This window comes from Monodelphis domestica, chromosome 7, assembly GCF_027887165.1.
Source record: "Monodelphis domestica isolate mMonDom1 chromosome 7, mMonDom1.pri, whole genome shotgun sequence".
Classification (NCBI taxonomy): domain Eukaryota; kingdom Metazoa; phylum Chordata; class Mammalia; order Didelphimorphia; family Didelphidae; genus Monodelphis; species Monodelphis domestica.
In genome coordinates this window covers 119,192,548-119,264,636 of record NC_077233.1, presented here as the reverse complement: position 1 = coordinate 119,264,636, position 72,089 = coordinate 119,192,548, and positions in this window count along the sequence as shown.

The following is a 72,089-nucleotide window of genomic DNA, read 5'->3' as shown; positions in this document are numbered from 1 at the left end:
TTATATTATGCAATATAAGTAATTTTCAAAAAATAGATTATGCATATATCTACATGAGGATACAGCTTGACATCGGAAAACCTACTAATAATACTATTATGCAAGAACAAAGATGTTTGTATGCACAAATAATACATGTTCAATCAGTGCAAAGTATGACATTTCAGAAACCTCAAGAAAAAATCCCAGTGGTTGTTGAGTAGAAGATTAAAATAGAATTTGAAGTAATTTTCCAATCACCACCTCTAAGAGACCCCAACAAGAAAACTCACAAGATCATTATAGCTAAGTTTTGTAACTATCAGATTAAGGAGAAAATACTATAAGCAATTAGAAAGAAATAATTTAAATATTGTGGAGCTACATTCAGGATAACATAAGGTCTAGCAATAAAACAATGAAGGCCATGAAAAATTATATTCCGAAGAGCAAAAATCTACATTAAAGCAAAAAATAATCTAACCACAAAAGTTGAACATCATCATGGAAGAAAAAATAGTTATTTATTGAAATAAAAGACTTTAAAATATTATTGAAGAAAAGGCCAGAAATGAATGAAAAATTTGATCTATGAAAATGAGAAAAAACATAAAAAGATAACATGAAAGGATAATTATGCAATTTTATGAGGTAATACATTATTTAATATTACTCAATAAACTAACACTTCTCATATAGGAATATGATAAACTTATTTTATTTTTTTAAAATAGGAAAATTTTATTTAATTAATTGAGTTAGAATATTTTCCATGGTTACATGACTCATGTTCTTTCCCTCCCCTCCTCCTTCCACCCCCATAGTCAATAAATAATTCCACTGGGTTTTCCATATGCCATTGATCAAAATGTATTTCCATAATACTAATATTTGCATTAGGATGATCTCTTAGAGTCTATATCCCCAATCATGTCCCCATCAACCCATGTGATCAAGCAGTTCTTTTACTTCAGTGTTTCTACTTCCACAGTTCTTTCTCTGGATGTGAGTAGTTCTCATTCCCCAATCAAAGGGCATCCCCTCATTTTACAATTAAAAATATTTAATTGATTAATTCAGAGTATTTTCCCAGGATTACAAAAATCATGTTCTTTTCTCCTCTCCCCCCAAGTCCCTCCCATAACCAATGCACAATTACATTGGGTTTTACATGTGTCATTGGTCAAGATCTATTTCCATATTATTGAAATTTGAACTAGGGTGATCATTTAGAATTTATAACCATAATATTTATTTTTGCATTAGGGTGATCCCTTAGAGACTACATCCCCAATCATGTCCCCATTGACCCATGTAATCAAGCAGTTGTTTTTCTTTTGTGTTTCTATTCCCTTAGATCTTTCCCTGAATGATGATAGTGTTCTTTCTCATAAGTCCTTCAGAATTGTCCTGGATCATTGCATTGCTACTTAGAGAAGTCCATTACATGTGATTGTATCACAGTGTATCAGTTTCTGTGTATAATGTTCACCTGGTTCTGCTCCTTTCACTCAGCATCAATTCCTGGAGGTCATTCCAGTTCACAAGGAATTCCTCCAGTTCATCATTCCTTTTAGCTCAATAGTATTCCATCATCAGTAGATACTACAATTGGTTCAGCCATTTCCCAATCAAAGGGCATCCCCTTATTTTCCATTTTTTTTTACTACCACAAAGAGCATGGTTATAAATATTTTTTAACAAGTCGTTTTCCTTATTATGAATTTGATACATTTAAATTTTAATAATAATATTATTAATTGAATGGTTTGAAGGAACATATATATAGAGAAGTTTCAAGGTCAAGTCAAATATAATGTAATGAACAAAAATAATACAAAATAAAAGTAAAAGATGAAGAATAAATTTGAAGTTTTATCTCATGTAAAAGATGTATGAATAAAAGAAATGTTACAATGAATATATATATATATATAGATATAAATAGATACAGATATAGAGAGAACAGCCAAATAGATTAAAAAGGAAAACCAAACACTATGTTGCTTATAAGAAAAACATTACAAACATAGAGTAAAAATAGAGGGATAAAGTAAAATATATTATTCTTCAGCAAAAATGCAATGGTAGCAAATAATAATCAGAGGTAGAGTTAAATCTAAAATGGATCTAATTAAAAGTGATGAATAGGGAAACTATATTGTGTTAAAAGATACCATACTTCATGAAAAAATAAACCCAATTTTTGTAGAGTCCAACTCAACAAATTATTTGTAGGTCATGGAACATGATAAGAGGAATGAGGTTGGGATCAGGAGTGTAACAAACAGATGTAAAGGCAGACTCAAGGCCCCTTGCTGAGTACTGACAGAGTATATTAATTTTAGGTAGTATTTTATAGAGAAAGTGATGTAGGCTAAGGGATTTGGTAAGATTTTTACAGGTACAATGAATGTAGATAATTATCATTCTTTTACAAGAAACATAGTTTACCTAATTGAATCTTAGACAGATTTTTATAGGATAATAAATTACAGATAACTATGTAACCATATAGCCAAACTTCTCACAGAATTCCTGCATCAGTAATTTCTTGGAAGAACATATAGTTTCTAGAAAGTACAGGAGGGATAGGTTAGAAAGGAAGGGTTTTAGAGGCATCATGTCAGGACTGATTCTGGCCAGACCATGGCTTTGATTTTACTGGGTTCCACTCACACTACTGGGGGTTATACATTTTATAGCTTTCAGTTTTTTAAGGTAAAAACTAAAGAAGTTACAGGTGGAAATAGATGACAAAACTATAATTGTGGGAAATATTAATCTCTCTTTCTCAATTAGATAAATATAGCCAAGAAAATTAAGAAAAAAGTCAAGGATATAAATAAAATCTTAGATTATTTAGACATGATATATATCTGGAGAGAAGTGAATGGGAAAAGAAAGGAGTATACCTTTTTCTCAGAGGTACATGGTACTTTACAAATATTGATAATATATTGCCACAAAGCTTTATAGTTGAATGTAGAAAAAGAGAAATATTAAATGCATCCCTTTCTAGATCATTATGCAATAAAATTATGTTTAATACTGAATCATATTTAAATAAAATACATATCAATAGAGACCAAATAATTTAATTTTAAAGAATGAGGGGGTATAAAAACATGTATTAGTAACAATAAATAATTTCATCAAAGAAAAAGATAATTAATCAATATACAAAAATCTATGGAATATAGCAAAAGTATAAATTGAATAAAAATTTACATATCTAAATGCTTATTTTAATAAAACAATGAATGATTCAATGAATTGGTATATATTTTATTCAAATATATTGTCTTTTCCCAATTAATTGCAACAACAATTTTCAACATATTTTTTACAAAATTATAAGATCCAATTTGTCCCCCCCCAACTTCCTTCCCCCATAAATTTGTTCTGGATTATACATGTATCATAATGAAAAATATACTTCCATACTGGTCATTATTGTAATTTTGTTCTGCATCGTCATGTAGTTCTTTCTATCTTTATTTTCTAAAATCATCCTCCTTATCATTTTTATGATGCAGTAATATCCCTTCACCAAAATAAACCACAGTTTGTTCAGCCACTCCCCAAATGATCGACATTGCCTCCATTTCCAGTTCCACAAAAAGCTGCTACAAATATTTTTGAGTAAGAGGTTCTTTCATCCTTTTTTATCTCTTTGAGATACATAGCTAGTAGTAGTATTATTGGAAGAGAGGTTAATCCTAATTTCATAGTCCTTTGGGCATGGTTCCAAATTACTCCTCATAATGGTTAGATTAGTTCACAACTCCTCCAACAATGTATTAGTGTCCCAATTTTGCCACAAGCCATCCAACATTTATTACTTCCTTTACTATCATATTTTTGGCCATTCTGATAGTTATGAAGTGTACCTCAGAGCTGTTTTAATTTACATTTCTCCAATCAAGAGGGGTTTATAATATTTTTTCATAGGATTATTGATAGATTTCATTTCCCTATTTGAAGATTGTTGATTTATGCCCTTTAATCACCTGTCAACTGGGGAATGACATGTCTTCTTATACATTCAACTTTGTTCTCTATAAAATTTAGAAATTAGAACTTTATGAGATATATTTGCTATAATTTGTCTTTGTAATCTTTTTGTTTTCCTTCTAATTTTGGGTTTTATTTGTAAAAAAGCTTTTTTAATTTAATAAAGTAAAAAGTATTCATTTTACATCTTGTAGTGTTATATATCTTTTGTTTGGTTATAAATTCTTCCCCTCTATAGATCTACCAGGTAAATTGCTCTGTGTTCACCTAATTTACTTGTGGTATTCTTTATATCTAAATGGACAAAATAAAATGGATATAGCCAAGATTAGAAGGAAAGCAATAATTTGGGGGAGAAATGAATAAAGATTTCTAAGAATTAAGTGTCATGTCTAAAATATATAAAGGAAGGTTGGAATCAAGATGGCAGCTTTTAAACAATGAAAACTGAAACCAATCTGAAAATCCTTCTAAACTATTCTTTTAAAAGCACCTCAAAACAGGGGGCAAAAACCAGCAGCAAAATAGTATGAGGGTACTCTGCTAGTGAACATAACTTCAAAGGTAGGCACGGAGAATTGATTTTTACAGGATAAAGGTAACCAAAATCAAAACTGCACACAGAGGAGTGCTGGCTGACTATCCTCCTTCTACAATGCTGGATTCTGAAACTGAGCATAGGCCAAGTTTAGGATCTTAGGACTCTCCCTATACCAACATGAGAGAACCCCACACTTACCTCTTGAAATCTCAAGCCCTGGCACCAGACCACAATAAGGCCTGGAAGTACATAGTGCTTGGCCATTTCAAGACAGTCCTGTAGTGAAGCCCTGAACCTCAGGTGAAAATAATAGACCTGAAAGTAATTAATAGAGGAGACAGAATAAGGAACTTTCAAAATTCCCAGTACACAGGCAAAAAAAAAAGTTGGAAAAATAAGCAAACAGTAAAAACAACTCTGAACCATAGAAAATTTCTATGTAGACAAGGAGCAAGGCATAGAGTAAATAAAGGATAGTGAGATCCAAGCAACCACATGTAAAATTTCAAAGAAAAATGGGAATTTGTCTCAGGAACTAGAAGAACTCAAAAAGAATCTTAAAAATCAAGTAAGACAGGATGAATAAAAATGGAAAAAAGAAATTAAAGTAATGTCACCAGAAAATAACAGCTTAAAAAGCAAAATTTGTCAACTACAAAAAGAGGCAAAAATTTTCTGAAAAAGAAAAGATTCCCATGAAAAGTAAAATGGACCAAAAGGAAAAGGTAATGGAAGAAACAAAAGTTAATGACTTCATAAGACAAGATGAAACAACAAAACAAAATCAAAAGAATGAAGAAAATGAAGAAAATATTAAATATTTCACTTAAAAATATAACTGACATGGAAAAGAGATCCAGGCAAGACACTTTAAGTTTCTGGACTACCTGAAAGTCATGATTTTTTTTAAAAAGGCATAGATATCATATTACAAGTAATTATCCAAGAAATTGCCCTGATATTTTTGAACAAGAGGGTAAAATACAAATTGAAAGAATCTATTGATCACCTCCTGAAATACATCCCCAAATGACAACTCTGAAGAATGTCAAAGCCAAGTTCAAGAGTTCCCAGGCCAAAGAGAAAATACTGAAAATAGTCAGAAAAAAAAACAGTTCAAATATAATGGAGGCCCAGTAAGTATTATACAGAATTTGGCAGCTTCCACTTTGAAGGACCACAAGGCATTAAATATGATATCCTAGAAGGCAAGGGAATTGAGTTTACAACCAAGAATCACCTATCCATCAAAACTGTCTATGAATGAATATTCAGAAAAAAGTATGGTCATTTGATAAAATTGAATTTCCAAGCATTTCTGACAAAAAGACCAAATGGAAGCAGTAAAATTTGACATCCAAATGCAAAATTCAAAAGAAACCTAAAAAGGTAAAGAGAAAGGTAAAAATGTAAAAATCTCAAGAAGGTTAAGTTATTTATATTCCTAAATGGAAAGATGATATATATAATTCTTAAAACAATTTTATCATCATTATTGTAGTAGTTAGAAGATATAAATAGACAGAAGATGTGGTAGTAAGCTATTTAGTATGATATACAAAAAAGAAATCTAGGAGTGAAAAAGACTTTGCTTTTAACAGAAATGCAATAATTGAGAACAATCCTGAAGGAATTATGAAAAGAATATTATCCACTTCCAAAGAAAGAAATGTTGGAGCAGATATGCAGGTGAAAACATATTATTTGTCACTTGTTTATTTGGGTATATATTTTTTGAGATTTTGATTTTATAAGATTATTTACTAACAAAAGTGAATAATATGGAATTTTTTGCATGATAAAACATATTGAATTGTTTGCCAGATCCAGAAGTGGGGAGGGAAGAAATGAAGGAGACAATTTAGATCATATAACTTTGAAAAACTTATGTGGAAATTTGTTATTAATTTTTAAAATAATAAAAATAAAGAAACTGCCTTCCAAATGTATATAGTGAGATGGATGTGAAGACAAAAAAATTTAAACTATATATAGACAATTTTGTCAAATATATAGGAATATGAGCCATTCCCAAATTGTTAGTCAAAATATATGATGAAGAAATTAAAGATATATATATATGCACAAATATATATATATATATATATATATATATAATACTTTAAAACATTATTGATTAGAGAATGCAAGCCAAAATATCTGAGACATCATCACACACTAACAGATTGGCTAACATGACATGAGGGCAAATTGATGAATGGTGTAGGTAATGTGGGAAAATGAGGACACTGTTGATGGCATCAAGAGCTGATCCAACCATTCTGGAGAGTAATCTGTAATTATGTTCAAAATGTTATAAATATTTGTATACCTTTTGATCCAGGAAACCACTATTAAATTTACTTGTTCAGATGATCAAGGAAAAAGGAAAATAATGTATATTTTCTAAAATATTTACAGCTGTTCTCTTTGTGGTGGCAAAGAACTGAAGACTGAAGGCAGATCCAATAACTGGGAAAAGATTAAACAAATTATGGGGTATACTTGTGATAACATACTACTACATTGTAAGAAATGATGAGCAAATTAGCTTTAGAGGGAAAAAACCATGGAAAAGTACTACAGGAAATTATGAAGAATGAAATAAGCAGAATCAAATAAAAAATCAAAAAATCCTTATATACAGTAATGTTCAGGAATTCTTCAGGTAAATTCATGAGAAAATGGAGATCCTTTCCCTTTCATGATCACAATGAAGGGAAAAAAGCTCTTGAAAATGTAAGACTGCTAAAATTCCCCATTATTTTGTTGTTATTTAATAAAATGATTTTTTACCCTCCTTTCACATTTGTGGTTTTCTTCTTTCTTTGTTACTAAAGTTGGAAGATTTTGCTGTTTTTCAGCTCATTGAGTACTGGATGAAGAGGGTCAACCTGACTTCTGGTTAGGAGACTGCTCAAAGAGATACCATATAGAGAAGATATCCAAACTCATCAGTGGTGTATATGAATGAGTGAAAGCATTTGCCCTCAATAAGCTGAACTGCTCTCATCGCCTAAGATAGGATTTATCTAGAAAATTCTGGCACACAGATGAATATAGTCTAAGGACTCCATTTCTTTGATTTTTATCCAACTGCCAATTTGTTCCAATGGAAATGAAGAGAAAGGAAGGGAACACTGTGAAATGTTTGAAGGCTGCTGACACATTAATGAAATCAAGGGCATCAACTGCATTCCAAGAAAACCACCATCCATCTTGTTTTTTGTCTTGCCACTGTACTGGAAGAGGCAGTGAGGCTGATAACTTTGTATAATAGTGTCTCATTCAAATCCTATTTATTTACAAGTCAAGAGATATCACCAGGGTTGTCATTTTGGTCTCATTCAAGTATGAAGAACAAATTGCTTAATCCACCTTCCACAATAACATAATTCCCTTTATTTCAACAATATGTTAATAATAGAATTCAATGTATTATGCTAGAATGAGAGATTATATTTTCAGTCTTGATCTCTTATTACTTCAAAATAATAAGAAACATATCAAATAAAGTAATAGAAATTCCAGAGGGAAGGAAAGAAAATTGTTTCTATTCTTCCTTTAGTCACAAATTCTTTAATTTCTATTGAAAAATAATAATGTGTTAGGGATTCAGTGTTTCTACCTAAATCTAGAACACACTGAATTCATTTTTTTTCTGATGAAAAGGAAAGCAGGCATTTCTAGTTGAAGATAAAGTTCAATAATTCAGACCTGGCTATAATGTTTTCTACTATAGAAGGAAAAGAGCATCCATAGGGAGGTTGAGGGCAAAGTGGAATATAAGACCAGCTACTTTTCTGAAATTTTTCACAAAGAAGAGAGAGTTGGGGCTAGTGTATTAAAGGACCTCGTACCATGCTTTCTGGGAATTTAAGAAAATAAAGGGGGTTGGGGAAGAATTTTAAAGGTGAATAAACCGGGTCCTTACTTTAATAAACTAACAGTCATCTTAATAAAGTGGGTAAATGATAAAGTAATGTAGAAAAGATAAATAAAACAACAAATAAATACTGTGGTGGGAAATATAAAAACTCAAAAATTTCCCATGAAAGTAGAAATAAAGCAATACATTTTATGGAAATGTAAAAATATCAGTGGATCACAATGAAAACTACGATGGTGCACAAGAGAATAGTAAATATTTTTTAAAGTTTGTGTGTGTGTGTGTGTGTAAAGCATATAGATCACATATTTACAAATATGTACACACATACATATATACATATATAAGCACTCATGTAATATATGTGTTTCATATTTTTATACATGTGTGGATATGAATGGAAACTGGGCGAAAAGAAAAAAAATTAAAATTAGATTCTAATATGCCCACCTCAGGCCCTGAACCACATAAATCTCATAATCTAAAAGAAATGGTTGAGGGGGCAGCTGGGTAGCTATGTGGATTGAGAGCCAGGCCTAGAGATGGCAGGTCCTAGGTTCAAATTTAGCCTCAGACACTTCCCAGCTGTGTGACCCTGGGAAAGTCATTTGACCCCCATTGCCTAACCCTTACCACTCTTCTGCTTTGGAACCAATATACAGTATTGATTTCAAGACAGAAGGTAAGGGTTTTAAAAAAATAAAAAATAAAAATAAAAGAAATGGTTGAATATTTACAAAAATATAAATTATCTAATTTCACAGAAAAGGTAATTTAATACTTATATCATCCTATCTTTGAAAAAGACATTGAGCAAACCATCAATGAGCTTTTCCTAATAAAGCTACTCAGGACTAAATAAATTCACAAGTTAATTTTATTAAATATTTTAAGAATAATTAATGATAATATTATAGAAACTATTTGGGAAAATGGGCAAAAAAGTGTTCATACAATCATTTTCAAAACATAAATATTGTGTTGATAACTCAACCAGGAAAAGAAAAAAAGGGAAAATAGATCTATGAGACCTTAGAATTAATTTAGTATAAGCCCTCCATCAAAATATACATTTATGCTAAGGTTATTATTAGTATCAAGGCATGCTATTTTGGAGGTTTCAACAGACATGGAAGGTATCTCATCATCTTGTTTTAACTTAACGTTACCTATAATCTAGAATATCAGTTTATAAAGTTCTGAAATCTCCTTATTAGACAAGAAATTTTTTTCTAGCACATAAGAAACTGAAATTGTTACCAAGGTTCTGGCATGATTCCTTCTTTTATAACACAAGTATAGACAGTCATAAAGCCCATGACTTCAGACTGTATCTCCCTTATTCACCAAGAAAGTTCAATAGACTGCTTTTGGACAGTTCTTTACCTGTGCAAAGTGATTGTATTTTCTCTTACAAAACACATTTCTCTCAGAAAAGCTTCCAAAGTACTTGATTGAAATGATAATGATCTTCCTTTTATAGATCAACTGAGGGTCATCCTAGTTGCCCAATGTCAGAGATAAGTAGCAGTTATGACTTGCATATATCTCGGTGGGACCTCCATTAATGTCAACTAGAAAAAACACAGAACTATTAAATAGTCAAAATCACTCTTTAATCAAGGGAAAAGGGGTTAGCGCTGCTACTACGACAACAGAGCTGCTTTCCAAGACTGCACCGGAGTCAAGACACCCTGGTCACCAGCCCCTGGGAGTGCCACTGACTCAGGATGGACTCCGAGGAACAAAAGAACTTGGGGAACCTATATACCACTCTAGGTGACCTGGGGGCTTTAGGATTTGAAGGACAGTTGATTGACTTTACAATGGTAAGAAAGGAAACTGAGGAGTTCCAGACAGGAATAATAGTGAGGGGCTGATGCCCTACAATGGACACAAAAGGGAAAGACTCAGCCTAGGGCTGGGTCACCTTGGTCATGGACCTTAGCCTAGGGGGAAGAAACCATTGGGACAAAAGGGATGTTCAATATTGGATGGGATTAGCTGTTCCCCCCCAAACTACCAGGAAGTTCACTGTCTGGTAAAGAGGGACCTTCCCTCAGGGGGAAACTCTCCTGCGACAAGGTCAAAACCTGGGGTTTCTACACTCAAACTAAATAAACTGGGGATCTCTAGATTTCCATGTTGACACCTTTAAAGTAAAATCTAATGTTCTTCCCACAAAACTCTACTGTTTCTGTGAGAATGTTTTCTAGTCAATATCGCAGAAGTCTGATTAGCGCCCATTGTTGCCTGACTGCTAAATATACCATTTTGATATTTATCCTCATTTAGTCTACTGCTGCTCAGTTGTTTCTGCATCAAACTGTCAACAAAACTGATCAGTTTTCTTTTGCTAAATGATATGTGTGATATTGTAAAAACAAAGATGCCAGCAGTCTTCACTTAGAGTTCATTGTCTAGTAGTGGTGACAGATTAGCATAGAGCTATTCACAGGCTCTCAAGCAATCCACACACTTTCCTTTTGAAGGCTGAATGATGTGTCCACAAGATAGGAAGAAGGAAGGATATAGCTGGTAGGATTGGAATGGCCCCAAGTTAACTGGACCGTTTATGGAAATACAATCTACAAATCTGGCTTCATTCAAAGCACACTCTAGCCAGTTGAAGTAACACTCTGCTAACATAACTGATGAAAGATAATGAATAACCTAAATTTTAGTTGTTTAAAAGTCATTGATCATCTTGAAGCCAACATCATAATTGCATCCAAGATTGACAGTGGCACACAAGACTTTTGATATCAAAATCTTTGTCTCATTCTATTTCGTTGCATGAGTTTTTATTACTTTTCTTCTCCCTGCATGTCATTGAGCTGGGTATTACAGATTCAAAGACATAGAGGAAATAGTTTCTACCATTAGGTAGCTTATGTTCTATAGAGAGAGGGGAAGTGAAGTAAAATACAACAATACACACACATATACAAACATCTATGTATATATATATATATATGTATATATATACATATATATGTTGTATAAGAAAACCTAAATAGAGTATACTAGCAAAATGGGTAATCAAAGAAATCTTCTCAGAGGATATGGCTCTTGTCTTGAGCTTTGAAAGAAGAAACAGATTCTCAGAAGCACAGGTTAAGAGGAAGTATATTCCAAGCATAGGGAATTGGTTTTATAAATTCACAAAAGAGGGATATGAATTATTGAGTTCAGGAAGCAATTAGGAGTCAAGTTTGGCTTTAACATTGAGGTCACAATAAGTAATACTATGAAATAAAATTGTAAAAGAAAGAAGAAGCCAGATTGTGCAAAGAATTAAATATGAAAGGAAGGAGTTGTTGGTTTTTTTTTTAATCCAATGAACAATGTAGTGTTACATAAGGCAGAGGAATGATATGATCACATTCTAAGTTGTTTTTTTTTTTTAAGATCTTTGGGAGAATTGTTTGGAGGATAAATATGAAGATATACTGAAAGCAGGAAGACCAGTTAGGAAACTATTACAGAAGCAAATGTAAGAAATGATAAGAGCCTATAATGGGGTGATGGTTTTATGAACAGAGAGATTAAGACAAATGTTAGAGGAATGATGAAGCTAGAATTCCAATATGACATATATCATCTCTAGAGGACATAAGTTCTTTCAGGACTAGGACTTTCAGTTTTCTTTCTTTGTACACCCATCATACATCAGAAAGTCTTACATATTGGTACTTAAGAAATGTTTACTGAATTAGATTGTCATATATTTTAAAATATTTTTATTGTAAACAATTGAAAAGTTCAAAAAATTCCTGCAAATGTTTGGTTCACATAGTTCAAAGCAACCAGATAATAATAAAGGAACCAGATTTATTTTGCTTTTATCTATTCCAGGTAACATAGCCTCAACCTGGGTTAACAACCAACAAAGAGAAACAATGAAAATTCAGAATATAAATGGCCTCAAATCCAGGCATATATCTTAAGTGACTATGAAATCATTTGTTTTCTACTCTTTTAATTATTCCATCCTTATTTCTTTTTAGATATAGTGTTCAATGACATGGAAATAATTGACCTAGAACATTTAAAATTATTCAGAAGCTCAATAATAGTTATATATATAAGACAAATATAAAAATATCACTGGAATCCTAGGAGTGACATGTAGAAAAACAACTTTTGACTTGTTAGTTTTTTCAATACCCACTAGATATAAAGAATACAGTCATATTTCATATTATAGAATAAGATAATTATTCCCATTAGGATATTCCTGATCACTAATTGCTCAAAGACAGCCTTTGCTTTCTGATATTGACAAAGAGACAAGAAAAAAATATTAAAGTAAACTCAGTTTAACAGAATGTAGAATGAAAATGGCAGTACCAATGGCAAAGAAATTCAATTATCCAAGTGAACAGCAAGACAGATAACAGAGGAATCATACTTAGAATTATATATATACATATATACCAGCTAATACAGAATGAAGAAGCCCTTCATGGAAGAGATGTGCCTAAGCTCTATCAAGAAAGAATCCCATATTTCATAGAAGAGGAAATTTCTCAAAGTTATTAAAGTAGCAAGATGCGAAAAGGAATTTGATGTAAACAACCAGTTCATATCATATTAGTTTCTTCCCAAGTCTTATTCTCCCTGAAACAACCTTAAGTGGAGTTAACATCTTCTCTCTCAAAGCTGAAAGTTAAACGTGTCAAAAGGGACTGAAGAGGGGGAAGCTGGGTTGCACTGTGGATTGAGAGTCAGGCCTAACAATGAGATGTCCTTTGTTTAAATTTGGCCTCAGATACTTCCTATCAGTGTGGCCCTAGGAAAGTCACTTAACCCCCACTGCCTAGTCCTTACCATTCTTCTGCCTTGTAACCAATATATAGTATTGATTCTAAGATGGAAGGTAAGGGTTTTTTTTTAAAGGTATCAAAGAACAAAATGCATTCAAGATTTCTGCAGAGACTTCCAATACCTGAAGAGCTCTTTTCATTTCACTTTCACAAATTCTGCTCTCTGTCACAAACAAGTATGGGGTATTTCATTAATGAAAACAGAGTCCAATACTAATGGGCTTTGGATTTGGGTTATATCAGAAATGGAAATTCTTGATTGTAGCCCTTAAATGAACACACAATAGAATACAATCATTAAAACAACAAATAGTGTTGTGGTGGTGTCTCTCTAGACATCCTAATGGTGCCTCACTGGATATTCTATTTACTTGTGGAAGCTTGCTATTTTCTGAACTCCAAAAGAACATAAACTCCTTGAGAGTGGGAATTGTTTCATTTTTGTCTTTATATTTCTATTGACTAGCATAGCACTTAGCACAGAATGGGGATATAATCATATTTATTGAATTCCCTCTGGTAGACTCTGATGCTACTGCCCTTCATCATTTTAAACTTGAACTATTGCAATGTCTATGAGTTATCTCCCAATGTCTATGAGGTATATCCCAATGCATTTTCAATTCACCTGTCAAAGAAACAGGAAGTGATAGGCCAGGGTATCCTATATTCCCAGTAGGTAAATTTAATTGGTTCCCCCCACCCCCACCGCTACAAACCAAGAAATACACCATGAATTATTTATTGAGCAAGGGAGATGAATCATATAGTATGTGATGTAATTTCCTGGTAATACATCACAATGTTGTTGGTTCTTATTCATCCAAGGGCATAAAAGGTATAAAAAACATAGAACTTGAGTTCATCCCACGATGAAGATATCTCAAATCTATTTGAGTTGTTATACTACTCTGTGATGTTGAGACAGGATTCCATATGTGCAACAGGGATCTGGGAAATTTAGGGGGAAGGATATCTGTTTGAGTTGTTGATTATTCATTTTGTGAAGTCTAGGTCAGCAACATTTTTCTAACTGGTGAATGAAAAATGAATATCTCTTTGAATTCCTATATTAAATGCAAATGAGCAGGAAATGTTCCTGAATTATGCTCAGAAAACTACAACAGCTGAGGAAAAGATGACCTACAGAGGAAATGTTCTCGGTTAAGTTATCATGTTACTTCATGTACTGTGGCTAAAACCTAACTCTTAAACATCTTACCATCCTACATTATCTCTATATTTCTACTTATAATAGTACTAAATTATCTAGTGATTACTGAAGAGCAAAATCATACTGTTTTACTGATTACAGCAAAGCTGACATAGGAATCTATTTTGATTTCCTTCCCAAATATCTAATTTTAGATTTCAAATTAATTTGTTATTCTATAAGAATCAACTTGTTGAAAAATAGGTAATATTACTGCCTTCCCTAATTTTCTCCATAACCCTAATTCAAGTACTAACCCATGTAAAATGAAAGCACAGCTTAAGGAACATTATGGGTCCCAGAGATTAGGGGACATGGGTTTAAGCTTTGCCTGTATCCCACATTGATTATGACTCTAGGCAAATCACTTAACCTCTAAGTGACCTGGAAAACTCTCTAAGAGTAAAGTTTTCCTGTATTGGTTAAGGACATTTTCTCATCAGAGAGCTTTCTCTTGTAAATTAATTATATAACATATGATGTAATCTGTGACTATAAATTCTCTTTTTATTTTAATCACTCAATTGCTTTAGAAATTAGACACTATTGAATAATGGGTTGATAGCCAGTATTGCTTTGGGATCAGAATGCTTCTGTTCGAATTCTGCTTCTGATATATGATGGACAAACACATAGTTTTGTTTTTTGTAACTATACATAGTAGTTATTTTTTTAACTGCAGAGTATTGGGGGTACAAGAAAGATAATAATTAGGATGCAAAAGTGAAGAAAATAAATATTTCAAATTATTTTTTGAAATGTAGAAACACAGAAATAAATGGTCAAAATTTAACTTTGAAACTAACACACTGGGTAGTTTCAAAGGAAGAAAACTGAGGTACTGTTAAAGTTTTGCTAATAACAAAATCCGTAGATTTAGTACTGGGATGCCCACTAATGATAATGTGTCCTCATAAAATGGAAGCATTATTACTATGACATAGAACACAGGAATTCTCTGACAAAAGACTTACAAGATATAAAATAACTTTATTGGGTAATGAAAACATCACTTTAAAATGCTGCACAATACCCAAGCCTGCTACCAGCAAACTGGAGCAACTCAGCCAGCCTGGGAAGGTCAGGTCCATCCATTCTAAATACTTTAAATAACATCTACAGTGATCAAAATAGAAGAAAAGTCACTGTGTACCTTCCATTGAAAATAATTGACTGCATGCATCAAGGATAAGACTACAAATACAACTGGACACTATTTTCAATGATGGTGACCTCCTGAACTTATATTTTGCTGTTCAATAAAAGGTTTGATTTTCTTGTACTTAAAGATTTGATTTTGAAATAAGAATGAGTAATATGCAATGTGTAAGTGTATAATTTGTTATGTTATAATGATTCCTATTTAGGTATGATTATTATTAATATACTTTCATAGGATTATAGAAAAAGTTAAAATAACTATATGATACATAAATGATAAAGTGCTACAAATTATTATAAGTGTTGGTCAACACCTGTCTCAGGGAGTATATTATATTTATATAATATTTTTGTATATTTTTTACATAGTAACTGTAAAGTGAATTTGGGTTAATATCTTTAGGTTTTTATTTCTGTGGAGTATAGTGAGAATTATGTTATTCTGTAACTGTAAATAGTTGTAATTGTATATAATTTGAGACTTGCATGTTGCAAAATATTTCTTGTTCTCTTTCTCTCTTTACTTCTCCCTGTTTCTAATATAGAGTATATGATAGTTTTATTTGAAAGATCCACTGGGGAGACTGGTCTCCCAAAGGATCTCAGAGGGGATATGTTAAAGGAGTTTTATTAATCTCCCTCTGTCTCTTTAAGAGATGAATTTTTAAGTAAGAGTTGCACAGCTAAGAACAGCACTGACAGACTTTTGTGAGAGAACTGAAGATCAAATTACATAGGAAACAAGGAAGATATATAAAGAAAGAATGAGTTGACGGTTGGGCTTTTTCCTCAGGACTTTGGAAGGAACAGGAATCTGTCTCTGAGGGGGGCTTTTTCCTCAGGACTCTTTTGCCTCAGGAAGTCCTAGAGAGCAGGAGCTCTGTCTGTGTCTCTATGATCAACAGTTTTATTACTGACAGTTGGAATAGAGAAATGGATTTAAGGAGATTTAGGTTGTTAAAGGTTATTGATTAACTTAGGTAGGTAGGTAGGTAGTGGATAAATTTAGGTAGATAGTGTAGGAATTAAGGCTTGGTATTTGCCAGGTAGAAGAAGCTGTCCTCAAAGACAGTTAGAATAGAGTTTATTTTAGAAGTTTTAGGTAGGATTAGGACTTTAGTTATAGTCATAAGGTATTAGAGTAATAATCTTACCTTTATTTTTTCTGTTTTCTATCTGACGTTCTTCTAAATTAAACTTAGTATTTTTATCAAACTGCTTTCCTCACTTTTTTCAAACTCCTACCAACATTAACCCTTAACAGTACCAATAACTATGATTTTAAAAATATTCCAAACAATAAAATTTGTATAAATACAAATTAAAACAACTGTGATGTCCCACCTCATTTTTATGAGTTATAAAAGTGAAGATGAAAATAAAAAATTTTAGAAGAGTGTGTTTTAGACATTTTGTAAAGTGCTTTCAAACTATGAAATAGTTACTAAGTTATATAGACACTTTTACTCATGTATACTACTACTATCAGGCATTAATACCCCCCAAATAGAAGAAAGGTGGAATGGAAATAAATGCAAAAAATATTTATTGCAGCTTATTTCATAGTAGAAAAAAAGAAAATGGAAACAATGAATGATGTATTGAAATTCTTCGTTACTGAAAAACAGCCTAAGAAATGATATTATAATAAATAAATGTTATGGAATTGAAAATTTTAAAGTAAACTGGGAAGATTATCTGATGTGGAGTGATCAGAACAGATCATTCATTATCTGAGCAGATAATGATTAGTACATTGAAAAGAGTATTATGAAGAAAAAAAATTTTGAAACATTTTAGAACTCTGATTAATGTAAGCATAAACCTTACACAGAGGACTGAAGTCCAACCAAATCACCCACTTTCGACCTGGGAAGTAACATATATAACATGCAAAAATAAAACATGCATATATGGTCATGACAAATGTGGAAATGGTTTTACTGAATTATGCTTATTAATTGTTAGGATTTTGTATTTTTAAAAATTGCTTAATGTGTGGAAGTGGGTATAATGGAAAAAAGATATAATAAGATATAATAAATGATTTTTAAAATAACTCAAAATAATTCTATTTTTAAAGTTACATTGAAATAATAGATTCATGTATTAATATACAGAGACACTTAAAAAGATGTAAGGTGGCACCAGGATGGATACAGTAGGATGCAGGAGAACATTTAAATGTTTTATGCAATATTTTATTTTTATTTACATAACTCCATATTTAAGCATAGAGGATTCCTATTCATCTCTCTTTAGTTCCAAGATTTTTAAATATCCCAGAGAGACAGAAATGCTGATATGGATTTGCTATAAGAGATTTATGCTATAAGATTGGGGTGAGATGCTAGCTGTTTTGCTTTGACACCGTGATGATAGGACTTTTAAAAGGGACCCGGTTAGGTACTTTATAGGCACATGGAATTGTGATTGCTTTCTTTTTTTTTCTTTAAGGATAACATGGGTAGAAAAAGCTTTCTTTCCTCTGCTAATCCCAATAATATTACTTAACCTTTGGCCAGACATGAAAAATACAAATTGTAACAATAAAAATAATATCAATTATGTTGCTAGTAATGATGATGATTGCTGTTTATTTCCCAAGACTCTCAAAGTATATTAAATTCATTCTTTTGAGTATTTCCAATTTATTCTTCCTCATCTGAAAGTAGGCCAAAGGTCAAAAGAAACTTCATGTCTACATAGCATATACATCCCCAAAGAACAGAATTCAGGATAACAAATTCAAATTTAGGCTTACTGATTTCTAATCACTTTATAGGCCATGGTAACACTTACTCAGCAATGATTATCACCTACAGTTGCTTTAAAAAGAAAAAAATCCTATTTTGATAATTTCCCTTTCTGCAAAAGGAATGTTCCTTCATCTTTTAAGAAATGCATTTGTGCTTCCTCCACTTTCTCAGGATGTGTCAGCAGAAGTGTTAAAGCAGTCAGATTTAAATCTCCTAAAATAGCCAACCAACGAAAAAGAGATGTGGTCTTTTAATTGGTGCCAGATCTCATAAAATGAACTCTAAGAAAAAAATAATTTTGCTTATTTTATGATCCTGGTGATATATAGATGTAGTCACCTCACAACCTGTAGAGTCAAAAATCTGCAGGGCCTTATTTCTTATTGGTTGATACAAAAACTACATCATAGAAATGTAAAAACTAAGATTGATTTTTCTCAATTTGAAGCAGGGGAGCCCTTATTAGGTTCTAAGCAGTCACATTTCTAAGAATTAAAATAAAAAAGAGCATCTTATTTTTTTTTTAAATATTTAATAGTTGTAACTTTTCTAAATGGAAACTACATGTATTCTCCAAGATCTGACTTATGTTTTGAATATTGACCTTAGCATCTATGTTTCATTCTTTCATTTGTAAATGTATTGATTATCTATACCTACATCTATCTATGCATCTATCTTCTGGGTTTAGGTGAACTAGCATGTCCTTGTTTATGTGCATATGTGTATACTAGCTTTGAAGCCATTGAAATATATCAACCTGTATGTGTTTTTTGTTGTAAAATAATAAGACATAAAGGCTATCTAGTTCATAAGCTCTTCCCATCTCCTCTCAGTATTTATGTGTACGTATACATACACAAAATACACACACATATGCATATATAAATGCATATAGATATAGATGTAGTGTATAATACACACATTTGTGAATATATGTGTATAGCTTAAATATTATAATTGGAAAGAAAATGAAACAGAAGTATAAGCATTCAAACCAGAGCAAGAAGTACTTAACAAGGAGATACTGGTCTTTTTAAGATAAACTTATCAGTTGAAAGTATTTTCCTTAATGGAAATGAATGTTGCTGTGTCCAAATGATTAAATGAATAACAAAATGCCTAAGAAAGTATCTCTTAGTACTAAACCTTGTTGAAGTCACAGCCTACTCTCCCCCATCCCTATTCCCTTACCTTCTCTCCAAAGAACACACAGAGTATCTTAAACCCTTTGGTTTGATGTATAAATTCTGGAAGCTCTATTTTAGCAGGGAGAGGGCTTAGGATGATGGAAAGAGAACTGTATTTAGAGCCAGGAGGCATGAATTTGAACCTTATTTCTGCCATGTATTATATATATAACCTTAAAACAATAACTCCTTTTCTCTAACAATACATTTATCTGTAAAATATTAGCTTCATGAGAAATTATTCTCATATATTTTCTGGCTATAAAATTATGTGACTGGTTTTAAAAAATAAATTTCATTCTTTGAATTCTATTTATTGAATTAGCTAAAAAAAAAAAAGAAACCATTTTTGTGGTGTGTATCTAGTTAGTGCAATGATGTCTCAAAACAGTGAAACTTACCACAGGTGAATTGCTTTGGTACCACAATTACCAACATTTGGGCCTGGAAGATATATGAGCTATTTAAAGTGAAATGGATGACTAATGGTGAATAATTTTATCCACAACTTCCTTGTCTCTAGAGAGATTTCACTATTTTTGGGTAATTTTCCAAGCCTAGCTGCATTTTCTGGGCTTCCTGAGAAAGAAGTGGGTGCTGTCATTTCTCCCCAGCAGAGGGACAGATAAGGAGGGGAACAGTGTTCCGGATGATATCTTTCTGTCCCTTCGAATCTCATATCTTATTCTAAACTTTGAAATACTCTGCATTGATAGTCCATCACTATGCCTATATGGGCTCACATGTGAAGATATGGCCATTTAGAAACAACCTAGAAACATATCTAATATAATAGCTGGTCAGACATTGGGTTCAATCACCCTATAGGAATTTTGAGAGACATGGTTTAATGATCTTGGGTTATTTTTCCAATTCCTCTCAAGAAATTTGAAACTCAAAAAAATTCAGAGGATAGAATTTGCTTTCTCATCTCCAAGAAATTTGTTTTTAATCTTTGTTTTAATGCCTGCTCCTACAGTTAGATGATAACAGCTTTGATAGGAGTCTTTGTTGAGCTATATAGTGCAAGTAGATGGAAATTATTACTTTTACATATAAAATTCCAACAGAAGGGATTAGTAGCTAGCCAAATTGTATCCTATTACTATGAAAACCAGTTTACAATTCAGAAAATGTTACTACTACCTCCTTTTATGTCTATCTAAATGTTTTTATTGGGGGTTAATTGGCAATAGGGCTCAAATAAAACATTGCAAACATCTGGAGGCATAGCCTTGGCAATTTAGTCAGAGTACTTTCAAAAATATACTCAAAGGAGCTGTGAGTATGGCTTCCAACAGTATTCACAATGTGCACATTCTGCCTTTGTACCATATTTAGTACCATTAAATGGATATTTGGACCAATGGAAAAAAATTATTATAATATGCAGGGATTCTCTTTCCTTTCTATTCCTGCCACATTTCCCTTTCAGTGGAATAACTATACAAAAACAAAACAAACAAAACAAATGGTCTACCTGTAAGTCAAGCTATTGGTGAAGTTTAATTGTTCAGTTTTATAATTTATAGTTTGCTCCTTAATAAGGTTTAATCTACATTACTTCATTGCATTTTACATGAATAATGAGCCACCAATCTTGCTATCATCCATCTGGTTTTTTTTGTTCCCACAGCTACCACCTTAGTCAAGCTCTCTTTATGCTTTGCTTAAATTTCTTTCCCAAAATTCCACTACCTCCACTTTTGTCTTAATTAATTAATTAGTTAATCTACATGAAACACTACTTTATGCCATTCTGTTGCTCTTGAAACTATTTTGGTTCACTCAAGACTATAGGCGAGCAGCCAGAGCACATTAAAAAGGGGGCTGGCTCTGGTAAAAGAAGAGCTATATTCAAATCTTGCCTTTAATTGCTACTGTGTGTATTGTTGGGCAAGATTCTCCAACTATATGGCTTTCCGTTTCCTTATCTATAAAATAGGGATTCTACTAAGATCTTCAATTGACTCATTTGACAGATCATTGTAAAGTTTCAATGAAAACCATTGGCATGTTTGTAAAAATCTAAAGGTCTATCACTGGATTTCCTTTATTATTTTTACCTCCCTCTAATTTCTCTATCCAAAAACAAAAACAAAGCATTCTACCTGTTAAAGTATATCTTCACTTATTTTAATATAGCATGAGCTACAGGAAATCAATCAGTAAGAATTGATTAACTTCTTACTATAGACCAGATAATGTTCTAGTATAATGGAGTTGTAGAAAATGCCCAGATCATAGAGCAAAAGAAGTACCCACATGGGATGTGACAGGGATATGCTCTGGGGATAGCTGAATACTGGCACACACATGGACATTTTGTGTGCGCCTACCTTGTGCTTGGGAACAGAATCTATTCACTGTAGCTTCAACTATCTGTGATTGTAAATTCATGTTCCTAAGACCAGTAGTTGACATTTATTCCTATGGTGTTTACAGGTGAAGGAGTCATTCACTAATAGCATAGATACAATGCAGTGAGATCAGAAAGTACTGAGGTCCACCTTCCTCTCATCCCGTTATGCCTTCTGTCTGAGAAATGAATTTAGATTTTGGGTTCTTTTAGTTTCTTTATACTTTTGAGTTCTAGGAATACAGCTAAATTGTGAACCAAATCACATCCCCATATCAAGAGACTGAAGTATTATATGGAAAACCATATCCTTAAAGTTTTGGAAGGATATATTTATATAGTTTAATTATACCTATGAAATAAATATTCCTCGTGTGGAACCTAATCTGTTAAGTGGTTAAATGTAGCTAGAATGTTTGAATTTCCTAAAATTGGAGGAATATCATGGCTGGGAATTTGAAATAATGACAGAGATGAGAGACCTCATAACCACATAGGAGGAAGCAGTCAGAGTATCCATTCTTTGCAAGATACTAGGGGGGGGAAGAGAATAAAACAGTTCTGTTATCAAAGAGGAGGTAGTTTCAGAGACTATTTATATATGTATATATATATGTAAATATATATATATACACATTTATACAGAATAAATATAAGGACCATGTATATAACATAGTTAAACGATGGTGAGGAAGGAGGAAAAGACTGATAGATGGAATAATAAAGTTTCATTTAGAAAATGATACTTGAACTGACTTGAAGGAAAGGCAGCTGAGAGAAGGGAATATGAATAAGCTATGGGAGAAACAATGTAAAGATAAAGAATGTTGTATACAACCAATAAAGAAAAGGTTATTTTAGCTATACAGAAGAATGTAGGAAAGGGAATAATACACTATCAGTCTAGAAAAATAAATGGAAGCTATGTTATGAAAAGCTTAAAGAACTAAAGAGAAGAATTTCTATTTGATCCTGAGGCATTATGGATTCTCTTGGATTTCTTTAGTGGAGTAACACCGATTAGTGCTTTAGGAAAATCATTTTGGATGGAGTTTGAAGGATAGAGGAGAATTGGAAAACTTAGGGCAGGACAACCAACTTGGAATCCACTCCAGTGTTCTAGGAGAGGGGTGACGGGGGCCAGAACGAAGGTGATAGCTACTTGAATAGTTAGAAAGTGTCAGATATCAGTGATGAGGTGGAAGAGGAAATGGGAAAATTTGAAAAAATGATTGTATGTGTGAGATGAGGAAAGTAAGGAATTAAGAATAACACTAGATTCTCAAACATGAGAGACTAGAATGATGGGCCTTCTACTGAAATAGATAAGTTTTGATGAGGAATGGATTGGGAAGGATGGAGAAAAGAAACTGTGCTTTAGACCTGTTTCATTAAATTTGTCTCTGGAACATCCACTTTGAAATGTCCAGTTGGCACTTTGGATCTGAAACTCAGGGAGACATTCAGTCACATTAAAGATTTGTATTTCATTAGGATCAAGATGATAAATAACTCCATATAAAGTTTTTTAAAGAGAGACAGAGACAGATAGAGACAGTGGCAGAGAGATAGAGAGGGGGCTCAGTCAGGAAAGAATACATTGGGTAAAATCCAATTAGAGGGCATAAAAGGGAACCTGGTCTAATAGTAACTCCCTAAACAGATTTTGAAGGTATGAAAACTTTAAGAATCTTCGTTCCTTTACTTATGCTGCTTTGCTTGAGCCTGGTATGCCTGCCTTTAAAAACTTCCCCACTGTCCTGACATCCATAAAGACCCAGCTCAAATATCACCTCAAGACATGGTTCTGCAGATGCCTGTATATTGAAATCCTTTTTTTTAAAGCTGCATTTGAAGTGTCACCTTCTCCATGAAGCTTTCCCTCCCAGCTACAAGTGATTTATTCTATATTACATTTCTTATAGCACTTTGTCTACACCCATTATTTTATGATTGTCAGGATTCACCTTATATGAGATCTATATGTGATCATGCCTTATCCCTCTTATTAAACTTTTAGCTTCAGGAAGATCTAAATCTTAGACCTTCAAGCCAATTTTATTACCAAGAAAGAATGCTTTTTTGCCCCTTAATACATGTTTGATGAATTAAATGAAGTCTCCATTTTAGCTTATATGTACCCTAAGGGGTATATCCAGGCTTTTTGTATCTCTATGTCCATTAGAGTTTCAAGCTTAGTAGTTTCCAAATTTTTGTCGAAAAAAAAAAAAAGAATAAATGAATGAAATGCCCTAGCATCCCATGACCTTGGAAAAGATCTGGTATATGTCAAATAAATTTCACCAAGTCTGCTCTAAGTTGGAAGACATAAATATTCTTTATATTTTTACAATGAAGTAATTTTCCCATCAAATTTTCAGACTGAATTAACTTAAAGAAGATAAAAAAAGGAAAAATGAAAAGAAAAGGGAGAATAAAGCCCATGGAGCTCCCTGCAGGGAACTCAACACATCTTTTCCCATTTATTTCATAATCACACAAAATGGAGGCACAGAACTGTCATCTTTACTTTGTAATCATGTGCCAAATGAAGGGCTGTGAATCACTTCTAGCTCGAATATTTTCCATTATTCACCTTATTTAATAAACTGTCACTTGAAAGGAGGCCTGATAAGCTTTCCCACAATGAATCAAAGCAAAGCTATGCCTTCTTCCTTTATTATGCATGCTACATTGGGAGCTAATGAAGCATAACCTCTGAGATGATATTTTTATAGATGAAAGAGACATCATGTCACATATTCTATTTATTTCATCAGCCCCTCATAGCCAACACAAAACACAATGATTGCCTGGCACTTCATCTCTGACAGATGATGGGCATTCTTGCTGATGCCTTGTCTAATAGTTTCCTACCATATGTGTATTTTAGGTACTAACCATGAATGAAAGAATAAGAAGGAATAAATGGCCTGCATATCATGGCATAATTAATTAAAAGTTGTAGTGGGAATAATCCTGACTAATCCATTTTACACAGCTTGATATTTTCCTCAATATCATATGCTGACTGGAAACTGTAATTTTTTTAGAAGTTGTGGCAGCAGATAATTTAATTTCCATGGGGATTTTACTATTATGGAGGAAAACACATAACCCATTTAGGGAAATTGATAAAATCATCTTCTCTTTTTGGTAATAGTACATGAGTTATTAATGAGTATCAAAAAGAATACTGCAGTAAACAAATGTGTTCATTTGTTCATTTTGCTTTTAAGAAGCCAATATTTTGGTTCAGTGTGGAATTCACTTCTGGTATAAATTTTATTGTAGGATATAGTGCCATAGCTAATAAATATCATTTCCTATTTATAGAGGGAGATAAAAATTCTATAAACTACAAATCAATACATACATTAAATATTACTTTTAAAGTTTCCTGATTTAACTTTTCATGTTGCAAATTAAATAGAATGGTAATATAGCAAAACCTTGCTTCATGTAACTCACAATGCAAAAATATTAACAAAATAGCACTTTTCCTATATTTAGAGTATATTTGGAGGTTTCAAAAAAAAAACCCTGAATGCCTATTTGCAAATTATTAAGACATTTGTTTCTCTAGAAAGGAAAACTTTCATTTTATGATCTGTCTTGCATCCCTGTAATTGATTACTTAGTTACTCATCCTGCTTACCTACTAAAATCTTTACATGTTCTATTTGGAAGCAGAAGGTACCACTTATGTAAGAATTACAATACTATCAAAGACATCTTAGGAACACGATCATAGGGAGAATTTCTCATGAGACTTCACAACCAAATCAGTGGGCTAAACCAGAGTAGAGCAATAAACTAGAAAATTGAATCCTATGTTCATGTTTTAAAGATGTATTTGGAATTTACAGTGAAAACAACAGAACTTTGGAAGGCTTTATATTTTTATAGCTATAAGAGCCCAAAGTAGTCACTTAGTCCAGCCCTTTCTTTTTTTACTGGTAAGTACAGAAACCAAGAAGAATGATTTGCCTAAGGGCACAGAAGCAATTCATGCTGCAATGGCAAAATTTAAACCTAGAGCATTAATTCAAAATACACTTTTTCCAGAGGGAATAAATATGGCCTCTAACTACACTAGCCCTTTAATGCTCTATTCTGGACCTGTGCTTTTTATATGAAAGGAAGTTCCTTTGAAAATATTTCAAAAAGAAATTATGATTGAAGTATTACAATCCCAAATAAAGTTGGGTCATTTGAAAAAACAAAAACAGAACAAGACAAAAAATAAACAAATTCTATTTGTTTCAATTCATAACTAGGAATTTTACAAAAGAAAATTTGGATTGCATCCAGAAATTTTCCTTTTTTACAAGTGAACAGTTTTATTTTTATTTGAAAAATAATGAAATATTCCACAGTTAACATGAACATTGAAAAAAGTTCTAAATGGAAGAAAGTTGGCAGTTCTTAGGGAATTGACAAACATTCTATAAATTCCATGTAAAACTGGGCACACCTTAGATCTCACCATCACCATTACAGTATGACCTCTATGATTTTATAACTCTGAAATTCCCTCCATTGATCATTATTTCATTTCCTTAGAAAATCTCGCTATTGTGTTACTCTTAAAACCTACTTTTTATTCTCAATTCAATCTCTGACAGTTTTATCTTTTCACACTTCTCCCATCACGCCTATTCTCTCATCACTTTCTTCCCTTCATAGTCTCAATTCTTTCCCCAGAAAGATGTTGACATCATAATACCTGAGGTGCATATATGGACATGGACTGCGAAATTAAAAAGGTATAAATTTAAATTGATTCTCAATAACTAACTTAAGGACCATGGTAATGTCATGAGGGATAGGAAGCAGATGAAAGGACAAAATAGCAAAATTTTCAGCTGAGATCTACCCCATAAGTCCTCCAAATGAAATTAGAAAATATATCAGAGAAATTTTTCCAACTAAAGTCAAAATAAGGAGAGAGACAAAGAGGTTCATTTATCTCTTTGGGTTCTCAATGAGGATTAGGTCTAGCAAAGAACTATAGCAAAGCATTTTAGCAAAGGAAGAGACTGTAACTAGTGCAAGAAGAGGTTCTAGTATAGTAGAATTTAAACTTGTGAAGAGTAAAAGAATGGGCACCAAAAACAGCTTCTGTTGTTCATTGCTCAGTTTTAGGTTACAAATTCAGGGTGGCCTGAGGACATGATCTGTGCTTTGGAGATTGTAGTCCAGCAAGAAACATGGTTCTAGACCCTAGGCTGTATACCAGTTGAAGAACAAGTTCAGAAAGAAGTAGAAGCTGACCCTTACACAAGAAAATAAGGGAGTCCTTATTATTTACTTCCAGATCAGTCAAAAATCTACAATGCAAAAATCAGAACATGTATCCCAGATAAAAGAAAATCCTTCACTTTAGTCCCTCTAAATCAGCACAGCTTCTCAGATAGCTAATAGTCACTTAGTCTAGCAGCAATCTACTTGAATTCCAACCCGTTTCTTTGGGAATTTTCCTGATAGATGATTGCTGTACTGAGAGATAAGCCCACAGTATTTTGAGAGATGTAAACCTAAGGTAAGAACTTTTATAGTTCAGACCAAAAGGCAGAAATCAAACTTTGTACAGATCATACCTTTTTTAAGAATACTCAAAGTTTATAGAAAATTAGCCTGAACTATCCCTAACATTCTGGAATAAAATAATATTCAATATCCCATCAAACTGGCACACAGATCAGCCTAGACATACCCTCCAAAAGAATGCCCTGTAATATCAACTCCAAAGTCAGGAAGTGAACTAGAAACATAAAATAAACACCTAAAAGAATCCCACCATAAATAAAGCTATGTTGGCAGGAACACTGAATGTACAATCCCTAAATTATCAAATTACTCCAAAAGTTCTAAAATCAAAGTTGCAAAGAAGAACATTGCTTGGGCATAAGGTGAACTAGAATATTCTGGAAAGTTGAAGTAGGAATCTTTTAAAATGATTTTAGTGTTTCTTTTTCTAAATGAAATGAGAGTTGTAGAGGGAAATAATGAGAATTTTGGAAGAAACAATTGAAAAGGGAACTAATAGCTTCACAGAAAACATCTATGGTCTTAATGTAGCACTAAACCCCCTGAAAACAAGGATGAAACAAATAAAAGGCCACTAGGACTCTGAATTCTAGGATTATAAAGAAAAACAAATATTGCCATTCCTCGAGAAGCTTACAATCTAGTAGAAAAGACATGTAGATGGAAAGGGAAGTTATTAGAAGCTGAGAATACAAAGAAAGGTCTCCTGAAGAAGATACTTCCTGAGCTGTGTTTGGAAGGGATTCTAAAAAATAGAAATGAAGAGGGAGAGAATGTCAGATATGTGGGAAAGTCAATGTAAAGGTAAAATTGTGAAGATGGAAAACTTATATACACAATTGATATTTAATAAATGCTAACTCTGTGCCAGGCTCTATGTGAAGCACTAAGATATAAAAATGTCAAATAGAGTTCCTGACCCCTGAAGAACTTATAATTTAATGTGGAAGTCAACATGCAAACAAATATTTTCAAATCAAGGTATATACAAGAATCAGTAGGAAATAATAGAGGAAAAGGATTAGAAATGAGAGGGAATGGGGAAAACTCCCAATTAAAGACAGAATTGTAGTTGGAAATTAAAGGAAGCCAAGGAGGTTAATAGTCATAGTGGAGGAAGAACACTCATTCCAAGTATGGGAGGAGGCAGCCAAAGAAATTGCCCAGAGCTGAGAAATGGCACATATTTTTAATGAAATAGTCAGTAGGTCAATGTCATTGGGTCAATGAGTACATGATGGGGAGTAAGGTGTTAGAAAACTGGAAAGGTAAAAGGAGATTAGTTTAGGAAGGGTCTTGAATCCCAAATACAGCATTTTATATCTCTTCCCAGAAGCAATGGGGAAATCACTGGAGCTAATTGAATAGGAGACTTATGTATTCATACCAGCACATTAAAAAAAAATCACTTAATTGCATGAAAGGAGAGGGATTGGATTGGGAATAGACAAGGCAGACAGACCTACCAGTATCATATTATGATAATTTAGGGATAAAGTAATGAGTCCATGTACTGTGAACTAGTCTTGGCAAAAGACTGAAAATGTGGAGTGAGTGATAGCGAAAAGGTAGGGATAACACCTAAACTACAGGCCTGAGGGATCAGGATGATGGTGTCACCCCTTACAATAAGAGAGATGATTGAAGGGAGGGAGTGTTTAGGGAAAAGAAAATCAGTTCTATTTTTGACTTCTAAATTTGCATGTTTAATGTGCATTCAGTTTTAACTATCTGAAAGATAATCAGAGATGTGAAGTTGGAGGTAAGAAGATCTTTGGAAAGAATAGATAGATTAGAGCATATTAAGCATAGAGATAGTAATTAAATCCATGGGAACTGATGAGATCCCCCCAGTGAAGAAGTAAATATGAAAAAGAGAAGAGGATTTAGCACCAACACTCAAGGAACTGCTACAATTTGAAGTCATGATCTGAAAGAAAACCCAGCAAAGGAGACAGAGAAGGATCAGTCATGTAGGTAGGAAGAAAGTCAAGAGAAAGTAGAGGCTCAGAAACCTAGGAGGAAAGATTGACAATCATTGTCAAAGGCTACAGATTAGGCAATGAGAATGAGGAGAGAGAAAACACCATTGGATTTGAACACTTATAAATCATTGCTAATATGACAAAGAATTCCAGTGGAAAGATGAGGTCAGAAATCAGATTTTAGGAACTATAGGGTGTGCAGGGATGAAATAAGAAGTACTTTAAGTCTGAAAATTACCTTTTAAATAATCACAGAAGAACACAAATATCTCAAAACAAATACTGGATTAGCAGAAGCAAAAACAGAAGAAGAGGTGAAGTAGTACTCCAGCATGGAACAAGGCAAGATACAGCAAGGAGGAGCTATCCTACTGTGGTATTAGGAGAGAGTATTGAACAAGTCTCAATGGGATAAAGAAGCTGATCAAAGTACAAGCTCAAAAATGAAAACATGTGAAGCCTGAAAGGAACATGTGAAAGGATATCAAGACCAAAATTAATTCCAGGAAGAGCTCCAAAAAAGAATAGAAAAACAAATAAGAAATAGGAGAAAAATGAGAAAAGAAAAGAAAAAAAAATCAGCAGCTTAGAAAATAAGAACTGAAGATTAAGAGGGTAAACTAATTTCCCAGAAAACAGAACCAGTCTACCAAAAGATAGGAAAAAATAAGCCAACAAAAAAAGCACCTAATTCTAAAAAACTTTTTATGGAGATGAAGAACAAAGTGTAGACACAGAAAAGGACAGTGAAAGCAAAGCAAACACATGTAACGTCCAAAAGAAAAATATGGATTGGACACAGATTCTGTAAGAGCTCAATAAAGACTTCAAACAACAATTAAGAGAGGCTGAGCAAAAGTGGAGAAAAAAAAATGAAAGAAATATTAGAAGAAATGGGCCAATTGAAAAAAAGACTGATAGAAGAAAATCAGACTTTAAAAATCAGAATTAACCAAATAGAAACTAATAATTTCATGAGAAATCAAGAAACAATAAAGCAGAATCAAAGAATGAAAAAACAGAGGAAAACATAGAATATCTTATTGAAAAAAAAAAACAAGTAACTTTGAAAAATATCCAGGAGAGACAATCTGAGAATTATTGGACTACCTGAAAGTAGTGATCAAGAAAAAATCTTGGAAATAATAATACAAAAAATTATTAAAGAAAACTTCCCCAAGATCCTTGCACAAGAAAATAAAATTGAAATTGAAAAAAAAATCACAGACCACCTTCAGAAAGATATCTTCAAATGACAACTTCTAGGAATGTAATATCTCAATTCAAGAGCCAACAAGCCATGGAGAAAATACTACAAGCAGCCAGAATGAAATAATTCAAATATCATGGTGCTATAATCAGGATTACACAGAATTTAGCAGTTTCTACAATAAAGGATTGGAAGTCAAGAAATATGATGTTCAGGAAGGTTAAAGATCTGGTTTAGAACTCATAGTCAGCTACCCAGGAACACTGAATATATTATTTCAAGGAGAAAAATGGACATTCAATAAGATAGAAAATTTCCAAGCATTACTGAGGAATTAGCCAGATCTAAACAAACAAACAAAAAAATTGAACGCCAAATACAAAATACACAAGAAGGGCAAAAAGGTAAATAAGAAGGAGAAAATTTAAGGGACTCATTAAAATCAACATGTTTAAATGTCTAAATGGAAAAAGGATTTCTGTAATTGTCAAAAATTACTCTAAGTAGTAGAGAAGATAGAGGGAATATACTTGGAAAGAAGGGAGGAAGTAAGCTGATTATTATGATATGATGCATATGATGATATATGATGATATAATGTCTATATAAATATGATTATATGAAACAATATGTATTTATGATATGATATGTGAAAAAATTAAGGGGTGAAAGAGAATTCTATTTAGAGTAAAGCAAAAGGAGAGATAGAATGTGGTAAACTGTATAACATAAAGAGGCATGAAAAATCATTAAAGAGAGGGGAGGACAAGGATGATGGGAAGTGCTAGACAATTTGGAAACTGTGATTGACTCCTGTGAAGAGTGACAGGTACAAGAAGTCGACATAAAAGAAACTCCCTTAGAACAGATGATCTTTGAGAAGATAGTCTGAAGAGATTATCTTCTGGAGATAGTCTTCAGATTGGGGAGAGTCCTTAAGGGAGTTTCACTGGAAACTGTGACTTGAATTGTGAGCTTGGAGCTTGGCTTCAACTTAGACTCAGACTCCTGGACTACTTCTTTGGATGAGTGAAAGGCTGACTTCCTATTTTCCTAAGAGACTAGCTTCCATTTTGGAGGAGGCCACATGATTACTCATTACCAGTCATCCTGGTTGAACGCTAATTAATCTCTGCCTGGATTAAGAAGATCTGGAGTACATATTTAGGTTTATATGCTAGATAACCTCTCTAATCTCTTCACATTTCTCTACTTTATTGTTTCCTCTCCATTTTGTAAATATTTGTAAATAAATTTCTGACTTGAGATATAATAAATATTGGCAGCCACATAATTTCATAAAATTATTGTCCAACCATAAATTTAACCGTTACATACATATAATTGAAAACATTAAAAAATAAAAAAATGAACAAATAATAAACTAAAAGCAGGTGATAAAGAAAAAAAAAAGAAAACTTTTGTGTCATCAGAAACCATGAACAGGATGAATTCAGAAAAACCTGAAAATACTTATAAGAATTGATGCAAAATGAAGTGAGAAAAATCAGGATAGCAGTTTATAAATTAACTGAAATATTGTAAAATCATCAAATGCAAAGGGTAAAACTATTATTAGCAAAAACAAGGTCCGAGGACAACCCCAAGGAATTCATGATTAAAAAAAAAAAAAGAAATAGCTATACATAGCCAAGGAAAGAACTGTTGGAATCTGATTATGGATCAAAGTGCACTATTGTTCAATTTATTTCTTTTGCTAGTTTTTCTTGTTTACGTGATATGTATCTTCAGTCATAATATGGAGAATATGGAAATATACTTTGCAAGAAAGCAATAATCTACAATTAGACTATTTCCCACCTCTGGGATGGGGAGAAGAAAGGATGGAGGGACAGAATATGAGTTGTGACATGTCAAAAAACAACTGTTAAAAATTATTTCTACATATATTTGAAAAAAGTAAAATTCATTAATAATTTTAAAAGATTATAAGGAGCTAAAGAGCTTCTGTAAGAAGATAAAAAGAGAATGAGCTATAGTAAGGTGGAAACACCTAAATATATAGTCTTTTAAAAGAGTTTAGCTACAAAAAGCAGCAGATATGTAGGAAAACAATACAGTTGTGTAGGAAGAATCAAGAGATTTTTGTTGAGATGGTAGTAACATGGACATATTTGTAGGCAGTAGAGAATGTGTCCATAAACAGGGAGAGATTTAAAATAAGTGGAAAAAGTATTGCATAAATGGAGATTTTGAACCTTAGATTTCATTCCCTAGAAGTCCTTGGTATTTCCCAGAATTCCCTATAATATCTCCTGCATCTTCATGTTGGCGAGATGACATTATTTGGTATTTAACTGGCAGTAATGCCTCCCACACTCTCTCTTCTTGCATGATGTAGCATCAGCAGTGATCGTGGTAAGGCGGGAAAAATTTGAAAATGGCTAACCAGCCATGGGCATGTGGTTTTTATTTTGTATACTCTTTATTCCTTGATTTCTAATGATCCTTAATAAACCTCATAAAATATAATGCTTTCATTATTGAGATTTAATTTTAACTTTTACATTTTTGGCACACCAAAAGGAGACTACAGAACTTGACTTTTCTTTTTCCTTTTCTTTAAAGCTGGCAGACTGGTTACAGCCGATCAGCCCAGCAGTTTAAAACTGCTACTGGTTTGCAAACAAAGCTGCTTTTCTAATTGTAGTTTCAAACACCCTCTCCAACAGCCCAGCTGCAGCTCATTCTTTTAGCTCTCCTTGTGCCTTTCAAGCCTCTGGCAGCTGTGAGTATTTGAGTATTTTTACACCCTGGCTGCCTTGCTGAGCCCAGCTGCCTTAATTTAGGGGATTTGGTGGAAAAGCTGCTCCTCCCTTCTCCACCATGGAACCAGAGAGAGACCATTTGGATGGAAACAGAAACTCAAAAATCCCTCCACATAAGAAGATACACAAACAGGAAAAGGAAAAGGGGATTGTGGGAAAAGTAGTCTCTAGGGTTCAAGATTCTAAATCAATACATATGGATGTCAGAGGGGACAATATTGGAAATGGGATGGAATGGAATTATTGGTGCAAGTAGAATATTTAGCCATAATAAGGAATGAAGAAACTTCATCATGTGAGCCAAGCGTGGAAAAAAAATACCAGAAGTCACCTGAGAGATACATTAAAAAAGAGAGGAGAAAACAGAGCCTATGATGAATATTTTTCATTTTTTTCCATAAAAATATGAGCCAAGGTTTTCAGGTGTAAGGTGGAACCACATGAGGTTTGAGGAGAGATGAAAAGGTTTTAGAGAATTTATGTAGAGTGTGATGTACTGAATTGAAAAAAGAAGGCATATTAATATTGCCAAGCTGCAATGAGCACCCAGTTGAAGTCACATAAAATAAATTTGTAGCGGAAATAGTCAAAAAGTGCATGATTTTCTCCAGCTTCATTCAGCAACAAGTATATAGGAACAAAGATGCAAATGGTAGAAAGTGATCCAAGATTGATAGTTGGCTGAGTATACTCAGGAATATGATAAAGAGGCTAGAGATTCAAAAGGAGAGAACAATATACAGTAGAATTGATTCTCTCATTGGTAAAAAAGTAGAAAAGAATAGAGAGTGATTAGTGTAGGAGAGATAGCCTGGGAGACAACTGAGGCATCAAAAGATTTGAGGTCATAGTGCAGATGAAGAGAAGGTTTTATAAGGCAAATCAGAGGGAGAGGAGAAAAACTAAATAATTATGCTAGGATAGTGGGACATTGGAATTTTTTTCCTTTTAAACATTATTTTATTTGGTCATTTTCAAACATTATTCATTGGGAAAAAAAAGGATCATTTTCTTTTTCTCCCCCCCCCCCACTCCTGCCACCCCTCCCATTCCCAACGCACAATTCCACTGGGTATTACATGTGTCCTTGATCCGAACCAATTTCCATGTTGTTGGTATTTGCATTAGGGTGTTCATTTAGTCTCTCCTCGATCATATCCCCTCAACCCCTGTAGTCAAGCAGTTGCCTTTCCTTGGTGTTTTTACTAGCACAGTTTGTCCTCTGCTTGTGGATAGTGTTTTTTTTCTCCCAGATCCCTGCAGATTGTCCAGGATCACTGCATTGACACTAATGAAGAAGTCCAATACATACCAAAGAGCATCAGTCTCTGTGTACAATGTTCTCCTGGTTCTGCTCTTCTCACTCTGCATCACTTCCTGTAACCACGAAAATGTGGGTTTCCAAGACTGTGAATTGCCAAAACTGTAAAGGTTTTGGCCAAAGTGTAAAGATAATTTTAGTGTCTTGATTTAAATCAAAAATAAGTGGTCACCATGGGAAAATTCTCAAATATGAAAATACCCAAGTCAGCTGGGTTTTATGGAGATTTTAAGTAATATAAATGAAGGAATTAAAGTGAGAGAGAGAGAGAGAGAGAGAGAGAGAGAGAGAGAGAGAGAGAGAGAGAAGAGAGAGAGAGAAAATAGCCTTAAGGAAGACTAGTCAGTCTTTATCACTCACCACAAGATCATCCTAAGCAATCTCCAGTCCTTCACTAAAATCCTCAACTCCTAAACTGAGTTCAGAGTCTTCAACTCCTCCAAACTAACTCCAAACTCCAACAACTCCAACAACTCAATAAGTCCCTTCCTTTTAAAGAAATTTTCTCTTATGTCACCTCCCCTAAATTTTCATATCTACCAATCACAGTAGACACTTTTTCTCAGGACTTCCCATTCTTAGTTCTCATCTTCTTTTGTTCTTCTTTGGTTAGATTAAATCCTCTGAGTATTTTACACCTCTTTTGTTAAGCTTGCCTTTGTAAATTGCTTGACCTTTTAGGTACTAATTTAACCTTTATAGGTACTTAGCACCCTTTTATATTAGATCTAAAAATAGACCTAGCTTAAGGTTCTAGATTCACTACAAGTATGAGTTGGGGACTTTTCATTGTTCAATCAGGAGTTTACAACTTTATCTTACCCTAAGGAACTGTCTGAGCAGGGTGGAATAATTTTAAAGTTCTCAATGCATTCCTGACTAAGTACCTCCATTGTAGAAAATGGGGAATAGCTTAATCAAATCTTCTGAAGTAGAGTCTGAGCAGTTTTAAGACTCACATCCTGGAGGTTGTTCTAGTCCCCATGGAATTCCTCCACTATTCCTTTTAGCACAATAGTATTCCATCACCAACAGATACCACAATTTGTTCAGCCATTCCCCAATTGAAGGGCATCCCCTCATTTTCCAATTTTTTTGGCACCACAATGAGCGCAGCTATGAATATTCTTGTACAAGTCTTTTTCCTTATTATCTCTTTGGGATATAAACACAGCAGTGCTATGGCTGGATAAAAGGGGAGACAGTCTTTTATTGCCCTTTGGGCATAGTTCCAAATTGCCCTCCAGAATGGTTGAACATTGCAATTCTTGATCTTAGAGATGGTATATTTGTGGGTTATGGCAAGATCAAGCATATGACCATCTTTGTGTATGGTTATTATGGGATAGAGGAAGAGCTCATAGTAAGTGATTTGGTTAAGGAACTGAATTATCAGGGTGTTTGAGAGTCAATATGTATGGTGAAGTCTCCTAGTATAAGAGCAGATGATGAGAAAGAAAGAAAAATTTTGAGTTTGGGACTGAATTCATGGAGGAAAGCAGGGGAATTACCCTAGAGGTATATAGAAAAAAGCTACTAGGATTTTGATTGGGTGGTAGATACAAATCATATAAGCCTCAAAGGAAGAAATATTACTGAGTGATGAAGGCAAGAAGAGAATCTAGTAATGACAATGGGGAGCAAAACGTGTTTTAGCTCTCCAACTTTGACCAGTGAACCAAGGAGAATGAGTCAAGGTGTGGTCAATACTATGAAGAATGGCTATGCAAGCTGTGTCATCAGGGAGGTGCCAGGTTAGATGCAATAGCTATTAGATAAAATGAGTAAAAGTGGAAAATATTTTACTTGAAAGGAAGCTTATTGCCTATAAAACAGCATTCTAGAAGGCAAAGTTGGAAGCCTGAATGTTATTGGGCTGAAATGTTGCGGTAGATGGTAGAATGTTGAGGGGGGATGTGTTTAAGAAATGGGGGGATGCAGAATAGAGAATGGGTTTTGAATGATTTTTACAGGTAAGAGATCATATTTAATGCATTTTATAAAAATTAAATCACTACATAAATGCCACTGATGACCATAACATTATTTATATAAGGCAAACCAAGAATGTTTCTTCATTAAGGATTCTCCCCTTTTACATAGGTTATTTACCTTTGGAAGTACAGAGATTCTCACAGTAAAATAATACAAGTGAAACCCTCCCTGCTTTAAAGCTTTCTCTGCATGTATTCAAGATTCACACAATAAAATGGCTATTTTATCATCACACAGAATTTATACCATCATTCCATGACTTGATCATGCCCCATTTGGTCCTGGCTCCTGTCCTACTACTAGAGGCACAGCAATTTCTATCCCTTCACTCAGTTTGGATGATAGAATTAATTCTCTTCATTGTCCATGCCTTCTTAGAAAAAAAATGCCTTTCTCCAAAGCAACATACACCAGTTTTCTAGGAGCTACCAGTCCATCTCAGATGGAATTCCAATTGTATACTCCAGCACTTTATGTGAATTAAGAACATCCATTGAAAACAGTCTGTTATTCTATTAACTACCATGTTGCATATATTATGCTGTGTTAAGGAAATAAGAAAGGACAAAGATAGTCCCTGATGTTAAAGAGACACAGTCTAATGAAGGTGGTTATATGTAAATAGTTATGAAAAACAAACTATATACAGGATCAATTGTAAATAATAAATAAAGTGAGGGCACTAGAATTCAGGGGGATCAGGAAAGACTTCTTGTTGAAGTTGTAATTTTAATTGGTACTTGAAGGGAAGGAATACAGAGAATTAAAAAAGCAGAGATTAGGAGAGAGAAAACTCCAAGTGAAAATACCTGGAACTGGAGAATGGAGTTTCTTGTGCAAGGAAAATCAAGGAGACCAGTGCCAACATCTTCTGGGGTAGGAAACTATAAGTTTTAAGAATACTAGTGTGAATCTTAAAAACTACTCAAACTGTACTTTAGAAGATTTTATTTAGCTATTTCCTCATTGTCTCAGTGGAGATACTTGGTGTAACAAGAATCAGGAATGTCTTTGGAACTTTACATTACTCCACCCATACTTAGACATATTTTAGGGGAAGATAAAGTTGTAAACTCCTGATTGAACAATGAAGGCACTTAACTCATACTTTATAGTGAAGCTAGAACTTTAAGCTAAGTCTATTTTTAGATCTAATACAAAAGGTTGTTAAGTACCTATAAAGGTTTAAGTTATCACAAAAAGGTCAAGTAACTCACAAAAGGCAAGCTTAACAAAGAAGTGTGATGTACCTTAGAAGATAAAATCTAACCAGAGAAGGTGAGAACTAAAGAGTGGTGAGAACTAAAATGAGCAGTCCTAGAAAAAAGCATCTACTATGATTGGTAGATGTGAAAATTTAGGGGAGGTGACATAAGAGAAAATTTCTTTAAAAGGAGGGGAAAAAGTCAGTTCAGGATATTCAGTTTGGAATGGAATTGGATTCTGAACTCAATTCAGGATATTGAGTTCAGTGGAGGACTCTCCAGTCCTCCTTTTAGGACCTCCTGGAGGACCTCCAGGCTTTCTTGGAGATGGTCTCATGGTGAGTAATAAGACTGACTCCCTTTCCTTTAGACTCAGGAAGGCCACTTTGGCCAAGGCCTTTAACTACTGCCTGGTTCAGCCTGAGCCAGAGCAGTTTAAATTAATTCTCTCTCTCTCTCTCTCTCTCTCTCTCTCTCTCTCTCTCTCTCTCTCTCTCTCTCTCTCTCTCTCTCTCTTTCTCTCTCTCTCTGTCTCTGTCTCTATCTCTCTCTCTTTCTCTCTCTTTCTCTCTCTCTCTTTCTCTTTTTCCTTAATTTCTTCTCTCTCTATTAATTAAAATCACCATAATAACCAGCTGACTTGGGTATGTTATTATTTGGGAATTTTCCCTGGCAACCAATTATTTAAATTTCAGTGAAAACACTAAAATCATCCTTACACTAGAAAGGTGGGGTAAGGCAGTTAATGATGGGCTTTGAATGTCAAAGAGAGTATTTTACATTTGATCATGGAGGTCTCCCAGTAACAACTGGCTCACATTTCCGGCAACTCCAGTAAGATCTTACTTTTGGTTATTATGTACTAAAGGTTAAAAATGACTAATAGGTGATACTGATAAAACATCATCAAGAGGCCAAGAATTATATCTGTGGTAAATATAGGCATTGACCTATAGCTATGTATTATCCTATAGTAGAGTGGACACTATGATATTGTGTTCCAGAATACTGTGAAGTTTATCTTTGTTGGCCTCAGCTCCCTCTTATGTAATTTAAATAAAGGCCTTCTCTTCTCACATTTTCATCTTCGGTGCATTCAATGCCCAGGAATTCTTTTATTTCACCCCACTTCACTGGAGAAGAGTTCAAAGTCCATTCTTATATAGCTATAAATATCTAATGACTCCTCTAAGTAGTTGATTTTTAATACCTATGAATCTTAAAAGAAAATCAATAGTGAAATCGAATACTTTGACAAATAGCAAATGTCATTGAAGGGCAGCAGGTCTTCCCAATGCCCCAAAATAACTAAGGTCCTCCTTTTACCATACATGAGGATTAAGACATTGCTCTACTGCACTCATATATTTTAGGCTTCTGGTTTTTAATATTGTTATCCATTAGTCATGTAATAATATACAAATGAATAGCTCTATGGCTAAGGCTTAATCTATGGCAAAGCCACTAGATTAAAGAAGAACCAGTCTCAGACAGTGGTCTCGGGAATTTTGCTGGGTTTTTGCCCAGGCACACTACTCTGACCTCTGAACTACAATTGATTGGACCTCAAGACCAATATAATTTCATTATTGGCAAAATTCTGTGCTTTCTGGTGTCTACCTTTCTCCATTCAACAAGAATTTATTGTTTATCAAGCACTCTAAGAAGCAGTAGGAACACACAAAAAAAATAAGCAAATAACTCCCTACCTTCAAGGATCTTCTATTCTTTTTGAGTGGGGGTAATCTTCAGGGCAGAAAAAATACTGATTTTCAGTTCAGAGGAGTTAGGTTAGGTGTCATTTGTAACCTTCCTCCCCCTCAGTTTCTTCAATAGTAAAAGGAAGGCATTTGACTAGGTGACCTCTGAGGTCATGTCTTCTAGCTTGACAAATCTCTTTACACCATGACAAATCTCTACTGAGTTAGATAGAAATGGTTTTTCAGCTGTATATCCTACTAATGAAAAGTTGATTGCATTAAAAGTTTGCTTAGCCGAGGATCTTATGTAACTATATTCCTTTTCTGAAGAGCTCTCATCAGGTCAATGTGTTGGGGAGACTGTTAAAAAGTGGTTTTCTGATCACATCCCTGCAAGGTTTAAAAGGAGTCTTTAGCAGGCCGCAGTTCCTGGGTGATGGTTTTGAAGTCTTCAGGGGATGTTCATTTTCTACTAAGTTCGCATCTAAGGAATTGCTATGTTCAATTTCTTAGCTTTGGGAAATTATCTATTTTATGTACTTCAAAATATATAGAGCAAAACTACAAAAGAAAAATAGCTGAACCATGAAATTCAGCCTAGTATTTCATATGAGTAAGAAATGTAGTGTCTTGATAGCCTTCCTAATCTGATTGTAACGCATGTAATTTCTTGCTAAGGCCTAAGGGGTCTGAATAGAGGTCTATTATATTCATAAATCGATAGCCTGAACACATTTTTTAAACCATTATCACATTCAGAAACAGTTACACTGAGAAGATGGTGAATTGCCTTGTGACTATTATCATGAAGTAGAGATGTCCTCTCCTGTTAGCTCTATTAAACAGGCTGGTCAGAAAACCAAACAAGCAGAGAAGCTTTTTTTTTTTCAGTAACTTCTCATTCTCTCATAGACACATAAGTAGGACCCAGGAATAAATTAATGGTAGAGGCATATTTGAGCAGGTCCTGATCTATGCATATCAAGGTGCAAAAATAAGAATAGAAGCAGCCGTGGTGTATTAAAGAGAAAATTAGTAACTTTCAAAATTCATCCTCCTTATTATAAAGAATAACCTCTAGTGAGTCCTTGGAAGGGAAAAGGAAGGAGTGGTTGTTGGGACTATTTCAATGAAATCTAAAAATTGGATTATATATAAATTAGCTATTTCCCAGAATAATTCATTAAACTGCATGTTCAGGGAGGACTAGCAGTGCTGGTGTGAGTCCATTTCAGGGCTGCTCATCTATCTTTGGTTTTTATCTTTCCCCCAACTCTCCGCCTTGGGTCCAGGAAGCTGTAGAATGAGCAGGGGCCACACATGCATAAAACTTTCTTCTAGGTTGAGAATAAAGGACAGTCCTCAAACCAGTTGGTGAGGTGGGGTGGGACGTATCCTGGTAATGTCAATGGCCCTTTTCCAAAGCAAAGGATGAACAAGAGGTCAACAAACACTCCTGAGGACTGTAGATACAAATATGCATGCCACACATACCTTGTCCCCAAAGATGTCACTATCTACTAAGGAGACAGTTTTATGGAGCAAATCCATGCAGGAAGACTGGGAAAGTGCATTGTTTAAGCTTTTCCTCAGCTCATTTGTTTATTAATAAATGATGGAACCTGTTACCTCCAACTTTTACATTTGTCTGTGAGGTGACTGGGTCTCCTTCATACACAGTTACCACATGAGAGCTGGCGACAAACATATATAGATTTAGTTTGTTAACATTAATTCTAAGCTATTCTGTAACTGTTTCTTCCTAAAGGGAGTGCATGAATTGAAACAACTTTGCTTCAAAAGCCAAAAGTCAATACATGGACTTTATCAATCTAATAGAGCTACTGCAATGATTCCTAAGCCACAAAACTAAAGTGAACTTTGTTTAAAATGATGTAACAAAATCTGTTTGTTTGGGACCAATCTAGTGAATAATCTAAAGCTAGATCTTGCTGTGTGTTTATTGCTTCAAAATAGCCACAATTGTGCTCCCATAAAGGCATTATGAACACATACAAGAATGCATTATAGATTGAAAAGAGAATGTCTCCTTGCCCTTCTCCACTCCCTCAACGCTTTCATTAACATAACTTGATAGATCTTTGGCAGGAAGTGCCTGACTTTATTAATCTTATTGAAACTCCACCTTCTGTCAGAAGCCTTTTCTGATTTCCCAGGCCCTGAGAGCTTTCCTCTTTTCATTAGGCTCAGTCTCCTCTGGATGCCATTTGTCTATATTTATGTATTAGGAAAGAGACCATATTTTGCCTATGTTTGTATCCTCAGAATTTATCACAATTCCTGGAACATGACAAACATTTAATAAATACTTTGACTGATAAACTGATTAGTAACTCCACTTATTGCTAACTTCCCATTTCTTTAAAAGTTCTCTGCATAGTTGCAGCAGTAAAAACATTCAGTCAGAACATTTCTGTTTGAATCATGGTTTAGCTTCTCTCTATAGATCTGGCAGGTCATTTCACCTCTGAAAAATCAGTTTCCTCAACTCTAAAATAAGGATATTGGATTAGATGTATTTTATATCTCTCTCAGCTCCAAATCCTATGGTTCTACATTTCAGGGAATATCTGAGTCAGAGAAACAAAGTTCTGCCTGAAAAAGGAATAAACTTCAATAGGAAATGAAACACATGAATAGAGATACTGACAGCTATAATGCTCTTCCATAGATGAAAGGACTTCTTTTGCCCTTCCAAAGGAGTGAGGTTAAGGGAAAAGAGATCATTTGCAAACCTAAATTATTTAAGCCTGGCTTATATTATTGACTTGAGCATAGTAATGATACTGACATTTTAAAAACCATTCTTTGGGTTTTTAGTGGACTTTTTGTTCAATTTGAATCAAAAGTATGCTACAGAAGCCAAGAAGGTTAATACAATGTGGGACTATAGTAAAGAAGTCCAATGCCCCAGACTTTGGAGGTAATAGTAATCCTGTACTATATACCTTCTTTGAATGACATCTGAAGTATTGCAATAATTTTAGGGCACCATATTTTAAGAAGGACATTTATAATCTCTGTGACACTAAAGGTAGATGGCCAGAATGTAGAAGAGTCTTAAACTCATGCAGTATGAGATGGAAAGCAGAAGAGTTGGAGAAAAAAATAAGAGCTATTTTCATTTAATGGGATGCTTTTATAGAAGAGGAATCAATCAGACAATAATCACTTATTAAATCAATTAAAATAATTAAATATATAAATAAATAAAATAATTTTAAAAATTAAAATAAAATAAAAATATGCCTAGTATATGCCAGAGAGATACAACATTATATACTAGAAATAAAAACATCAAAGGGAAAGATATTGAAAATTATAAAGACATAGATTTAATTCAATGCAATAAACATTATTAGCTTCTCTGAGCCCTTTTCCTCATCTTTTAGATGAGGATTATACTTGTAATACTTAACTCCTCAGGTTGTATAAGGATGGAATAAGATAAATAAGCACACATGCATATATCAAACATTTCTAGAGAGAAGCAAAGAAAGAGAGAGAGAGGTACAGAGACAAAGAGAATAAATTACCACATGTACTCAGGTAAGTGTAACATAAGAGCCAAAGAAGAAGCAGCATGGTAAATATGAAAAGTAGGATGCAATATATGCTTGGTTGTATACCTCAAATCACTTGGCCTCTCTGAGATTAAGTTGTCTCCCCTTAATATAAGGCTAACAATACCTACCCTGCCTTATTAATAGTGTTTTTAGGAAATTATTTTCTAAACCTTAAAGTTCTATGTACACATTAACTAATAAAGAAGTATAACAATTTCTGAGGCCAACTATGCTACATATCATTTCTTCCCCAGAGTTCTGAATATGTAGTTAGACTACATTATCCAAAATTCCCTTCTGTATTACCTAGAATCCTTTTCCCTTTCCCAAATTCCCTTCTGTTTTACCTAGGATCTTTTTCCCTTTCCCTGTGTCCTCATCCTCAATTTTATTTGATTGTATTTAAGTTTGCTTTGACTCCTCCCACTCTCTCATTTATTCATAGCTTGGCTGATTTCAGGTAGTTCTTTTACTTTAGTTATTGTTAATAAAACTTTATAAAATATAATATTTAGTTAATTAATATTAATTTTAAAACCCACATATAGTACCTTTAAGGGGACTGGGGAGATCTAGGCTCCCTGTCAATGACTGGAGCCCCCTTCTGTACTATTTCCTTTTTTGTAGGGCCAAGTCCCCTGCACTCTTGTTCCATTTAATTAAAGGAATATCATCCCCCATGGGGGATGATAAGGGAGAGATTCTATTCATTATTGGGAAAGGGTTCCAAAAGAAGATGAGACTTTTTTTTTTAAACCCATACCTTCTATCTCAGAGTCAATACTATGCATTGGTTTCAAGGCAGAAGAATGGTAAGGGCTAGGCAATGAGGGTCAAGTGACTTGCCCAGGGTCACACAGCTGGGAAGTATCTGAGACCAAATTTGAACCCAGGACTTCCCATCTCTAGGCCTGACTCTCAATCCACTGAACTACCCAGGTGCCCCCAGAAGATGAGACTTTTGCCTGGTCTTTAACAAAGAGAAAGATTTTCAGAGATGTAAATGAAGAAGTAAAACTTCTAAGTATAAGTTAGAGAGTGGACCAGTTCTTGGTGGGAGGAGAGGAAAGGACAAGATTAGAGAAAAGTTAGCAGTATGGTTCAGATTGGAGTCAGATTTTTATGGAGGAGTGTAATGCATCATAAGATTCATAAAATGGTTTAGGGGAAAGTTTTGGAGGTCTTTAAAAGTAAGGCTATTTAATTTCTATTTTATCAATGAAAATACTTCATTAGGAAGATTATTTCAGCAGTCACATGACTGAAAGACCATTTCAAAGAGTTCTATAGTAGTTCAGGTGAGCTCCTGTTTTATAAGAAGGTGGAATGTTCATATATATAAAAAATATTTAGGAAGAAGCTATTAGAAACAGGAGATATGGGGTTCAAATCTGGCCTCAGACACTTCGTAGCTGTGTAACCCTGGGCACGTCACAATACCATTTGTCTAGTCCTTATGATACTTCTGCCTTGGGACCAATACTTAGTATTGATTCTAAGAGGGAAGATAAGAATTTTTTTAATTGATCAGATGTGTTTGCTCCCATTTATCATTTGAAATAGCTGATGATATCCCAAGGCAAAAGAATTTCAAAATCCAAATAGAAAGATTTTAGTTTGAAAGGAAATCTTCAGTCTAAGAGATTACTTACTCCAAGCTGGGAGAATTGTAAATAAGGACATTACAAATTTAAAGCATAATGTTTGGTAAACAATATTGGATATAAATAGTTCCCTACAGAGCTATTCCAGGAGACCTAATCTCATCCATAATGAGGACCAATGGAGTAAATGTCAAAGCCAGGAAGACGCATAAAGGATTTTACAGATTACCAATTGCTGTAATGGCACATTTCCTCCTTCTGAAAAGTAGATACAGAAATTACAAGAAGTACAGTCTAGAGACATGCAGCTATTCCCATAAATTGCTTAATCTGTAAAATAAATTTCTCAGTCAGTCTATTCCTTCTAAGGCTTCCAATGAGCTTAGAAACACTTTCTGTGACTTTGACCATGTTATGTTGCTGCAGTTAGAGAAGAAAATGACTAGTTTGTATTAGGTATGGGGGCTTTTCACAACATATTGGATACTCTGAAAAGATAGTGTATCAATAAAATTGGAGAGACATGGGAACACACCTAGTACAATATGGCCAGAAGTTAAGAAAATAATGGACGCCCAATAAGCTATACAGAGTAAGGATCCCCCTCCCCTTTCTTTGCATCCCTGGCATTTAGCAGAGTGCCTAGAAAATAGTAAGCACTTAAATGATAGTTTATTAACTCATTGACATTACATATATTAACTCATTTGATTCTCACAATAACCTTATAAAGTTTATGCTATTATTATGCCCATTTTACAGATAAAGAAACTGAGGTTTCAAGTAGGTAAGCTACTTTTACAGTATCATACATCCAGAATCTAAGTAAATATTTGTACTCAGGTCTTGCAACTTATGGAATCAGAGGCAGGAATGATCATATAAAGATGACAGATTTTAGGCTGGGAATCAGCTTGAATTCTCCCAACATTTCCCTCCAAATAACTTTCAAATGATTCCTTAAATCAAATTTTGAAGCAGCAGAGCCAAGAAATTATCAGAGACATGTTTTTTCCTGCCTACAACAAATTAGGAGGTCCACAGGAGAGGTCTTTAACATCTGTGTGGGCACAGCCCCAGAGGTATGTAGGAGCACTATCTATGGACCTTGGAGGTAGCTAGGACATAGGCAGCCATGGCAGCATCTTTGGGAAATTGCAGTTCAGAGACAGTAAGGAGTTTGGAAAACTAGTCAGAAAGAGACTATAGGGGATATTTTGCTGGTACTTGGGTTGCTGATACTAATTGGCTGTTGTATTGCCAATAAACAATTCTACTTCAAAGTTCTCAGGAGAAAAATAGTAAGTGTGAGAGGTCAAACATTAGCAGAGGCCCTGGACACAGTTTCAAATTCAGGGCCAAGAGGATCACTAGTATTCATAGCTTCAGGGGAGCAGGAAAAATTCCTGAGTAAAGAACAGAGCACACATCAGGAAAGCAATGACCACAAAAGAAGAAAATAATGTAAAGATAACTATAAGCAAAGTCTCAAAAATCTTCTAAAAGAGTTAAGAGATGATAATGGTTCAGGAGAAAATTGGTGGGGGGAGACGAAGAAAAAATATAAAAAGAAAAGTTATGACTGTGTAAAGATACAGAAAAATATTAAAGGAAATAATACCTTAAAAACAGAATTGGTGTAATGGAAAAAGAAGGATGAAATTCATTGAAGAAAAGAACTTCTTCATAAGCAAAATTGAAAAGATAGTGGTTGTGGTACTGGTTGCATTTGCTGTGTATCCTATAGACTCAGGCAACTGAGTTAGAGAATATTGAAGAGATCAGACCTCCAGGGCAAAACATTGAAAATTCAAAGCTCACCAAACATGCTCTAAAAAACTCCAGAACAAATAGTGCTAAAATTGAATTCTAGAGTGGCAGAACCAACAGAAAAAAGGACAAAGCGTGGATCTGGCCAGGACAATGTGGAAGCCCAGGAGGATCCATCTCAGTGGAATATGAGGAGAGAATGCTAAATAAGTCTCAATGGAACTTCGACTCAATTTCCAAGTAGCAGGGGAAAGAGTGCAGTCAGCTAGCTTCTGCCCCACTGGGGTAAAAGCAGAATCCAATGAAATACAGACCAAGCAGCATTTCAAAGAAAGTGGCTCTGTATACTTAAGCTAAAACAAAGCCTAATACAACCCAGTCTAGGTAGCAGTGGGAGGAACTCAACTCAGCAAGGTTCATCCTCAACAGGATTGGGAAGAACTTAACTGCCACATACCAAGCCAACCAGGTTAACTTCACAGAGTTCTCAGATTGAGACAGAGCCAACTGAGCCAACTGCAGGCACAGCACAAATATTAGACAGTATTTCCTCCATCCCAGGAACAAAGCTAAGTTTCAACATATAGATAAAATCAAGGGGGAAATAACCCCATAATTAGCAAAAGAAAGAAAAAAAGCCTGACACTATAAAAAACACCTTAACGAGAGCTGACCAAAATACAAACTCAAAAAAGAACAATACAAAAATGAAAATGTGTTACTACATCAAAATAAAATGTGAAAGGCTGTCAAGTCCAAAGTGAACACATGAAAGAGCTTCAAAAAAGCATAGGAAAATAAATAATAAGAAAGTTAGAAAAGAAAATGATATAAAAAGTCAATAAACTGGGACAAAAACTTTCTGAAGAAAAGTTTCCTAAAAAAGGCATTATAATATCTTTAAGAGGACAATACTTCCCTATGAAAAGAAGTACATAGTCAAAATTGGACAAATGGAAGTTAAAGATTTCATGAGGTAAGAGGAAACAATTAAAAAATTCAAAGAATGAAAAAATCGTGGAAAACTTAAAATCTGAAAAAAAAAAAAACTGATGTTTGAAAAAAAGTCCAGGAGAGATCATTTAAAAATCATTGAATTGCCTGAAAGCCTTGATTAAAAAAAAAGAACCTGGACATCATATTGAAAGAAATTATCAGATAAATTAACATGATATTTTTAACAAGAAAAGAAAATAGAAAATCTAAAGGTCCACTAACTGCGTGGTGAAAGAAATTAAAAATTTTTAAATCCCAAGACAATTATAGTCAAATTCCTAAAATCCCCAAGTTAATGAGAAAATACTATAAGCAGCTAGAAAAAATTCAAATTCAAGTTCAAAGGAGCCACAGTCAAGATTATTAAGCTTCAACATCAAAGGCTCAGAAGGCATGGAATATGATATTCCTCAAGGCAAAGAATCTAGGCTTACAAACAAATAGAATCAATCACCCACCCATGGAAACTGAGCATAATACTCCAGGGGGGAAAATGGACAGTTAGTGAAATAGTATAATTCCAGGTATTCTTGATGATTTCAAAAGTAAAACAACAATGAACCCAATCAAATAAAATACTCAAAAAAAGCATAAAAATAAGTAGGAAAAAACTCAAGGGAAAGAGTGGGGTTAAACTAAGGGCATTCCTACCTAGGAAAGTGGTAATGAGGATACTTATGATTTCTATAATACAAGAGATATATAAAATACTTAATATACTTAAAGTAGTGTAAGGATGATATTAGAAAATAAGTATTATTTTATTAGTTTAGAGATAAGAATTAGAGTGGCTGGATTGAGAAAAGAACTGGAGTTTGAAGCAGAGCTGAGAGAGCATGTTAATTTCAAAAGTGACAGTTATAACCATTTTTCTATGTCAATTACTCTCTCAGGCAATTGGGAGTTGGTCTCTGGCAATTGGAAGAGACACTCTCTCAGAGAGACTCTGTCTCAGGACTGGAGGAGGTAACATCTTTGCTTCTCTCTCTGTCTGAGGGAAAGGTCTGAAGGAGCTCAGTGTTTTCCTTTCCCAACTTGGGAAACACTATTGAATATCTATCGTGGTTATATAGATTCTTTAACTCTGAGACGACCAAAGAAAAACCTGATCTTTGGTTAGAACTCTGAGTCTGTTAACTTGATTTTTGTTGAGACTCAACCAGCTAGCCTTTGCTGTTTTATAATTTGAAAGCAAAGTTAAGATTTATAAAGAGAATAACGGCAGTTTTTATTTAGATAGCATAAATTTGAGTTAGTCAGATCAAGGAGGATTAGTATAGTCTGTGAAACACAGGAAAAGCAATTCCTTGAGGAACCTGGGAGTTTATTTGGATGGATTTAGCATCCCTTAAAATTAGAAACCCTTTATTCTTATACATTTCAATAAACATTTTATTTTTAAAATAAGAGTCTCTTTAGTGTCCTTGTGCCTGGTCCTAAAGGGAATTTCACATTTGAGCTTCACTTCATCACTGAGGATACTTGTCAAAAGTATCCAAACAGTTTTGAAAAGTTTTGAACCTATATTGGTACAGTTTTTACATCTAAATATTTTATTTTTATTACTCACCAAATTTATTTTACAACAGAAAGGAAAACAATGGAGTGAAGCTTATCATATTCTTTATATGAGATAGTGATAACTAGAATATTTAAGATACTTAAGCTTAAAGGAATATTTAAGATACTTTAAGATAATTAGGGGAAACAATAGGATTAAGCTCATTATGTTGCTAGTAAGAAAATGATGACTAAGATGCTTAACATATATATGATACTGGAATTACCTAAAATAACTAAAGCACTTAGGATACTTAATTTACTGAAAATACTTTAAAACTTTATCACTTTATGGTAACAAATAGGAGCATATATCAACAGAAAGCAGAAATAGCGTAATATCTAAAAAAAATCAAGGGGATGAGGGAATATATTGGGAAAAGAGAAAAGAAGAGAAAATTGGGGTAAATTATTTCACATGAGTCATGTAAGAATCAATACAGTAGAAATGAAGATGGGGGATACAAATCAGTGTTTAAACCCTACTCTCCTATGAAGTGGCACATGGTGGGAATTACAACCATATTCAGTCAGGTATAATAATCATATCTTAAAATAAACTGGGAAAGAAATCTTTATCACAAGTCTCTCTGACAAGGTCTTCATATATCAAATATATAAAGAACTGTATCAAATTTATAAAAAATATAAAGCATTTCCCAATTGATATATAGACAAAGGATATGAACAGACAATTGTCAGATGAAGAAATTAAAATTATTTTTAGTAATATGAAAAATGCTCCAAATCATTATTGATTGAATGTACATTTAGCCTGAGCTGGTAATCTAGTTAGAAGTCCCTAATCTTTATCTTTCATTTGCCTACAGTGGGAGATTCTTTGAGTGGTACATGACTGAATTCCCTAAGAATGAATGAATGAGAGAAGACAGTGAGACAGAAAAGCCTCAGTTACGGATTCAGAAATAGAAATAATTCAATAGAGTTTTAAAAATGTTCTTAGAGGGAAAAATAGAAGAAAATACAATAAATAGAAAAATAGCAATCATAACTGAATATGAATGAAACTAACTCATATCATAAAAGGATAGCAGAATGACTTAGAAAACAGAACACAGGGGGAAGCTAGGTAGCTCAGTGGATTCAGAGCCAGGCCTAGAGATGGGAGGTCCTAGGTTCAAATCTAACTTCAGACACTTCCCACCTGTGTGACCCTGGGCAAATCACTTAACCCCCATTGCCTAGTCCTTACCACTCTTCTGCCTTGGAGCCAATACTCAGTATTGATTCCAAGATGGAAGGTATGGGTTAAAAAAAAAAAAAGAAAACAGAACCCAACATATGTTCTGTTCAAGAGATACCCTTGAATCAGAAAGACACACATAGAGTAAAAAAGGCAGAATAAAGGCAGAATCTACTATGCTTTAGTTGAAGTAAAATAAAGGTGCTAATAATGATCTCATACAAGGCAAGAGCAAAAATAAACCTACTAAAACTAAAAGAGATAATCACAGTAATTACATTTTTCTAAAATGTAACAGATACTATGAAGTAATATCAAAAAAATGTACAGCAAATTTCTCTGATAGAGGCCTCATTTTACAAATATATTGAGAAGTGAATGGATTTACAAAAATAAGAGCCATTCCTAAATTGACAAATGGCCAAAGGATATTAATGGGGAGTTCTGAGGAAAAATCAATGCTATCTATTTGCTTTTCAGTCTTTTCAGTTGTGACCAACTCTTTCGTGCCTCATTTTGGGGCTTTCATGGCAAAGGTATTGGAGTGGTTTGCCATTTCCTTTTACAATACTTTTTATAAATGAGAAAACTGAAGCAAAGATGGACAAGTACCTGACATCATACAGTAAATGTCTGACACCAGATGAAGGAAGATGAGTTTTTGTGACTCTGGGACCAGCACTTTATCTACTCTACCACCTAGCTGCCCACAAAAGCCATAAAATATTCTAACTCACTATTGACTAGAAAAAGACAATCAAAAGAACTCTGGTGCCACATCATACCTATCAGAAACAACAAATGTCGCAGTCAGAGAAAACAGATGCAATACTGAACCGTTTGTATAGTAGTAAACTGGTCTAACCATTCTGGAGAATAATCTGTGATGAGTAATCAAAGGTTATAAAACTGGGCATACCTTTTCAACCAGCAATAAAACAATATCTGTATCCCAAAAAGATCAAAGGAAAAGAAAAAAATATATATATGTGTGTGTGTGTGTGTATATATATATGAAAATATTCATACTACCTCTTTTTGTGTTGCAAGGAACTAGAAATTAAGGGGATATTCATCATTTGGGGAATAGTTGAACAAATTGTGGCATATGATTTTGACGGAGTAATATTGTGCTATAAGAAATAGTTTGGAAGATCATAAAAACTATTATTTTAAATAACCACAGACTATATATTACAAACCATCCTAAGGAAAGAATTTTTACATGAGCATTTATATTCTTGTGCAAGGAAGTGGTTCTGGAGTGAGAAATGATCTTTCTGTATATTAGACAGTTCACAGACTATCTGGGCTGTCTTGGGTGTGTTACAAGGGAATCACTTTAAAAGACTGATATATATTAATTTAAGGTCGCCAAGGAATCAGCTATGTAATTCCTAAATGAAAAACTCAAGTCAGCCGTCAGCCTTTTTTGGAGTTTAATTACAATAGGAGCAAGAAAGGAATTAGAGATATATATAGAGAGAGAAAGGGGAGAGAAGGGAATAGGGCTTAAATACCCCTTCTGTTTAGGCTGGGCCAAAAGGCCCAAGCCCTTAGATAGCTGGGGCAAAGAAAAGAGATCAGTCCCTTTCACTCACGTGTCCAAAATGGAGAAACAGTCTCAGAGGCCCCCACCTTCAGCTTCCTTCCGAGCAAGCTTCCTCAGAGCCCAGGAACCACCCGACCAAAAACTCCATCACACCTCGAGTCTCCAGACCCTCCTATCTTTAAGGAAACCATCCAAGTTGCCTCCCCTCAGTCCTCACATCTACCAATCACTCTTCATCAATTTCCCTGTCAATGGAGGCTCTCGCTTAACCCAGGACCGCCCAGAGGTTTCTGGCTTTTGCACATGTCTGTTGAAGGTCATATTTTCAAATGATTAAATCTATACTCCTTTGCTACAGCCCTTTCTAAATCCTGTTAACTTGAGTATGGTAGAGATTGGAATAATTAAATTTTGATCTAGGCTGCAGCCCTTACTCAATCCTATTAGGACTGAATAGGGTGGAGATTTATTCCAAGTATCTCCATTGTATCAATTCTAAATCAATCAAGACTCAAAGAAATTCCTGTTCTATGCTTAAGCATAGGTCAAAGTCCTTTCCATTGTTCAGCAAAGGGTTTCTGTCCTAAAGTAATCTTAAGAAGGGAAGAGAAGGAACCTCCCATGCCAATGGAGTTCCCATTCCAATAGACTATCAGTAAGAAATTTTCCAAGTATGAAATATCCCAATGGTGAAATTTCCAACATTTATAAGTCTAAGGAAATTTTGAGGTTTACAGGTGGCATGTTATAATGACTTCATTACCTTTGATCCTTAGGCATTTTTGCATTTTTAGTTTATATCATGGCAATGAGACATACCTACTTAGGATCAGTATGTTAAATAAATTTGCAGTAGGCTTTCAATGTGATTACTTATTCAAATAAAAGCAGTGACTGCTTTGAATAGGAATTACTCTCAATGAATTTCACACAACAGCAATATCCTTTGTAAGCTTCCATCCTGTAGAATGGGGGATCAAATTTCCTTTGAAACACCCACATCAGCTTTTGCAAAGACACTACATTTAAAAACATAAATATTGCCATTGTCAGCCTTTCTGATGATGGAGATTACATGAACCAGACACAGGATATGCACTGTCATCATTATTATTCTCTTTACAGCTGGGGGAAAAAAAAGAACATGAATTTGCAGAAACATGATGGAAGTCAGCAAGTATATTCACATATACGAGGTTGTTAAGAATGCCTAGTAAGTTTTACTCTCTCCCTACTTCAAGAAGCTCACTATCTGAAATGAGACATTTGATATTCTGTGATTTATGTGATTTTGTTTAACTGTGCTGAAAGAGACCTTACATCAAGTAGTAGAAGCTTAAACAAAACAGCAATTCACTTTACACTATATCCAACAAGTATCTATCTAAACTTTGCCATAAAGACCCTTAGGGAGGTGACATCAACTAACTCGAGGAAGTTCTTTCTCCTTTTATGATCGCTAATTTTAAGAAGTCTTTCCTTGTATTAAAACACAATTTGCCTCTCTGCTTCTTCCACATCTACCCTCTGGAACAAAACGGAATAAAAAAATCATTCTTTCACATGATGGTACTCTATATCTTTGAAGATTGCTACAATATTTCTCTCAAGTATTCTCCTCTCTAGATTAACCATCTTCAATTCTTTCACTCAGCCTTCATGAGATATATTATTGACATTAATTAGCCAGGGCACTTAATTCTGTATATTTTCAAAAGTATTCAGTGATTATGGGTAATCATGGCTGGACAGATGATTATCTGAAGATATCTGGGAGGTTAAAGGAATTGCACACTTACTCACTTTGATTTGAGAGTATATAGTATGAAAACCAAGAAGGCAGTTAATATTAGACTGTTACAAGAGGCATATGTGTCTGGGAATCAGGAAGGTAACAGTGACACTGTATAATCTCCTAGATAGCCCACATCTAGAATATTGTCTTCACTTCTGGATACAACATTTGAGAAAGGAAATTGATGAGTTCTAAGTTTCTAAAAAATTACAAGTAAGATGTTGAAGTATCTTGTGTAGGGAACCAGATTAAAAGACAATCCTTTCTTGGATAGTGGTTTGGTTAGGTGAGATTTTGTCTATGTGTGTGCATATATGTATATATGTGTGTGTATATTATTTTTATTATATTATATATTATTTTATACATTTATTTATATTATACATATAACATATAGATATATTATTTATACATACACACATACATATAATATTAGTGATAAAGTTTGGAGATAATAAAGAGTGGTTTGAGTGCAAAACAGAGACAGAAAGCAAGTGAGGAGGAATATAGGGAGAATATTAAAAATTGGTATTGATGGAGAAGCCTAGGACAAATTAGGCCCACTGAGGGAAAGCAGCCAGAAAAGACATGCTCATGAGTTTGTTTGAGTTTCTTGCCAAGGCTAGTCTCAGCTTACAGTACAGGTGTTCTCTAGGCTATAACTTAGATGAGAAAGGAGTCCTCACCCAATATGGTCATCATCAAAACTTGAGCCCTTCCTTATTTTGAAGAGCAAAGACTTTTTTTTTTGTAATATCGTGCCTGAAAGTACCAGACCATCTTTCCCTAAGTTACATAGAATAGATTAGATGCCACTCTCTCTCAATTTCCTTACATTTGTAAAGGAACCCTGGTAACATTCTTGTATGAAGTTATTTCACAAACAATATTCTGTGGAAAAGTAACACCTCCTCCCAATAATACTGTAATACTTAGAATTCTAGCCTGTCTCTATTTTTTTTTTTTGGCACAATGAATGGAGTTAATGGAGAACGTGCTTTGTTATCTCTATAATCTATCTGTCTCTATCTCTATTTTCTCTCTCAATAACAGAACCCCAGCACTTGACTCATAGTGCCCCCAACAGGTATTTGGATTGGGATCCATTAAATATTCCTGATTAAATTATCAAATTGACAGGGTAAAAGTTTGAGAGTGTAGCAAGGAGAAAATTAGGTCTATTCTGCTATATAAATCCAAGGCCTAGACTATGGATTGAACAATAAAGCCACAGGCAAGAGACAGTAAAAAAAAATATTGTGTGAGAAGAAAGCGTAAAAAATGTGCTTTCAAATTCTCTAGAATACTATTCCCATAATTATACATTCAGTCCATAGAATCTTCTACCACTCTACCTCCATGAGGTTCTTCCTTTCCACCTTTGAGCACACACAGATCTCTTTATTATAAACATCACATCTCTATATGATTCTGATATCCCTTTATTAGATGGTGCAACTGTTTTATCTCTCTCCTCCCTTTAGCTGATAGACTTGGCAAACATGTAATCTATACCTACTGTCTCTATTTTCTAGACAGTCATTTTCTCCATAAGTCCCTATAATTTGATTTATAGAATCACTGTAATAGTGGTATTCCTCTTTTAAAGCAAAATATGGTAGGTTAAGTTGACCTTTCCAAATCAATGACCTTCTATTTGTTTTTCAACACTATTACTTTTATTTTTTCTTATTTCCCATTTTTGCAAAATGGATGGGTTGAGACAATACATCAGTATGGCTTTAATTTGATTTCCTTTAATTGTATTGGTGACTTTAATTTTTTCCCTTATGATTATTGATAGCTTGGATTGCTTCCATTGAGAAATATTTTTTCATATTTATTGATCTTTTGCCTATTGAAGGAAGAATACCATTTTTATATATTCTAATGAATTCTTATTATATCTTGGAGATCAACATGATATGGAAATTGGTAACTCAGCTAAGGGTTTTCCCTTCTGATAATAGCCACTTTGATTTTATGCATATAAAATCTTTTTAAATGTTAAGGAAAAAATATCTCTTTTATCTTCTTTGATTATCTGTTTATGATAATCACTGTCTGGTTCTAAGCTCTTATGCTATCATAATTATGAAATAAATTTTTCTTCATTCTCTATGTTACATACTACAAGGGTTAAAATAGTGGTTTTGTAGTAGAGTTGTAAATTAATATGATCCCTTTAAGCCAGAGAAAAGAAAACTTCTAGCAGCCTTTAACAATTAAAAATTTAGTTTTATTAAAATAATATAGTAAAATGAATATAGTAAAGGAAGGAAATATAGGAAAGAGGGAGAGAAAGAGATTACCTAATGTCTATACTAGTTATCCTACAACTATCTATAATTGCCTATAATTACTATCTAAAACTGCCTATATTTACCTATAACTGCATATAACTACTGCTACTAATAGCCATCTCACAAAGTTACCACCCAATCCAGCCCAATCAAAAACAACCTGATCAGTGTTTAATCCAACCCCAATTAGAGGGGTCAACGAAGACACCTTCCACCCAAGAAATGTCAAAAAGCCCTCCAAAGGCTAAAGTCAAAAGCCCTCTCAATATGCGCAGGCCTGCCTTTATATTCCAGCAACTAAAAGCCAACCACCAACTAATCACCAACTCACATAACTAGCAACCAACCCCCAATGACCAACTCATGCCCAGCAGCCAACTTCCTGCAACTGCCAGCCCTAACTGTCATCAACTGACAAACTGACCAACCAAGACTCTGCCCCTTTTGTATCCTTCTTTCTACCTCATTTCCTGTCTCTATGGTTTCTACTTCTTCTCACTGTAATCCCTACATATCTCTATGGTAAGAAGTCTTTCAGGTCCCCTGTTAAATTAAAAAAGGAATGAAGAATTCCTTTTTATAACACAATATGATATTTCATATACAGGGCATATAATCACTTGAAGTTTATTGTGATATTTATTGTGAGATCTTATTCTGAACCAATCCACTTTCTGATATAATGTGTTACAGTTTTCCCAGTAATTTTTTTTTGGGGGAAAAATAATTTGTCCTTATATCAGAAACCTAGAGTCACTGGGTTTAATGTATACTTTGCTATCAGGTTTGTATGCTTCTGAATAGTGTGTACAAATGTATTTCACTAATCAAACTCCTTAATTCTTGATAACTAATAATTTTGATTATTATTAATCATAATAGTTGAAATTATGACAGTTATGATTGTTGGCACCCTTCCTTTTCATATTTTATTTTATTTCATATAATAATCATGACTTTTTGTTTTATTCATGTTATTTTTGTTATTATTTTTCTAACTCTCCAAAGTAGTCTTTTGTTAGTTGTATAATCCTGGTAATATATGAATTAATTTAGACATTATTCTCATTTTTATTACAATGGCACAGATCAACCATAAACATTTAAAATCTAGGCTACTATTAAATGCATGTTTTTTTCCTCCAAGGTATTTTATACTCATATGTATATATTCTATGTGTATTGTTATATGAAACTGTAAATATTTTTATATTTTCTTTATTTTCATTAAATGGAATTCCTCTTTTGTTTTTATTGACATATAGGAGGGCTATTGATTAACATAGATTTGATTTATCCTGATACTTGACTCAAATTATTGTTTCATTTAATTCAGTTAGTTGTGTATATAGACTTATCTATGAAGGTCAAATAATCTGAAAACATAATTTTGTTTCTTCCTCATGTAATATTTAAAAGAGGTGGTCACCAATTTATTAATAATTAAAACCAAAATCTCAAGGCTGTCGGTGACTTTACCAATTTTAAGATAATGAAAATAGAAGGATAATAAAAGGAGGAAAATACAGAATGGAAGTAAAGAAGTATCTATCCTAACAACCTACAGTATGTTTTTCAATAAAATCATGAATACCACAATCTGTCATTGAATCTTAGTCTCCATTAGTCTCTGTTAGACTACATCAGACTTTCTCAACTTCCAAGTAAGTCTCACCTTATAAGCTGTTTTCTTCACTCACTAGATCTCCCATATCACCTCCCAAGAACCAATCATAGTTCCTCAATTTGCATGGTAGCACCCACGGGGGCAGTGGCTGTGGGACCAATTTCCTTTCTCTCCAGGTGTCACTGATTGATTCAATTAAAAACTAAAATAGGTGAAGTCCAAGTCCCTAATTGATTAAATAAAAAACCAGTTCCTTTCTCACAATTGTTATTCTCAATTTATTTTTCTTTATTTCTTGATATACATTGAATTTTTAGCATTATATGAAACAAGAATATTAATAATGGATATCCTTGCTTTTTTCGTAATCTTTCTGGAAAGGCCACTATATAATGCCAATTATATATACTGCAGGATTTTAGTTTTCTTTTTTTCCCTTTTGTTATAAATTTTATTTAATTAGTCAATTTGGAATATTTTCCCTTAGTCACAAGAATGATATTCTTTCCCTCCCCTGCCCCCACATCTTCCTGTAGCAGATACACAATTCCACTGAGTTTTATATGTGTCCTTGATCAAAAACTATTTCCGAGTTGATGATGTTTGCTCTAGGGTGATCTACATCCTCAATCATATCTCCATCTACCCATGTGATCAAACATTTGTTTTTCTTCTGTGTTTCTACTCCCATGAATTTTCCTCTGAATATGGATAGTGTTCTTTTTCGTAAGTCCCTCAGAATTTCATTGCTGCTAGTAGAGAAGGCCATTATGTTTGATTGTACCACAGTGTATCTCTCTGTATACAATGCACTCCTGGTAATGCTCCTTCACTCTACATCAATTCCTGGAGGTCATTCCAGTTGACATGGAATTCCTCTAGTACATTATTTCTTTGAGCACAATAGTATTCCATCACCAACAGATACCACAATTTGTTCAGCCATTCCCCAATTGGAGGGCATCCCCTCATTTTCCAATTTTTGGCCACCACAAAGAGCACTGTTATGAATATTCTTGTACATGTCTTTTTCCTTATTAACTCTTTGGGGTACAAAACCAGTAGTGCTATGGCTGGATCTAAGGGCAGGCTGTCTTTTAGTGATCTTTGGGCATAGTTCCAAATGCATTAATGTCCCAATTTTGTCATATCCCCTCCAACATTAGTTACTTTCCTTTGCTGTCCTGTTAGCCAATATGCTAAGTGTGAGGTGGTATCTCAGAGTTGTTTTGATTATCATTTCTCTGATTATAAGAGATTTAGAACACTTTTGCATGTGCTTATTAATAGTTTTGATATATTTATCTGAAAATTACCTATTCATGTCCCTTGTCCATTTGTCAATTGGGAAATGGTTTCATTTTTTGTACAATTGATTTAGCTCTTTATAAATCTGAGTAATTAGACCTTTGTCAAAGGTTTTTGTTATGAAGATTTTTTCCCAATTAGTTGCTTCCCTTCTAATTTTAGTTGCATTGGTTTTGTTTGTACAAAACGTTTTTTAATTTAATGTAATCAAAATGATTTATTTTACATTCTGTAATTTTTTCTAACTCTTGCTTGGTCTTAAAATCTTTCCTTTCCCAAAGATCTGACAAGTACACTATTCTGGGTTCACACAATTTACTTATAATTTCCTTCTTAATATTCACGTCATTCTCCCATTATGAGTTTATCTTGGTGCAGGTTGTGAAATATTGATTCAAACCCAATCGCTCCCATTCTATCTTCCAATTTTCCCAGAAGTTTTTTATCAAATAGTGGATTTTTTTGTCCTAAAAGCTAGGATCTTTGGGTTTTTCATAGACTCTCTTGCTGAGGTAATTACCCCAAGTCTATTCCAACTGAGTCTCCTTTCTGTCTCTTAGCCAGTATCAGATTGTTTTGATGACCACTGCTTTGTAGTATAGTTTGAGATCTGGTATTGCTAGGTCACCTTCTTTCATATTTTTTTCCATGATTTCCTTTGATATCCTTGATCTTTTGTTCTTCCAAATAAACTTTGTTATTGGTTTATTTTCTAATTCAGTGAAAAAGTTTTTGGTAGTTTTATGGGTATGGCACTGAATAAGTAAATAAGTTTGGGGAGGATTGTCATTTTTATTATGTTAACTCATCCTACCCGTGAGCAATTAATGTTTTTCCAATTATTTAGATCTAATTTTAATTGTGTGGAAAATGTTTTATTTTTGTGTTCATATAGTTTCTGTGCTTGTCTCAACAAATAGATTCCTAAGTATTTTATATTGTCTAGGGTGATTTTAAATGGAATTTCTCTTTCTAATTCTTGCTACTGAGATGTGTTGGAGATATATAGAAATGCTGCTGACTTATGTGGGTTTATTTTGTATCCTGCAACTTTGCTAAAATTGTTAGTTATTTCTACTAGCTTTTTAGTTGATTCAGTAGGATTCTTTAAGTAGAACATCATATCTTCTGCAAAGAGTGATAGCTTAGTCTCCTTATAGCCTATTTTAATACCTTCAATTGTTATTCCTAATGTTTCTAGTACAATGTTAAATAATAGAGGTGATAATGGGCATCCTTGTTTCACTTCTGATCTTATTGAGAATGTTTCTAGTTCATCCCCACTGCAGATTATACTTGCTGATGGTTTTAGATATATACTGCTTATTATTTTTAGGAAAGGATCTTCTATTCCTAAACTTTCTAGTATTTTTGATAGGAATGAGCATTGTATTTGTTAAATGCTTTTTCTGTATCTATTTAGATAATGATGTGATTTTTTGGTTTGCTTGTTGATATGGTCAATTATGTGAATGGTTTTCCTAATATTGAACCATCCTTGAATGCATTGTATAAATCCCACCTGATCAAAATGAATAATCCTCATGATCACTTCCTGGAGTCTTTTTGCTAGAATTCTATTAAAGAATTTTCATCTCTGTTCATTAGGGAGACTGGTCTCCAGTTTTTTTCTCCATTTTTTACTTGGCTGGCTTTGGAATCAGTACCATATTTGTGGCATAAAAGTAATTTGGGAGGACTCCTTCTTTACTTATTTTGTCAAATAGTTTGTATAGCATTGGGATTAGTTGTCCTTTGAATATTTTATAGAATTCATTTGTGAATCTATCTGGTCCTGGGATTTTTTCTTAGGGAGTTCTTTGATGGCTTGTTCAATTTCATTTTCTGTTATGGGTTTATTCAGAAATTATATTTATTCTTCTGTTAATCTAGGCTATTTATATTTTTGTAAAAATTCATCCATATTACCTAGATTGCCATATTTATTGCCATATAATTGGGCATAATAGTTGTAATGATTGCATTAATTTCCTCTTCATTAGAGGGGAGATCTCCCTTTTCAGTTTGGCTACTCTTAATTTGGATTTCTTCTTTCTTTTGTTTAATTAGATCAACCAGTACTTTGTCTATTTGTTTTTTCAAAATAACATCTTCTAGTCTAATTTTAATCAATAGTTCTTTTTCTTTTGATTTTATTAATTTCTCCTTTAATTTTTAGTATCTCTAATTTAGTTTTCATCTGAGGATTTTTAGTTTGTTCACTTTCTAGTTTTTTTTTTAATTTGCATATCCAATTAATTGACCTCTGCCCTTCCTAATTTGTTAATATATGAACCCAAGGATATAAATTTCCTGCTAAGTATTGCTTCTGCTGCACCCCATAGATTTTAAAAGGATGTCTCATCATTGTCATTTTCTTCATGGAAATTATTAATTGTTTCTATGATTTGTTCTTTAACCACTTTTGGAGAATCGTATTATTTAATTTCCAATTAATTTTTGATTTGCCTCTCCATGTACCCTTACTAATTATTATTTTTATTGCATTGTGATCTGAAAAAGTTGCATTTATTATTTCTGTTCTTTTGCACTTTTTTTGCAATGTTTTTATGTCCTAGTACATGTTCAATCTTTGTGAATGTACCATTTGCTGCTGAAAAGAAGGTATATTCCTTTTTGTTCCTATTTATTTTTCTCTATATACCTACTAACTCTAATTTTTTAAAGATTTCATTCACATCTCTTCCCTTTTTCTCATTCATTTTTTGGTTTGGTTTATCTCGATCTGATAGAGGAAGATTCAGGTCTCCGACTAGTATAGTTTTTCTGCCTATTTCATCTGTGAGCTCAACTAGTTTTTTCCTTTAGAAATGTAGATGCTATACCATTTGGAGGATACATGTTGAGTACTGATACATCTTCATTGTCTATACTGTCTTTTATCAGAATGTAATTACCTTCCCTATCTCTTTTAAATATATCTGTTTTTATTTTGGCTTTGTCAGATATCATGATTGAGACTCCTGCCTTCTTTTCTCAGTTGATGCCCAACAGATTTTGCTCCATCTGCTTACCTTCATTCTGTTTGTGTCTACCTTCTTCATGTGTGTTTCTTGTAAACAACATATAGTAGCATTGGGTTTCCATTCCACTCTGTTGCGGTTTTGGGTGAGTTTATTCCATTCACATTCAGAGCTATGATTACCAGCTGTATATTTCCCAAAATTTTGATTTCCACTCCTAGTCCTGCCCTTTATTCTTTCACTATTTCCTTCTACAGCAGTGTTTTGTTTTTAATCAGTCCCTTTATTTCCCACCGTTATTTTACTACACCCCCCTTTCTTATTTCCCTCTTATTTTTCTTTCAGGTCTTTTTAATCTAACCATAATTCCCTTACTCTGTTGTATTTCTTCCCAACCAACCATTCTATTTGTTACCCTTCTACTTCTCTATAGGTTATGAATCAATTCTCTGCCCCAATGGGTCAGATGGTTATTCGCTCTTTGAGTAAATTTCAATGCACATAAGAATTAAGTATTTTCTGTCTCCAATATCTATACCTTTCCAGTGTATTGGTTTTCTCCCCCACTCCCACCATGTTATTCTTTATGACATATAAATTTACCCATTTTTTTCTTTTCCCATTCTCTAAGTATTAACCTCTTTTTACCTCTAGTTTTATATATGTATATATTCATGAATGCATACATATATATATTTATATATATATATATATATATATATATATATATATATACACATTTATGTCTTGGCATTTCATCCTATACAGTTTGTAATTCTTCCCTCTAAGTATAGTTCTAACTACCCATGTGATAATAACAATTTTTAAGAGTTACCAATATCTTCTTTTCTTGTAGAGATACAAATTATTTTATCTTATTGGGCCCCTTAAAATTTTTTTTGTTTTATTTTTGTTTTTGTTTTTTCCCTTTCTTAATATTGGTGATTCTCTTGAGTTCTGTGTTTGGAGTTCAAATTTTCTGTTCAAGTACAGTATTTTCTTTATGAATGCTTGGAAGTCTTCTATTTTATTAAATGGCCATACCTTCCCTTAAAAGAATATAGTCAGTTTTGCTGGGTAGTTGATTCTTGGTTGTAGACCTAGTTCCCTTGCTTTCTGGAATATTATATCCCATGGCTTTTGGTCCTTCAGTGTAGATGCAGCAAAATCCTTTGTTATCCTCACTGTGGTTCCATGGTATTTGAATGACTTCTTCTTAGCAGTTTGTGATATTTTTCCCTTGGTCTGAAAGTTCTTGAATTTGGCTATAACATTCCTAGAAGTTGTCTATTGAGAATTAAGTACAGGAGATAGTCTGTGGATTCTTTCAGTCTCCATTTTACCTCTTGCTCTGGAATGTCAGGGCAGTTTTCTTGGATAATTTCCTGTAGAATGGTGTCCAGCATTTTTCTTTTGTCATAATCTTCCAGTAACCCAATGATTCTTAAGTTGTCCCTCCTGCCTGTTTTCTAGATCTTTCATTTTCTGTATGAGGTGTTTCATATTTTCCTCATTTTTTTTTCATTCTTTTGATTTTGTTTAATAGTTTTCTTCTGCATTGTGAAGTCATTTGCTTCTAGTTTTTTGGATTCTAATTTTTAAAGACTGAATTTCATCCCTGACTTTTTGGTCATCCTTTTCATTCTGGTCTGATTTTCTTGGGATCTTTCATCTTGTTTGCCTCATCATTCATCTACTTTGTCTCATCTTTCATCTCCATTGACTCATTTGCAAGCTGATTAATTTTGGCTTTCAAGACACTGTTTTCTGTTTCCAGACGACTTATTTTGCTTTTTATGTTCTTTTCTCAGTTGTCTTCAGCCTCTCTAAATTATATTTTGAATTGTATTTTGAGTTCTTCCAAAGTCTGTGTCCAATTCACTGTGATTTCTATGTTTTTGCTTGGTGTTCCTTGATCCTACTCTATTCCATTTCCTCTTTGTTCATTACCTGGATAGAAGCTGTCAATTGTAATTTCTTTTTTATTTTTTTGTTGTTGTTTACTCATATTTTCCCCTTCTTTCTTCCTTGTTGTTTCCTGTAGTCTTACTCACCTCATTATGTCCTGGATCTGTGGGTTTGGGCTGTTCTGTCCTGAAGGGACTTCTCTGCTCTTATGATTGATCAGGTTAGTTAGATCTTCCACAGCTGACAGCAGAAACTGACAAGGAGCTAGGCTTTCTGCTCTTTTATCAAGGTTGCTGTCTGTAGTTTGTTGAAGCCTTTGTCCTTGGAGGCTAGTCAGCAAGATTCTCAGATCTGTCTTTGGGTGAAGGGTGTTGGAGATTGAGCTTCCCTTCCCTCTGAAGTCTTCTTGTTTGCCTTATTGATAAGATTAAGCCCCAGGCAGAGTTGATCTGCAGAACTGGATGTTCCCTGAGAAGTGGGGAGGGAGGGTCAAGATGGATGTAAAAAATATAATTATATCTCAATAATAAAAATATTATATTTTATGAGGTTTATTAAGGATCATTAGAAATCAAGGAATAAAGAGGATACAAAATAAAAACCACGTGCCCATGATTTATTAGCCCATTTAAAATCCCCATGCTTAGCATACGACTATACTTGCTGCATCATCCCAGAGAAAGAGAGCTTAGGTAGAGTTACCACCAGTTAAATACTAATAACAGTATCCCACCAACATGGAGACACAAGAGAGATTATAGAGAAGTCTGCGAAATATCAAGAACTTCTGGGGAATGAAGTCAAAGGTTCAAAATCTCCATTTATACCTTCCCCCCTGAGACCCACAGAAGACTAGTCTCTCCAGTGGGTCTTCTAAACATGTTAAGAGAGTATTTATTAATTTCTACTTTTTATATTTAAGATGAAAAAGAGCAATAATATTTTTCAGTAAGAGACCTTCTGCTGGGCAGTTTGAACTCCTGCTGTGCCCATTGGCAGTTGATGATAGAAGAGTATGGCTAAGTGTGATTTGTAAATTGCAGACCTTTGGAAAGGGCTTTGGTCTCTGGGTCTCCTGGGGAGAGGTTGTTCTGCTAGCAATCTCTCTGGTTGGAGACAGAGAACTGAATTAAGGCCTTTATAGCTTTATTGATTATCAATTAATTTGAGTAGATAAGAAAGAGAGATAGTGGTTATATTATCAGATAGATAGAGTAGTGAGGGTAGGCAAGTCTAGCAGAAAAGATATAGGGTTTTTAGAAAAATGTAGTTAGGATTGGGATCTTGGATATAATTATAATCTATTATAAGATTACTTTCACTTTTCTTCTTTCTATTTCCTATCTGGCTTTTCCAATAATAAACTAAGTGTTTGGTATTTAATAAACTGTGTACTGGCTTTTGATAAAACTCCTATAGTCCTTTACACATTGTAATGCTTTAAATTTTCTTGGAGACTGTTTCCAATCTCTTTCACCATTCCATTGTATAGGTACTCTTCCTACCTCCACCCATGCACTTTATGCAATATACATATATACATATATATATATATATACACATATATATATACACATATACCCCATTTAATTCCTTTTTGATATATCTTAGTATTATCCTCTTTTTGCCTTCATTTTTTTATATTTTTGATACATCATTCTATGTAGTTTATGACTCTTCACTCTATGTATGCTTCTTTTATCTACCACATTGATAATAACAATTTTTAAGTTGTACCAATATCATCTCTTTATATAGGAATACAAATAATTTTAACTCATTGGATTCCTTAAAAAGTTTTTTTTTTCACATTCTTAATTACCTTTTGGTGATTTTCTTGAGTTCTATATTTGAGCATTAAATTTCTGTTTAAGTTTGGTCTTTTCTTCAGAAATGCCTGAAAGTTTTCTATTTTATTAAACGACCAGACATTCCCCTACAAGAATATGGTCAATGTTGTTGGGTAGTTGATTCTTGGTTGTAGACCCAGTTCCCTTGCTTTCCAGAATATCATATTCTATGCCTTCTGGTTCATCAGTGTGGATACAACCATGTCCTGTGTTATCCTAACTGTGGTTCCATGATATGTGGATGGTTTCTTCTTAGCATTTTGTAATATCTTTTCCTTGGTCTGGTAGTTCTTGAATTTGGTTATAACATTCCTGAGCATTGTCAATTGGGGATTAAATGAAGGAGGTAATCTGTGGATTCTTTTATTATCCACTTTTCCCTCTTCTTCCAGAATGCTGAGACAATTTTCTTGGATAATTTCTTATAGAATGATGTCCAGGCTTTTTCTTTGGTCATGATTTTCCAGTAGTCCAGTAATTCTTAAATTGTCTCTCCTGGATCTATTTTCCAGGTCTATAGTCTTATTAAGGAGGTGTTTCATATCTTCCTCAATTTTTTAATTCATTTGATTTTGTTTACAGATTCTTATTGCCTTGTAAAATCATTTGCTTCTAGTTTTTGGATTCTAATATTTAAAGACTGAATTTCATACCTGGATTTTTGGTCATCCTCCTTCTGGTCTATTTTTCTTTGTAGTCATCTTTCACTTTCTTTGGCTTGTTTTCAAACTGGTGAATTCTGGCTTTCAAGACACTATTTTCTTTTTTTTATTTCATGTGCCTCTATTTCCAGATGACTTATTTTGCTTATTAAGTTCTTTTCCCAATTGTCTTCAGCCTTTCTTATTTTTTTTTGAATTGTGTTCTGAGGTCTTCCAAAGCCTGAGTCCAATTTGCTGGAGTTTCTGCATTTTTTCTTGATCTTCCTTGATCCTCCTCTATTCCATTTGTTCTTTGTTCATTCTCTGGATAGAAATTGTCAATTTTAATTTCTTTTTCTGTTGTTTACTCATATTTTTCTTTTCCTTCTTTGCCCCCTATCATTTGCTGTCATCTTGCTCCTCTGATTATTTGATGGGTCCATGGGTTTGGAATAAGGGACTTCTTCTCTGCTATGCTCATTAACTAGATTAAGCTGATAGAGTATTAATGAGCCTTGAGATCAGATCTTCCCCATCTGGCAACAGAAGCTTGAAGGTGTAGGTGAAGGAATGGGTACTAAAGGGAACTGTGCCTCCCACCCTGTTATCAAGGTATTCTGTCACAATTGCAGTCTTCGGCCTATGATAAAAGTCAGCAGGATTCTTAAGAGGGTCTCAGCTCAGTCAGTGGGTGAGGGGTTTTGGAGATTGAGCTTCCCTGCCCCCTGAAGGCTTCCTTCCTGCCCTATTGATGGACTAGATTAAACCAGGGCAGAGCTTATCTGCAGAGCTGATTGTGCCTTGAGGCCAAAACCTTGAGAAGTAGAGACCCAAGATGGAGAGTAGTGGCTGTGACTAGGCTGCCCCCTCTATTCTCCTCCTCTCCTCCAGCTTCCTCCCTGCTGGCTGTGGTTAGTCCTGAGTCTGGCACAGCTGTGGCAGTAAGGCATTCCCTCTGAACTGGAGTCCTCATCCTGAGATTTAAATGACTGCCAGATAATCTGAACAGTAGTTGGGGGAGGGGTCCTGGGACCTTCCTTCTTACTTTTCCTTAAACCAGAAAATTCAGGCTTCTCTGTGTACCATTTAAGTTTAATCGAGCAGGAGGGTCACCCAGCTCTGTCCTGTTGTTAGATTTGGTTTTCTGTCCTCTCAAAGCACTTTGTTTTTGATTGGTATGGAAGGATTTTCACAGAGGTATGGACTTTTGCTGCTTCTAAGAGCTCATCTTGACTTTGCCCCCTGATGTTGACATTTTGAATGTTATGTTATTTCTTTTTAACTTAAAGAATAATTTATAACTATTAATAAGATTATCACTAATCACTTTTTACCTTAAATAAATGCTTATTGCATTTAAAACTTTAAGTATGCTGGTCTGATCTACCAAAGACCTAATCTAAAATAGCATGGTGATAAAAATTGTAAGTGATATAAAACTAGAAGGGATTATTTGTTTGATGATAGCATATAAAGGAAGTCAGAGATCCAAATTGAGATTTGATTAATATGTGGAAGTTACTGGTAAGATAATTCCCTCCACAAGTGACCATTAATACATTCTCTGCTACTTCTACCCTGAGAGTTCCCTAGAATACTGGAAAGTTCAATGTAATGGTAAAGGTGACATGGTTATTGTGTCAGGGGCAAAGACTGAATCAAGTTCTTCCTGACTTCAAACCCACTTCTCTTTGCATTATGGGGGACTTCCTCTTAGGGCTGAAAATAACAATAAAAATAATAGAAGCAAATGCAAAATCTTAAATTCTGGTTAAAATTATCTTACAAGTACAAGATAATAAATGGCAAGAAATGAAGTTTCTTTTATATTGAATTTTTATAAGATTTTTTTAGAAACAAAACCATTGCAGCAAAATAAAAATAAAAAATTTAAATTGGGGAAAAATATTTGTAAACTAATATTTCTGATGATCAAGATGAATAGGAAATCTATAGTAATATATGAGGCTGTTATCCCTTAATTGATATTTAAATAAACAATAGGAGATTTTTTCAGAATTTTCTATTAAGAAATAACTTGTGAAATGCTCCAAATAACTAATAATAAATGAAATATTAATTTTAAAACTCTGAGACTTTACTTTATATCTATGAAATTGGTTAAGATGACAAATAAACCTGTGAACTGATCCAACTGTTTAAAGTTCAGTTGCCTATATTACTTAGACTGGTCTATTGCATTTTATTTCTGAAGAGAGTTTTCACTGCTTTGTAAACAACATAAATCCAGGTAGAGAACAAAGTTTTCACATAAACACAAAAGTGAAATAAACTATTTTTTGATTATATAATTGCTGAGAATCCCTTGTTCTCAACATGGTGGGAAATGTCTCTGTCATTTTAAGAATTATAAAAATACTAACAAACTACAGAAATATTTTCATGAACTAGAATTTAATTGAGCCTTAAAATTGATTTGCTTGGTTTCATAGAACAGACAATATTAGGTAACAGTTAACTTCAAACACTGAACAAATGGGACAAAGTAAAGATGCTTTCTAAGAAAGAATATGTTCCTGTGATGATTTCAAACCTTCATGACTCAGGTCATTACAAAATATCTAACACTAAAACTATATATTTACCCCTATGTGAAATTTCAGAATCTATCTAATCCAAACACCTTTTCTTAAAGAATTATATGAACAACTTTTTCAAATAATGTGGTAAAATCTATAAATGATACCTTTAACATAGCAAATGGTAGAAGAGTTGTTTTGTGCACATTTCTGCAATACAACATAAGAAAAAGGAATCCTACAGGGGAAAATGAATCATAGTTAAAGGGAATTAAAGACAAATCCATAAGATAAGGGAAAAAAAGAGGAGAAAGGTTTTTTTAAAAGTCTTGTGAATTATCTTGTAAAACAATAGAAATGTTTTCTTTAGATTCCTGAGAGTTTACGACAAATAAAACTATAAAATGCCTCAAAAGAGAAATGATACATTTAAAAGAAGATATTGGGAATAGAATTAAGTCAAAAGTCAAAGATTTCCTATCAGAATTTAAAAATATAGATATAAGGTAGAAAAATCAAAACAAGATGAAAAATATGTATATAGATGTAGAGGAAATAAGAAAGAAAAAAGAGACCCGAAAAACAAACAAAAAAGATGTGAAGAAAATTTACCAAAAGAGAAGCAAAAAATAACTTTGAAAATAAAACATGAAGCCAAAGTGGATCATTTTTGAAACAGGACACAGAGAAGTCATTTACAGAATTGGGAAATAGAATAGTTTTTTTAGGAATTTCATTTTGAGTATGATTACAAATTACATTGCTAACTTAATATCCATGGAGCATAATCTCAATAAAAAGATCTCTTTATTTGATTAATCATATATGTAAAACCCAGTGGAATTGCTCACTGACTATTTGACACAGGAAGGGAGGGTGGAGAAAAGAGAAAAAACATGAATCATATAATCATGGAAAAATATTCTAAATTAATCAAATAATTTTTTTTAAAATAAAAGACTATCAATGGATTGAAAAAATCACTTTCCTCATACAATTATAAATTGTTTCCCAAACCATTTGAAATAAATTACAGTTCTCCCATTAGCATTAATATAGCTTCATATCTATTATTCTTTCAGTAAGTAATTGTCCCTTCTTTTAATATCTGATAATTTGTTAAATAGTGTTATATTTTTATTTGAGTTGGTCTTCAAAATTTCCTTCCTAATTTAAAAGATGCTTTGTATAATGACCTAGAAACATCCCTACAATGGATCCATTTTTCTATTCTAATTATTAAAACTATAAAAAATTCCTTAAAATTTGCAATAATTCTCTCTGATGCTATATATTACCATCAGTATAATTTGTATAAGGGCTTTTGGAGCATCAGTTTTTCAAGATAAGTAAGCAACCATGATTACACTCATGTATGGTATTTAAAAAATCAACTAAAGAACAGATCTATATATGTTCAATAACATATCTTGAGTTTTAAAACCAGTAAGTTTTATTTCATTAGCTGAAAATAAAATTTGAATTTAAGAGCAATATTTCCAACAATGTGAATTGTTGATGAAAAGAGAAAGAGCCTTAGTATTGAAGGCATTTCTTCTATTTGTTGTCAATTATCCTAAGTTCAGCTGTCAAAACTGTTTCTTTGATCTCCTTTTTTCCCCCACTAATACCAAAAAAGGCACTAAAATTAACAATGGGGGGGGATCCTTTTAGTTTTCTTTGGTTTCCTTTACTAGCCTCAGATTACTCTGAGCTTTAGCATTACTTCCTGAAATATTTTTTAATTAAATGGTGTCAGGTTTATATGTATATTCTATTTGGCCTTATCTCTATATTTTATACATTTCTTTTAAAATCCAATTCATTTGCTAAGTTCTATATCTGCATTAAAATCTTTTTTTTTTTGCCTTGTTGGAATGATTTCCCTTTGTGTCATCAGAATTTCATTGCTGAACATTTCCCAGTTTTAGACTTTAATTCAGGAGATGCTATCTCTCACCTCAAAATCCTTTTAAAATTTGCTTTCCCAGCATTTAAGTTTAATGTCAGCCTTATGGTGTATATTTTATTTTCTTTCACAAATACTTAAATTGAATAATATTCTCATTTCATTCATGCACAAAATAGTAGGGTTGAAGAAATTTTTTAAAAATCTCATATTTCTTTATTCAATGAAATCCACTTATAGCCTAGATATGAATATTTAGAATCTGTATTTACTTTTTCAGAGCTGTTGAAGGAAATTTTGTATAGGAAATTTGTATAGGAGAAATTATTCCTATAATTTGGCCCAAATTTAGTTGCCTAATTTGAAAGGATGGATTTTACTGACATTTTTTTATTAGGAGAACACTATGAGTAGTTATTCAAATATGCCAAGGATTCACAAGATTTTTTTCATTATTGTTAAAAGAGGTCTATAAAATAAAATTAAAATGGAAACCACTGGCATATATGTAAATAGAGTTATATGTGAAAATTTGCCTCAAGAAATTGATGATCTAAAATTTTTATTCAATATTTCATGTATTCTTTCAATTAAGTAACCTCATGGATTAAAAAAAATCTTAAGGTGGGACAAACAAATGAGAAGAGGATTTAGGAGCATTTTTTTTCTCAAATGTATGTTATTTCTTTGTACCATTGAATTAAAATGTTGTGAGTAACCATCCTCCCAAAACAATGAAGTAAAAATGTCACATCTGAATCCAACAGAACGATCAGCCACAAATCCATTCTGGATTCAGATGTGCTTACTCTGATTATCTTTTTTTTTTTTACCATGAAAAAGCAGTTGAGAATTTGCAGATGTTGGCGACTGAATTCAATAGAATGTTACCTCATGCAACAGCAGGAGACAAGTCAACTATGTTTTATTGCTAATAACAGTATAAAAGTAAAAAGAACAGAGCTTGACTAACAGTATTGGATTGAATTTGTAGAAATGAGTTGCAAATAAATGGAACTGCAAACTACACAAGTTTCTATAGAAGTTGCTGGTAGAAAATAAATACTGAACACATAGTATTTCAAAGTTGCTATCATGATTGTAACTGTAATTTAAAACATAAAAGAGTTTAAAACATAATAGAGCCAGTATAAAAGAAAAGAGCAACAATATAATATAGACCTTAGGCTTTTCTTTTAATTCTTTACTATTTAGTTTAAATTAGGGTTTCTGAAATGTTATTTGTTGCTCTGAAA